General features: G+C 36.7%; 1 long non-coding RNA gene and 3 gene segments (V, D, J or C); all 4 read right to left on the bottom strand.

Annotated features, from left to right (window-relative positions):
- Positions 1–14,550: 14,550 nt before the first annotated feature.
- On the bottom strand, positions 14,551–15,055 carry LOC311087088 (T cell receptor alpha variable 12-3-like). The segment is given in 2 exons: positions 15,016–15,055; positions 14,551–14,906 (listed from the first exon to the last, which is right to left on the bottom strand).
- Positions 15,056–31,015: 15,960 nt separating this feature from the next.
- On the bottom strand, positions 31,016–31,765 carry LOC311087059. The gene is made up of 2 exons (XR_014607166.1): positions 31,606–31,765; positions 31,016–31,498 (listed from the first exon to the last, which is right to left on the bottom strand). It is a non-coding gene; the product is annotated as an uncharacterized lncRNA (long non-coding RNA).
- Positions 31,766–45,770: 14,005 nt separating this feature from the next.
- On the bottom strand, positions 45,771–46,713 carry LOC311087087 (T cell receptor alpha variable 26-2-like). The segment is given in 3 exons: positions 46,693–46,713; positions 46,263–46,324; positions 45,771–46,080 (listed from the first exon to the last, which is right to left on the bottom strand).
- A 2,724-nt stretch (positions 46,714–49,437) lies between these two features.
- Positions 49,438–50,946, bottom strand: LOC311087086 (T cell receptor alpha variable 14/delta variable 4-like). The segment is given in 3 exons: positions 50,922–50,946; positions 50,521–50,845; positions 49,438–49,531 (listed from the first exon to the last, which is right to left on the bottom strand).
- Between the last annotated feature and the right edge of the window lie 21,143 nt (positions 50,947–72,089).

The raw sequence follows: 72,089 nt of genomic DNA, 5'->3' as shown, positions 1-72,089 counted from the left end.
TCAGTAAAATACTCTCAGATATGTTAAGCTCCTCCTTCCTCACCTCCTGGGGGAAAAGAGTGCATCTAAAAATCAGTTTATCACTGTAACACTGTTGCTTTATGTAATGTCACAAAGACAGCAAATCTTTTATTTAAAGATTTTAACAACAGATTTGCATTTAATTTCATAGTGAAATCGATCTTTTTGAAATTAACTAGCATACGGGGGACCCGAATATGTGTAATGTACTGTAGATGCAATATCAGGGTTTTTTGTACACTGTAATACACAGCAGAGTCTGATGCAGAGGAGATCTCCAGATCCACAGGCTTGATTTCTTTTGTAGCTTTTGAATAGATGAAGATCAGTTTCAGATTTGATTTAATATTTATTGACAAGAAGTAAAATCTCTGGTCAAACCACTGAAGAGAGTTAACATTGACACCAGTTGTACTGTAGTTACAGGAGAGAGTCACATTTTCATGTTTTTTCTGGTTGTATCATATCAGCCAAAGAAGTTTCTGTAAAAAAAAGCAAAGGGCATCAATTAATCAAGCAATAAAGTGATTATCAGATTACAGTGTCACAGAAACTTTTTTTTTTTTTTTGACTGACATAATGCTGAAATGATTTCTTACCAAATACCAATGCAAAGCTGGATTATTATCCAAGTAAAATGAAACATGTTGTCCTCAGAGAGACGATCAATGATGCCAAACTAGTTGTTTAATTCACCCTGCCATCATCTCACTCTGTCAACATCAGTGAATCAGCTCCACCAACTGCTGGAGAGTTTTATTCCTTAATAATTGAGCAAGACATCTTTGTGGAAAGAGGAAATATGACCTACGTGTAATGGTTGGTGGCTGTAGAGAAGCACACGATGATGGAGATAGAAACTAAAACAGTCTTTATTATAATCCACAAAAGAAAACTTACAGTAGGAGATCATTGGAGATAAACTTGGATAACAACCATGTTGGATTCAATATTGCATTCACCCAAACAATACTGGACAAAGTAACTAAAGAGACACAGGGTTTAAATAAAAGGGAGAACTAATGAGTAAGTAGAACAACTAGAACAACTGGTGGACCAAATCAGTATTAAGAAAACAAGCTGGTACACAGCACACTTGGAAACTAAGGGCCCTTTCACACCTGAAAGTCCGCACCAAGGTCCGAACCAAAGTTCATGTTTTGATACATTGTATACATTTGGTTAGTTTTGGTTTGGTTTCACATTGCAATTATGCCACCGGGAACCACCGGAACTTCCTGTAAATGGTCCGAAAGTCCAAACCATACAGAAAATGCTTTCACACTAGAAACAAACCAAACCTTTGTTCAGTTTGATCCGGACCGAGACTACCTCTTTTCGTCGGACCAAATTTCGTCTGTTTCGTCGTCAGCGTGCGCGACGCCGCATCCAATGTAGACAGCCTCGTAGAAACGGGCCTGGCAGCTCGCGCCAGTTCTAGACACGGTGAAAGTTTCCTGATTGTGACGGATGGACGAATTTACATGACACATATTATAAATGAGCATAGTCTGCAATAGATACAGTGCCAAAAAAAAGAGAAGAGGATGAAAAGGGGTAAAAACAGAGGTAAAGTGATGTAGTGAATGAACAGTTTATCTAATTGCATAGGAGTAAGATACTATAATTTCATTTTCATGGCAGTTATTTTTACCTTAAACTTAATGTTAGCAGTTGTTCTGAGTTCTCCAGAGGCCCCAGACTGTGTGATTTTGTAACAATCAAGTCAGTTTTAAGACGCATTTTTTATTATCACTTTTTTATTTATTCATGTTTTACTCTACAGTTGTGCAGTTTTGGGGGGGATACAGTACAGGCCAAAAGTTTGGAAACATTACTATTTTTAATGTTTTTGAAAGAAGTTTCTTCTGCTCATCAAGCCTGCATTTATTGATCAAATTACAGAAAAAAAAATAATATTGTGATATATTATTACAATTTAAAATAGTTGGTTTTCAATTTATTATACTTTAAATTATCATTTATTTCTATGGTGCAAAGCTGAACTTTCAGCATCATTACTCCAGTCTTCAGTGTCACATGACCCTTCAGAATTCATTCTAATATTCTGATTTATTATGAGTGTTGGAAACAGTTCTGCTGCCAGCCTATTTGATGAATAAAATGTTAAAAATAACTGCATTTATTAAAAATTAAAAATTAAATATTTTCTAATTATATAAATCTTCTTTACGATCACTTTTTATCAATTTAACACATCCTTGCTGATTAAAAGTATTGATTTATTTCAAAAAAAGAAAGAAAAAAATTACTGACCCCAAATTACTGACCAGTAGTGTATATTGTTATGAAAGATTTCTATTTTTAAAACATTTTCTTCTTTTTTTTTTTTATTCATCAAAGTATCCTAAAAAAACTATCACAGGTTATGAAAAAAATATTAAGCAGCAGAACTGTTTCCAACTTTGATAATGAATCATCATATTAGAATGATTTCTAAAGGATCATGTGACCTTGAAGACTGGAGTAATGATGCTAAAAAATTCAGCTTTGCATCACAGAAATAAATGATCATTTAAAGTATAATAAACTGAAAACCAATTATTTTAAATTGTAATAATATATCACAATATTCATTTTTTTTTTCTGTATTTTTGATCAAATAAATGCAGGCTTGATGAGCATAAGAAACTTCTTTCAAAAACATTAAAAATAGTAATGTTTCCAAACTTTTGGCCTATACTGTATATGGCATTTTTAAAATGTATTTGCCAAAATTAGTAATGATATTTATTTACAGGTTTATTCAAAATAGCAAAGTTCACAACTTCACATTAAATCTGTATTGTAAAACGTGCTATAAAAGATAATGGGGACTTGAATGTCAGATGTAATGCTCTTGGTATTTGTGTTTAGGCTGTAATGTGTTTGTGTGTATATATATATATATATATATATATATATATATATATATATATAGGCTAAATAATCATGAACACAATGACGGGGTGAAATGGGCTGTGCACCAGGTAAAATCTTGCCTAGGGCAGCAAATTGGTCAGGGCCGGCCCTGCGTTGACCCAACGACGGAATCCAACGGTGTGGGTGAAGGTATAATGCGTGTATGTCTTTTCAGCACTCCACTGAAGTTAACTTAATTGATTAGAATTTAGTTTCAATATTACTTTAGCTCTATGCTTAATCTGACTCCAATTTCAAATGCTTATCAAATTTAGTAAAGATTGTGTTTCTTATTAGAAAATAATCATAAATATTGATTATGATTTAATTTAGATCTTTGATTATTCTGTGTATCTCATACTTTCAATTATTCGTTCATTAAGGGACCCTGTATATTGCTTTGAGACATCACGTTCAATTCTGAAATAGTCAGAGGATTCAGTGCGAACAGTTTTACCCTTAAGTGGTCGCTCTCTGCTGACTCATAACAAAAGGTGTAATTTTTTTAATAGTCACGAGCTGCAGCTTGCTAAGTCAATGATAGACAGAAATCAGAAGGTCTCCTTAATGATGTGCTTCATGCTCCATTCATTAGTGCCTTCGGTTTGATCTATCCTGGACAGAGATTTGAGGTAACACCAGACTCCACATTAATCTATACTAGAAAAAAAATTATGTCAGAACCATACAGAATAAATCAAATATAACATTTTATTTGTCAGGTAAAAATATATCATGCCAATTTCACAAGTAAACAATTTAAAAAAGAATAATAATAATAATTGAAAAAAAAAATACACAACATCTATTGCTCAAAGACGACTCTAAGAGTAAGAAATGCATACCTGACAGAGACAGTGGTGTGTGAGTGTGTTACGACGGGACGACACTGACACAGCACTGCATGGGGGTTTTCTGGTTACGGATTCCCAAAGACTGCTCTGCCACTTACCCAGACCAGACCAGAACAAAAGGTTGTAAATATTTACTACACAAACACCTGGTTTCGGGGGAGAGGAGAGGATTCTCAGACATCTTGAAGAGACACCAACCAAAAAGGAGTCTCCAAAACCAAAACAGAATTCTCCTAAGTTTTCAATCTTTCTCATAATACCAATGACTGCAATGAAATTAATACCATTTTACCAATCGCACTGAACCATTTAAAATGATACCAAACATGAAAAGGAAAAAGCAATAAATTCACCCGATACAACATATATAGACATTCTCAGTGAACTTTTAGTGACTTGAATCAGGGGGAAAGGAAGGGAGGAGGGAGAGGGGGATATATATATAAACTAGGAGATAAGTTTGGGCAGGACAATGTCCTGTGCTCTTTCTTCGTGATCTCTTGTCCAGGGTGCGTTTTATTGCTTTATTGCAGGATGACTTTTATCTCAGCTGTTGTCTTAGCAGGAAAATCAAGTCTTACAATAATACATTATAACAAACATTGTCATAATAAATTTTTGCATTAGCAGTGAGCAGCACTTTATAGACATTGGGCCCTATAATACATCAGGTGCAATGCAGCGCAAGCGCGACGCACATGTTTTTTGCTAATTTCAGCCCGACGCAGTTATCATTTTAACATCCTGCGCCACGTTGTTTAAATAGCAAATGCATTTGCGCCCATTTGTGTGCCCATGGGCATGCTGGTCTGAAATCAAGGTGTGTTCAGGCGCATTGTTGGCACGTTGCTATTTTGAGGCAACTGAAACAGAAATAGTATTTTTTTTAGTATTGCTGTTACAGAATGTAGACATAGAGAGGAAGATGGTAGGTGGACAGTGATTTATTGAATAAACAAGGTGCAGGGATGAGGTGAGCAGGAGTCCAAAGGGTGATCTGGGCGGAGACACAGAGGGAAGGAAGACGCTGGAGACAGGGCGATCGCTGAGTACAAGGGGAAGAGTCCACATACATTACACAAACAAACAAGGTCGGACAAAGAACTGTGGTGAGGAGTGTGCCTTAATAGTGGAGGTAGGGTGATGATGAGATGCAGGTGAGTGTGATGAGGAATGACGTGCAGGTGGGAACCAGGGTGGATGCTGGGAAGTGTAGTGCAGAGGATGGTGGTTTGGGTGATCTGTGACAATTGCACTCTGTCAGGAAATATAACAGGAAAGAATCAAATCAGTTTTCAAGTGTATTCTGATGCAAGGATAATACAGAATAATTTAAACTAAAAGCAGTTACTTTACCTAGAACTGCAGCCAATAAACTCATATTAACTTTTTGCCTGGTTTTCTTACCTAAAATAATCTACTTCACACAGGTGTTACCACATGTTTTATTACATTAGATTAGGGTTTTGATTGTGGTTTTCACTAGATCACTTCAAAGTGAAAAGAGCTTCAGGTTTTTGTACAACGTGTTTCATGTTTTGTATCACTGGGCTCCAACTCTCAGAGCACAATAATAGAGAGCTGAATCTGACAGACGTACATCAGTAATAGTGAGTTCAGTGGATGTTCGTGATGTAGTCGACTGGAACCGATCATCAGAGGTGTCTGCATCACTATATGATCGTGCACCTCTATACGCTAAAAACAAAGGTTCTGCATGTGGATACTGTCTGTACCAGTAAAGATAAACATTATTGCTGGTTGTACTATATGAGCAGCTCAGCTTGACAGTTTCTCTTTCTTCTGTGAAAACATTTTTTTCTTTATCTGGCTCAATATTGTCCCCAGACACCAAACCTGTGAACAATAATAATATAAAATTATTTTTGATTTGTCATAACAAGGCTAAACAAAACAGTAAAAATGACTCAAATAAGATTGTTGAAACATTGGCATTTTTTAGATTTTCAAACCTCCACTGTTTCATCATCATTTGCTAAATAATTAATGTACCTGTTCCCATAATTACTATGAGCAGAAAACACCTGTCCATGTTGAATAAGATCAGCTGTTCTTTGTTGAGCCTTTCGATGTTCTGCTGCACTGCTTATGAGACACTGAAGGACGTAAAGACACCCATGAACTTCCTGCTCACTGGCACACGCTCTCTGTCTGTCAAGGATATTTGTCTGCGTGTCTAGGATTTTTACAACAAATACAATTTTTGTATAAAAAAATTACTAGTAATTTTTTTTTGTGGTCAAAATTGTCAGTGAATGCTTACATCTTTTCTGTACTTCTTTGATATATAGACATGAAATGTGAGTATAATGTGAGTCTTTTAAATTCTATTATTTTGTGTCCTCTCTGATCTGAAAGAAAGAAAGACTAATGTGTGCAGTTTCTTAGTTTTTCTCAGTTGCTTTGGACATTTCTCGAATCATTCTTAACAGAAACAGTCCCACGGACCCAGCCCCAAACCCAATCTCAAAATTAATAAAGGCTGGTTTCTAAAGTACTTCTTCCTGCCTCTATGTATTAATGCTCATGGGTAGCCTAAATGGGTTCCATTCAGACCTAACATTAAGTATTTTACTGTTATGTGTCAACAAGATTCAACAAGACATTTTCACCTGGCTATACCCAATGTTTAGATCTGTTGTGGAGTTGTGGTATTTATGCAAATTAGCACATACATAATTAGATTATGCACCGTTCGTCCATGTTAACAAACAATTTCAAAAAACTTGTAATGCATTTTTTGTTTGTCTTGATGTAAGTAATCAACTCAGTAATTTTCATGGTGATATCTAAAGGTAAATTTTTTACCCTATTCACGTAAGAAAAAGGATGAATAGGCGTATGAATAGGCTATATTTGGGTCTTTTTCGAAACTTTCCCCTAATATGGGATTCTTTGGGACTTTTTTTTTCCTTACTCAGGACATATTGAGGATACAAAATCAGTTAAGTTTGCTTCTGTTGCAATTTGTTCAACCTTTTTTCATAAAATGACTGGACTAGAAGGAGTCGGATTAGTGGCTCAAAATATCTTTTAATGCTTAATAAAACTGTCATTTCTCCACATATCTATGTCCATTACATTTTATCCTTTTTATATTCTGTATAAAATGGGTATGTTTAGGTTTGGGAGTAGAGTTAAAGGATATTACACTTCTTCTCTATAAAACGGTAAAAGGGAAATTATACAGATATCTGTCACGGTGTGGGTTTTGTGTCTTGTTCTTGTCTGTCATGTGTTCCCCTGTCTTTGCATGTTTAGCTGTCTCCTGTTATGTTGATTAGTCTTCCCAGGTGTTTCTTATTTACCACACCCCCTTGTTATCTTGTTTAGCTTGGTTGTCTGTGTATTTAAGCCCTGTGTGTTAGTTCAGTCATTGTGAGTTATTGATGTTGTGAGGTTGCATGTTCTTTGTTCTGTTCTGAAGTCTGAGTTTATGTCAAAGTTCTAGTTAATTTAATAAAAACACTGTTGCACTTGGATCCTGCTTCTTGCTTCCTGCTCTGCATCGTAACAGAATAACTCACCAAAAATGGATCCAGCAACTGTGAGTAACCAGGCCCTAAGGAGATTCCTTGCTACTCTTTTTCAAGATGGCCAGCCCATGGAAAGGTATGTGAAGGACTTCTGGGCTTGCTGCCATTTAGCGTCACTAGATGACGTCCAGCTCATGGATCTGTTCTGGAGCGGTCTGGACGAGGATATTGCTCAAATGATGCCAGAGGACTATACCGGCTGGACGCTAGAAAGGTATATTGACCTGGCCCTTTTCCTGAGTAATTCGTCATTTGCTGTGGGCATGGAGGAGAAGCTTCGTGAACCCGCAGTATCTCTTCAGCCTGTTCTTCACGTCACGCCAGCTATCAAGCTAGTCACCGGATCGGTCTATTATCGTCCAGGACTGGTATCCAGTGTGGCCGATTCCCCGCTGAGGTCAGTACGTGTTGCCATAAGGGCCATCGTGCAGGAGTCTTGTCCCGCCAAGACTATCCTGCATAAATCATGTTTCACCGAGACCTTCCTGCCTGAGTATCTTCCTGCCGAGCCTGCACTTCACGCCAGTCCAGTCGAGCCTGCACTTCACGCCAGTCCAGAGCTGTGTTCACCGCTGGTCCCGCCCAGCACAAAGCCTTCACCGCTGGTCCCGCCCAGCACAAAGCCTTCACCGCTGGTCCCGCCCAGCACAAAGCCTTCACCGCTGGTCCCGCCCAGCACAAAGCCTTCACCGCTGGTCCCGCCCAGCACAAAGCCTTCACCGCTGGTCCCGCCCAGCACAAAGCCTTCACCGCTGGTCCCGCCCAGCACAAAGCCTTCACCGCTGGTCCTGCCGCCCAGCACAGAGCCCTCTTCGTCGCTGGTCCTGCCCAGCTCAAAGCCCTCTTCGTCGCTGGTCTTAACCAGCTCAGAGTCCTCTTCGCCGCTGGTCCTACCCAGCTCAAAGCCCTCGCTGCCGCTGGTCCCGTCAAGCTCAGAGCGCGCTGATCCAGAGCCAGAGCTTCACGTCAGTCCTGCCGAGCCAGAGCCAGAGCTTCACGTCAGTCCTGCCGAGCCAGAGCCAGAGCTTCACGTCAGTCCTGCCGAGCCAGAGCTTCACGTCAGTCCTGCCGAGCCAGAGCTTCACGTCAGTCCTGCCGAGCCAGAGCTTCACGTCAGTCCTGCCGAGCCAGAGCCAGAGTTTCACGTCAGTCCTGCCGAGCCAGAGCTTCACGTCACGTCCCGCCGAGACTGAATCTGATCCTGAGCCTGAATCTGTTCCTCTTCCTCTTTCTGCGCCTGTGTCTTCGGACAAGATGGCCGAAACCACGCCTGTGTCTTCGGACAAGATGGCCGCCGCTGAGCCGGTGTCTGTTCCTGTCCCTGAGCTGGTGTCTGTTCCTGTCTCTGTGTCTGTTCCTGTTCCTGAGCCAGTGTCTGTTCCTGTGCCATGGTCGCCTCCCAAGTGGTCATCGCCTCCCGAAGGGTCCTCTCCGCCATGGCCACCCGAAGGGTCGTCTCCGCCCTGGCCGCCTGAGGGGTCGTCTCCGCCCTGGCCGCCTGAGGGGTCGTCTCCGCCCTGGCCGCCTGAGGGGTCGTCTCCGCCCTGGCCGCCTGAGGGGTCGTCTCCGCCCTGGCCGCCTGAGGGGTCGTCTCCGCCCTGGCCGCCTGAGGGGTCGTCTCCGCCCTGGCCGCCTGAGGGGTCGTCTCCGCCCTGGCCGCCTGAGGGGTCGTCTCCGCCCTGGCCGCCCGAAGGTTCGTCTCCTCCCTGGCCGCCCGAAGGGTCGTCTCTGCCCTGGTTGCCTGCACAGCCTGCACCTCCATGGCCGTCTGCACAGTCTGCTCCGCCCTTGTCGCCCACGCTCCACGGCCCAGGCCCGCCTTGCCTATGTCCTGTTCCCGGTTCCCAGTGCGGGCCTGGCCCTCCGGCCCTCCCCCAAGACCGCCTCCGCTTCACCGCCCTCCTGAACTTTTTGTTTTTTATGGGCGTCGGGAGCCGCCCATAGGGGGGGGGCTATGTCACGGTGTGGGTTTTGTGTCTTGTTCTTGTCTGTCATGTGTTCCCCTGTCTTTGCATGTTTAGCTGTCTCCTGTTATGTTGATTAGTCTTCCCAGGTGTTTCTTATTTACCACACCCCCTTGTTATCTTGTTTAGCTTGGTTGTCTGTGTATTTAAGCCCTGTGTGTTAGTTCAGTCATTGTGAGTTATTGATGTTGTGAGGTTGCATGTTCTTTGTTCTGTTCTGAAGTCTGAGTTTATGTCAAAGTTCTAGTTAATTTAATAAAAACACTGTTGCACTTGGATCCTGCTTCTTGCTTCCTGCTCTGCATCATAACAATATCTTTATAATATGATAGATTTGTAAATAGTTTGTTTTGTAGCTGTAAAATCGTAATAATGTTTTAATGTTGCAGATACGTCCATATCATACGTTTCAGCATCTATCCAAACATGCAAAAAGTACGTTTCTACCTTTGAAAATTACGTTACATACGTATACAATGAGACCAGGCTTTACAACCATCTAGTGGCTATTGATATTTTTATTCTTTTGTTATTTTTTCACCAACACATGACACCAGATGTCACCAAAGTCACCACATTTTTAGGTTGTGGCTGTCTGAACTTACTGGAATGATTTTTGTTTTTACTGAAGTTAAAGAAATATTAAATATAACATAAAAATAAGCATAATTTACATAGAGTTTTTAATTAGTTTTGTTTTAATTAAACTCATCATTAACAATAGATAATACAAATAACATTTAAGTATACATACATGCCAGACTGTATATGAGAATAACTGAATAAATATCCATTGTGCAGTGTGTTCACTTTAAGATGATTCAGACTGAATTGTTTCTATAGAGTCTGAAGTGATCAGATTGTGTCAGATCTGTGTAGTCCCTCCTCTCTGAGACACATAAGTTTTACATTTCACACCTGAGGAACAGAACAACGAGCCAGTTACAATCTCTAATGTTTTTGTCTGTTTTTTTTTTTCTTATGTATTGTACTACAGCGAAAACTGATCTATGATCAATTTGATTATTTGATAATAAACATAGTATAGCACAATATAATATTTCTATCAGTTTTAAACATCTAATTATCCAATGTCAGTCACTTCAATTTATTCCTTTAATTTTTTTTAATTTAATATATTTTTTAATATTATTAATCTTAATCATAAAGATATATTTCCTCTATCCTCTATTCTTCTGTTTATTGTAGGGCTATTCAATTTAAAAAAAATAATAATAATAACCTAACACTCTTGGGAAATGGCTACTAGCTGAATTTGTGTATATATATATATATATATATATATATATATATATATATATATATATAATTTCAGTTTACGTTTACTTTGTTTCAAGTAACAAAAATGTGTTTTTATGATTTTAGCTTTAGTTTAAGATATTATAATAACTGCTTTGAAGAGCTGAATGATGTGTATATCGCCCTCTTCTGGTGCTCAATAGGTTTATATATTATAGCAAGTGCATTATTTGACAGAAATGTGCACTGAAAGGTGAAGAGTTTTATTTCTGCTCATATCATAATAAATGTATAGTAATAACCAAATACATTCAATGCATGTGTTTTAATAGCATATTAATTACTCTGGATTGTTTTGACATGAAATGCTTGCCTAAATATAATTTAGGATAAAGTTAATGTTAAACTTAAAAGTTGGGTAAATATATGAAGTGGACACTTGTGTGTAAAACACATAATTCAGAACTATTTTCAGTACTATACAGACTTAAACACACTCAAAAAGCTTGCAAATACAGTTTATAAATTAAATATTCTTGATTTGTCTTTGGATTAAGTCTATCATTTTAAAATATCCGACTTCATATCATAAATTGATTTACCCAACTTTTAAATTTAACATTAACTTTATCCTAAATTAAGCATTTCATGTCAAAAAAGTGTTACAACTAACCCCTCTGTCTGTTATTAACCCTGCATATGGGGTAAGTTGTAACATTTGCACTTCTGTCACTTTCAGTACAACTGTATAAAAATGGTAGGTCCTACAAAAAAACTTTACAACAGAGATGTGTATGTTGCTTGTGTAAGTAAAAAGATTAATCTAACTTATTTTTATATGTTTTTAAATAATTGAGCCAAAACCAAAATGTGTTAGGTTATGCCCCGCTCTCCCCTATCTCTTAGGTTGATGGGACTAAATAAACAAGCTCTTTCGAAACATTTGAGACCACCATGAAGTGTAGTTTATTATAGCATGTAAAGGTGGTCACCTTTGTGGAATACAAACCGAATCAGGTTTTTGTACAGTGTTCTAGTGTTTCCTGTCACTGTGGGCCTCAGAGCACAGTAATACACAGCAGAGTCTGACACTTCAGCAGAGGAGATCTCCAGATCCACACGTTTGATCTCTTTTGTAGCGTTTGAAAACAGACGAAGACCAGGCTCAGATCTATTTGTATATTCAGTGACAGAAAGTAGGAACTCTGGTTTTGCTCCAAGATACTGGCGATACCACTGGAGAGACTGAACATTGCCAGTAGTGGCACTGTAATTACAAGAGAGAGTCACATTTCTACCCTCAATAACATGTTTTTCTGAAGACAATGGTTGAATTGTATCAGCAAAAACAATTCCTGTGAAAAAGAAAAGTTGCAATTAATCGAGCAATAAAATAAATGAGCTATACAAAGCCTCAGTTTTTAATTTTAAAATTCTATTGATTACAATTTTTCATAATAAACATGTTGAATGGATATTTCTTACCCATGCAAAGTTGTATTATTATCCAGGTAAAGAGAAACATGATGTCTTTAGAGACAGTGATGGAATAGATTGTATTTGAATAACTGTTTGACTGTCTCACATTCTCAACCGTGTGGATCAGCTCCACCCACTGCTGGAGGATGTTGACATGAAAAAAGGCTCATGTCAGAAACTGCACACTTTAGAGCTCTTAGTTTTTGTAAGGATGTCTATGTAATATATCAGTAACAGTGGGCAGCAGAGCACAGTATAAGCACAGCAGTGTCAGTTACACTGAGATTCTGAATTGGCAGAGAGTATTTATTAACATCTGCTTGAAATGAATTTCAAATTCTATTTTGCAGCTGCTTGATCCCGTTAAGAGTGTACAGAGCATGTAAACTGGGAAATTTTACCAGAATCGTGTGAATTTTACTAGTTTTCAGATATGTTCTGAAGATAATACAAATGTATTACATTTAACAGTTAAGTTATACCAAGAGCTGCAGCCATTAAAAGTGAATTCCTCAGACAGATTATAAGTCTAATAAGTATTCCAAATCAAGATTATAACAGTCTAATAATTATTTAGCATTTGCTGCTCAAATGTTTGCAGACATACATTACACACAAATAGTGGAGTTTAATTTCCCACCAACATCACAGATTATGCCACACTGTGGCCAACTTCTGAAATGACATTGTTTTTGTAAAATTAAAAAAGTGTTCAAAGCCAAAGTGATAGTAGCTCCTGTTTGACTTTTAAGGTGTTTGCTTTTTTTTAATATATCATTTTATTTACAAAAAAAAAAAAAAAGAGGCTGCATATGAATGTAGCAAACGCATGTGGTTTTGCATTTGAATTATATTCGAGCAAGACAATGTCATGTTAGTCAGTGTGAGACATTTAATGGTCAAGAATAACCAAGAAGTATTAATTATGTATACTTAATGTAAATTAAGAGTTTTATCAAAGTAATCTGCTTAGTCATATTACATTTTAACATGCAATCATTTTTTTTATTTTTATTTATGAACCAGAGGAAGATTGGTTGCGATCTGTGCTGTTTTTCAAATTATTCTATTTCATTAAATAATTGCATTCTAACAAAAGCAGAGTATTTTACAGATGAGTTTTAATTTCATATCAATTTCTTACCAGGCCTAATTCCACCTCAAACAGGTGTTACCACATATTTTATTACATTCAAGCTGGATAGATTGTGGTTTTGATTGTGGTTGATTCAAAGTGAAAAGAGCTTCAGGTTTTTGTACGACATGTTTCATGTTTTGTATCACTGGGCTTCAACTCTCAGAGCACAATAATAGAGAGCTGAATCTGACAGACGTACATCAGTAATAGTGAGTTCAGTGGATGTTTGTGATGTAGTCGACTGAAACCGATCATCAGAGGTGTGTTTATAAGCACTATAGGATCGTGCACCATGGTATAATAAATACTGCGGTTCTTTGTTTGGATACTGTCTGTACCAGTAAAGATAAATATATTCACTACTTGCACTATATGAGCAGCTCAGCTTGACAGTTTCTGTTTCTTTAGAGTTTTTTTCTGTCCCTTTATCTGGCTCAATGTTGTCTCCAGTCACCAAACCTGTCAACAATAAAAAGTGATTTTTATGATTTGGGAAAGCAAAGTTGACAAAATAATATTGCCAATTTTTGCAGAACTTACAAAAAATATATATAAAAACATTTTGTGATCTTTCAAATAGACTGTTTCATTTGTTTTCACTCCATAAATAATGTACCTGTTCCCACAATGAGAATAAGTATGAGGCATCTGTCCATGTTGAATCAGATCAGCTCAGTTCTCTGTTGAGGCTCTCAGTTCTCTGAGCTGTAAGTCACTGAAGATCACACAGAAACACACACAGGAACTTCCTCCTCACTGAACTTCCTGCTGCTGTTTATGATTTGATTTTAAATATTACAGAATTTTGTATATAACACACAACATGAGAAGAATGTTCATTAAACTGTCTTGATGGAGTTCTGCTGTTTGAATGTGTGCAAACATGATAGTGATGACCATGATGGTGCATATAGAGTGTATGCAATATGTCTGACTAATTTCCTCTCATTTCTCATGAACATAGAAAAATTTACTGAGGACACCATTAAAAAAATGACTTTCTAGATATAAAGATATTTAACTAGTCTTCTATATATTAAATAATTTGGAACAAGCAAGAGCTCCATATGAATGTAAATGCTACATGAGAATCATTTGAGATATTTTAATGTTTTTGATAGTTTCTTGAATTACAGGATATTCTAAATTGATTTGTCAACTGGACAGTAGATAATATTGTAGGGTTTTAATGTGTTTCATCTTTATATTGCCAACGATTCACACTGACTTTCTACATTTCGATTTTGGTAGCTACCAGTTTCCATTATTTCTCTGACATACATGTTGTTGTCATTGGCAGTTACTTTTTTCTCACTGTAATTTTCTCTGTCTCTGTGTTTCTCTCTCATCTCTCATTATAACAGGTTTTTGTATAGAGCTGATGTGTTTCCTGTGACTGTGGGCTGCAGAGCACAGTAATACAGAGCAGAGTCTGATACTGTAGCAGAGGAGATCTTCAGATACACATGGTTTTGTTCCTTTTTTTCAACTTCAACAGTGAATCTTGTATCTACATTAGACACCTGAGCTTTTGTTGCACTCCCAAATGTGTGTACAATATAATCAGGTTTTGATCTTCCATACTGACGATACCAGAAGAGATAATCTGAACCTCCAGAGGCAGAAAAACTACAGGATAATGTAACACTTGAACTCTCCTCAAAAACAACATCAGTTTTGTTTGGTTTGATGATATTTCCAAATACAGCAGCTGAAAAAGAAACATTTGTGAAAGTAAATTTGTAACTTTTTAGTGAGAGGTTTTAAATAAAATTAAGAAATAAAATTCATTGATATAAAAAACTAAACAATAAACACACCTGCTGAGGCACAGAACAGAATAACTGAATGAAGATCCATTGTTCAAGTGTTCACTGTGAGAAGAGTCAGACTGAATCGTTTCGTCCTCAGTCTCTTTCAGACACGATTAGATCATGTCAGATCTGTGAACACAGTCCCTCCTCTCAGAGCAACATTATGAGTTCTGTAATTTCAATTCTGTCGTTCATTGTTGCAGTTCTTTTAGTTATTGTCTGAGAACACTGCCATCTTGTGGTACGTTATAGCTGCCTACACAATGTGTTACACGTGATAATGCATTGAAACTTAAACTACAGGCTACTTTTTTTGGACTTGAAAAATGAACAATATTATACAACTTAATACACTTTTAATGTCACATTGATTTAACTTTTTTTTTACTTTCAGTTTTGCTCCTGTAGACTTGGACTCATTAGATATATTTATCAAATTATGTATCTATTCTATACTGTATTAATCACAGCTCTCATATAACAATTGTGTATCTTTCTTCTTTCACTAAATAAGATAAGGAAAGGTTTTTGTACAGTGTTCTAGTTTTTCCTGTCACTGTGGGAAGAAGACCACATCTCATGACCAATTCATACAAATTCGTACGAGTAATTAAAAGGTTGCTAATTCGTACGAATTCGTACAACCTCACTCATACAAATTCGTACAATTTGTCTAAACCCATGTGATGGGTTAGGTTTAGGGACGGGGTCAGGGGTAGGTCATTCGTACGAATTCATGCGAATTTGGCAACTCGTAAAATATGTACGATTTAGCAAAAATTTAGAGTGAGGTGAATTCGAATTAGCCACCTCGTAAAATTCGTATAGATTGTTGTGAGATCGGGTTGTTAATACAGAGCAGAGTCTGATACTATGGCAGATTTGTACAATTTGTGCAATTTATCTATTAAAATTTATAGGCCTTTATATTTTTTTATAATACATATATTGATTGAATTAATGTCTTACCCATGCAAAGCTGCATTATTATCCAGGTAAAAAGAAACATGATGTCTTTAGACAGACAGCGATGGCAAAAATAATATTTGAAATAAATGTTTATCTTAAATGTTATCCCTGACATTGTCAGGATGTGTGTGTGTGTGTGTGTGTGTGTGTGTGTGTGTGTGTGTGTGTGTGTGTGTGTGTGTGTGTGTGTGTGTTTCAGTCATAGTGGGCTTCAGAGCACAGCAGTACACAAGTCAGACACACACAACATCCTGGATTGTCAGAGAAACTGAGTTTGAGGATTTGTTGAGATCTGCATGAAATCTTTCCTCAAATTCATTTTCACTGCTGCTTGATCCAGTTGAGAGTTTATGGAGCATGTAAACTGGGAATCCAATGGTTTTATGCTGATACCAATAAAGATAAGGGTATTGGTCACTGGTACTGTAAGTGCAGTGAAGTGTAACCACGTCATGTTCAGAAGCTGTTTGAACTCTTGTTGGCTGATTAACAGAATATTGTGTATTGCACTCTGTCAGGAAATATATAAAAAAATATATTAAAAAATTGGTATTCATATACCTGTATCTTCTCATGTAAGGATAAAATTATGTTACACTTAACAGTTAAATTACTTACCAAGTACTGCAGCCATTAAAAGTAAATTCCTCAGTCAGATTAACATGTTTATGCACAGCAGGAAATATCAGACTGAAGTTTACCAGCGCACAACTGTTTGTAGAGGTTAGCTAAATGTAAGACGCTTTTATCTAAATTGGCTTTACAATTTCTGTCAATAACATTCTAGAGAACTGCATGCTCTTTAGTTTTGCTGCAGCAGTTTGTGGAGGGTCCTTTACTATTTCAGCATGACAAAATACCCATATGCACAGAGAAAAGTCAATCAATAAAGGATGATACAATTTAAAAACATTTGTTTTCATTATACAGAAAGTCAGACAATGATTATTTCAGCTTTTGTCTCTCAAAAGAACACTTGAATGAAAACAATGTCATTTCAGAAGTTGGCCACTGTGTTGAGCAGTTTCCACCTCCATCATGGTTGAGATGCTCAATGAAGTTCCTGCTGTATCACTGCCTTGAAAATAAACCCAAAAGACCCAACAATTGGTTAGATGTTGTTGGAGAGTCAGCAGAGCCATTAACTCAATAGAAGTGGTGCTGAGAGACGCAGTCGCTTAAAAGAAATACAAAGAGGCTAACTCACGTTATTACTGTCTAACTGAAAATACTTCTGCTAATCAGTTGTGGGCCACTATTACATAAAACTGTGTCTAATGCAAATTGTCTGTCGTTCTCACTACTTTGAGTAAAGATTAAGCATGGAGCAAGATTTGTTTTACCAACGTTTGTTACATCAGTCATTCACGCTAGAGCTCGGCTAATGTATGCACTGTTATTGATACAGTTCCCACATTCACGTAATAAATTGGAAAAATACTCTGTAAATAAATTAGTACAAGTAAAATAATCAGTTTGTTGATGGACATACACTTGTTAATGCTGATGGTGAGGAATTACAGTTGCAACATCTCATAATGTACCTCAAACTGAGTAGTGTATCACTGAGAAACGTCCTGCTCGAGTCTTCCTTGAGATGGAGGTTCGGGTTGAATGACTACTTCCAGTGTTTCATCGGACGCACACTTGGACTAATATGGTAAAATCGACGGCATTGTTTGTTGCTGTCTTTAGTTTACTGTCTAGACTAGAGCTGACGTTCAGTTATGGCAATGGCCGTTTTTGTTTTCGACCCGTGCGCTGTACGCGGTAGACCAATCACAACAGACTGAGCTGTCTGGCCAATCAGAGCAGAGTAGCTCGCTGAATAGAGGGATTTAGAGAGACTGATTCATTTGACGAGTCTTTGAAAATCATTGAAAAATGTGGTGCTGTGCAAATATATTTTATGAGAAAATTAAACAGTTTTTTTTTTACCTTTGATGCATGTAAGCCTGTTGTAGGAGACTCCAAAACACCATTAGGAAACTTTTAAATAGCATAATTGGGGCACTTTAAGAATGTATTTGTTCTTAAGGAACCACATGGAACGTGATATCTATAAATATTGTTATTGTTTCCCTGAAGTTTTTTAACAGGCCTAATTCAACCTCACACACACTGTAAAAACTAAAGGAGCCTCAAATATCCTGTCGGATACTCAAGGAACTTCAAAATGTAATTTAAGTGCCTCAAAGCTCTTTCTCCTATAGTAGGGTTACTGGAGGAGCATTGACAATCTTTGAGGTTGTTGCTGGAACTTATGGGATCCTTTAAGCACTTTGTATTTAGTTCAGAGGTTCTGGAGTCACCTTTTCATTACCACGAGACCTCGAAGTGCTTTGGGGGAAAATAGAGGAACTTGAATGCGATAAAAGGGTTATTGGAAGATCTTTTAACATTTAAGTGGTTCCTGGAAGATCTCTTATGTTAAAGCCAGCATCTGGAGGATCCCAACGGTTCAGTGAGGCCAGAATAAGATTATTATTATCCTATTATTATTATAGGTTACTTAAGTTTGATTCAGTATACATACCCAGGTGAAAAAGACGTACTATTAAATGTATTAAAAATGTAGCCTGCTTGAGTGTGTTTTTAGTAGACCTACAATACAATATATACTTTAATGCATTTTTTAATACATTTAACAGTAGCCTATACGTCTTTTTCACCTGGGTAGCTTACATTTATTTAGTATAGGCCTATTTTATTGATTAATTTAAACCTTAAACAACAACACTAAATAATAATAATAATATTAATAATATGAAGAAGAAGAACCAGGAGGAGAAAAGTTTTATCCTGTCACGAAACTGCTGCTATTCCTCTGCTGTCGTCACTTCAGTGATGCTCGCGCTGCTCGCGCGCAACAAAGCTCAGCTGATCGACGTCATCGGGTTTTAAAGTAATGGCTCCCCTCATCAAAGCTTCCGCCGTTTGTCTGGCTCTCCTATACAAGGTTTGTAAACTCGCCAAATAAATATTAATACAGAGTCTACTCACTATATATTCAAACACACACATATATAAACTAAATTTATTATACATTACTACGTTTTTACAGTGTTTACCACTCGTTTATTGCACAGTATCTGGTATGAAGGTTTTAGCCGCGATGCTAACTACATTGATCTAAGTTAATGAACAAATGGAAATTGACTTATTGTCTTAGATTGATTTAGTCATTCAATTCAACATATTCTGTACAACTGTGTCTTCAATTCGCTGATATAGCCTAACTAATTTAGCAGATTCCTGCTGTTGTCATTGGCGTTTGTTATGAATAACAAAAGCAGGTTAATATAGTTTGGTTGTTTTTGTTTAGCCTAACTTTACTTACTACAGGTGCCCTCATTCTCTCAAATACCATTTTAAAGCCATTTACTGGTCAATAAATATTATGTTGTGAATAATCAGCTTTGTTCTTTTGTTTCCCCAGAACTACAGTACATTTCTAAAATAATCTGAACATTTCAGTGGCAACATTGAATTACAGTAAGTTACCTGCACCACATGCAAGTACTTTATTACTATGAGCTTTCTCTGTGTGAAATTGTATTGTTTGACTGTGTACTTGTGTTTTTTAATCAGTTATTCTCTGAAAATCTTCCCTCATGCTCTCAAATCTCATTCATGTTACTCAGAAAAATAATAATATCACAGGATTGGCGCCAATAATGCTATGCGTTAAAAACAAACGGAAAACGAATCTGCTGTACCTTTTCACTTTTCTAACTCGTTAAGTACCTCACATGTCCCTTGTGAAGATTTTATTATTGATTGCATTTTATGTTGCAGCGAGTAAAGGTGCGGTCACATTTGTGAATTTCGTGAAATTACACAGGCAAAAAAGTCCATTGACCATTGTCAGCAGTGTAGCGATGTAATGTATGAAGCCCAGCTCACACAGGAGTCACTTTCAAGCAGCTTTCTGTTGGTCAAATCTAGCGAATTCCAGTGACCACCTTGGTCCCATAGTGACATTTTTGACCACAAACGAAATTGCTGATCGTGTGGATTCTTATTGAAATGACTGGAATTCACCAGTGAACATTCACAGAACAACAGATCATTTTACTGCACCTTAATACTGTTTCCGGGTCAAAGCCTCTACTTCTACTTCCTCTATCTTGTTTCTGGTGAGAATACTCAACAACCATTTATGAACACTGTTGATTCAAGTCACACATTTAAGCTTTTCAAAAGCCATAGTGTACATTACAGTCTCCAGTCTAAAGGCATGCCAGACTTCAACATTTTATGATTCAAAATAGCTGAATAACTAACCATCAGAGATTTTCGGTATAGAGATAAAGGTTATAAAGGTTAGGATCATAATTTTCAGGAATATTACAGCACAATGAGTGTATATTAGCACTGTTTGTTTGTTTTTGGCATCTGATAGAGCTTTTGGACTTGGAAACAGTGATGTCAGACTTACCATCGGACTGAAACACAAATGTTTAAAGTTAAGTGAAGATGGACATTTTTAATTAGTCAAAAACATTTTTTTTTTTTTTTTTTTTTTTTTTACATTGATTTATTTCGTGGAACATATGTGTTTCCATGCATTTTGTTGAAATGTCTTTTCGTGTATAGCCTATTGTATATACATGGTTGATTATTCATGTTGCTTATGTATTATAAACATTTTTTGTGTATTCATTGATATTAATCTATAGTTTATTTCCCATGTGCATGGAAGTGTATGTATAAAAATGAATATAAAATATGTAATAAACAATTCTTATTTTGTATTTGGTTCAATTTGTTTATTATAATAGAAGTCAAAGGTAACCATACTGGAGGCACCCACAGTGGTTCCACACAGTGCCTTATATAAGAGTTCCTCTGGAAACTTTTGTGGTTCCTCAGAGAACCGCCCCTTTTTAAAGGGTGCCTAGAGGATCTAGACGGTTCCGCCGGTGTGGCAAAGTGAAGAACCCCAAAAGGTTCCTCCAGGCACCTTTTATTTTTACAGTGCAGGTGTTACCACATATTTAATTATATTCAAGGCTGGATAGATTGTGGTTTTGATTGTGGTTTGTTACTAGATCGGTTCAAAGTGAAAAGAGCTTCAGGTTTTTGTACGACATGTTTCATGTTTTGTATCACTGGGCTACAACTCTCAGAGCACAATAATAGAGAGCTGAATCTGACAGACGTACATCAGTAATAGTGAGTTCAGTGGATGTTTGTAATGCAGTCAACTGAAACCGAGGGTCAGAGGTGTCTTCATAAGCACCCGCTGACCGTGCATTTTTGAGTAATAAATATTGCGGTTCTTTGTTTGGATACTGTCTGTACCAGTAAAGCCGAACAGAATCACTACTTGTACTATATGAGCAGCTCAGCTTGACAGTTTCTGTTTCTTTAGAGTTTTTTTCTGTCCCTTTATCTGGCTTAATGTTGTCTCCAGTCACCAAACCTGTCAACAATAAATATATATATATATATATATATATATATATATATATATATATATATATATTTGATTTGTAAAAGCAAGGTTGACAAAATGATATTGCAAACAAATTTCAAATCATGTTTTACAAGAACACAAATGACTACATTAATATACATTTGGGGATTGAGAATTAAAAACAAAGTAAATATGCATGTACAGGATTCATGCACAAAGTTTCATCAGTTACTCAGTAATTAATGTACCTGTTCCCACAATGAGAATAAGTATGAGGCATCTGTCCATGTTGAATCAGATCAGCTCAGTTCTCTGTTGAGGCTCTCAGTTCTCTGAGCTGCAAGTCACTGAAGATCACACAGAAACACACACAGGAACTTCCTCCTCGCTGAACTTCCTGCTGCTGTTTATGATTTTATTTGAGATATTACAGAATTTTGTATATAATACACAACATGAGAAGAATGTAAATTAAACGTCTTGATGGAGTTCCGCTGTTTGAATGTGTGCAAACATGATAGTGATGACCATGATGGTGCATAGAGTGCATGTAATGGGAGTATTTCTACAAAAAACATAAATGTTAAAAAAAAGTCTACTCAATAAGTGCCACAATAAAGTCCAACTATCGGCCAGTGAATATTGTAGAATGACCATATCTTCTCTTTTTATATAAGATTTGAAACAGCAGTATCTTTATGTGAATGTGTGAGAAAACTGCCATCCTATATGTACCTGCACTACAGTAGTGGCCAAAAGTGATGTCCAGCCTAGGTAAATTCATATCTTCACTCTCTATTCAAATATTATTAAAAACTTGTTAAGCATATTGCATAGTTGTGCTTGGAGTGAGTGGTTTTGTTTGTGATAACGCAATGATATGTCAAATGCCAAATTGTGCGGACATAATTATTGGCCAGGCTGTCATACAAATAAATTATGAACACATGCAAAAACAAGAGAAAACTAACAAAATTTTAAATTACTGATCAATGTATGCTTTTTCCTGTGAGCTTTTTGTTTTTTGCATTTTTTAAATAATTTGTATTATCATTTTTTTTTTTTTTTTTTTTTTGCATAGTAAAATAACACCTGTAGCTGTTCTTCCTTCATCTTTAAATATATAAAATATTTTCCTCATATTTTGATGGTTTAATCAAACTATTAAAAATAAATATACCCTCCGGACATCACTTTTGGCCACTGTGTATTTCAGTGAAAATCATTTGAGATGTTTTATTGAAAAGGGTAAATAATCAACCAAGTTAATATACAGTTGAGATACAGAACAGAATAACTGAATGAAGATCCTGACAGGTGTGGGGGTTGTAAATGGAGCGCGGACTCGGGTGCAGAGTTGATGGGCTTTTATTTAAGAAGAAACAAGAAAAAACACAAACAAAAACTACCTCAAGGAAGAAACAAGAGACTAACAAGTGACTTGGAGTTGGCACAAGAGGTAACATTAAACAACGATCCAGCACAAGACTGCAAACACAGGGAGAATAAATATGGGAGAGGAAACAAAGCAGGTAACGAGGGAGGACAGGTGGGGCAAATTAATCAATAATCAGGTAACAAGATGGGCGGGGTTAGGCAATCGACAGGAGAGCACATTGCACAAGGAAACAAATCACAATATGCTCACACAAAGCGATACAAGAACACACAGCTAATGAGAACTCAGCACGTGCTCACACAAAACATGACAACATGAAAGCACACAGCTAGTGTAAAGCACAAGCTGTGTGCTACACAAAACACTTCAACACACTTGGACAGACGAGCCTGCCCGAGCGAACTCGAAGCCCCTGCCCCTTTTGTCTCAAAATGTATTGTGCCCCTCTCTGATACATGTAAATAATAAAAATTACAATAAATAACAATACACTTAAACACCATTGCCACTAACAATAATAATACAAACAAAATATTAATTTTTATTTATTTAAATTTTTTTGGCGGAAGCATTTGGCGGAGGTGAAGTGGTAGTAGGCGGAGTTTCCTTTGCAGCGCTATGTACGCAGCAGTGCCAGTTCGCCGCGAGTCTTCAAACTCACCTACAAATTTATACTGACGGGTCGAAGGATCCTGAGAGTGGTAAACTGGCTTTTGGTATAAGCATACCTGAAATAGGTTATAAAAAAGGTTGTAGGATTCCTGATCATTTGTCAGTATTTACTGCAGAGTTGGTAGCAGTTCTATGGGCAGTAAGGTGGGTAGAATATAACAAACGGGATTCAGTCATATGTAGTGATTCAGCCGCAACCCTAATTACAATTAAAGATATCAAAACTAAGTCCAGACCTGACTTACTTGTGGAAATTTTGCAGGTGTTGTATAGAATTCACAAAGCAGGGTGAGGTGGGGTTTTTGTGGGTTCCGGCGCATATGGGTGTGGAGGGTAATGAGGAGGCTGATGAGGTGGCAAAGAAAGCAGTGCAGGAGGAAAGGGTTCAACTTAATTTGCAGCAGGGGCGGTTTCTTCATTAGGGAGATTGGGCGACGCACCACCAAATTGTGAAAGGGACTTTTTCAATCACATTCACAATCTCATTCAACCACAGAGTTACGCTAGCCGTCACTGTATGTTCTGCCTCTGGATATAGTCCAATCCGCGTCATGTCACGTTCTGTGGAGTACCACCTCTTTTTGGGCGATTTCACTCTGGCTGAGAAGAATCGCCCAGAGTGTTCCCATAGACTTACATTCAAAGATGTTTTTTTTCGAACTGCAGGCACTGCAATGCATTCTCTATGGGTTCCGGGAGGGCTCGCACTAACGTGCTTACGTCATCATACGTATCCTTAACTTGTGCAGCGATTGGTGGGAACAAACATACACTATTAAAAATCTTTAAGATTAAGTGACAAATAATATTTGAAAACAATTTTCAATTTGAACAACAAGAAAAAATGAAACACTACTTTAATATCTTTATCAAATGTGATTAAAAAAATAAAAATAAAAAAGAGAGCGAGAGCGAGAGACTGTTAGGACATCTCGCGAGTTGAGGCCAGTTGAACTTGAACAACGTCATGGCGAACGCAGTTAATTCTATCGTCTGAATGCACTGGCTATGCTTTACATGGAGAGGGAACTAGTCAACATGCCTGCTTTCAATGAGAGAGTAATTGATCACTTTGCTACTTTGAAAGAGAGAAGAGCAAAATTTCAGTATAAGTAAGCAGTGTATTAAGCGAGTAATGTGATGTGAGCAGTGTAATAATAGTGAGTAGTGTAACTATAGTTAACTGATGTTTTTATCCAAGGCCATAGCAAGTGTGATTAGCTACTCGTCAAATGTCTGACGCATGGTCAAGGACCCCAATGGCATTGTATTCATTAAAATTATTATTAGAGTTACTGATTTCATGATAGCTAACACTTTAATGAATACATATACAATTTATAACATCAACATAACTAAACATGAATTCCTCATAGTTACCTACTTGATTCTCTGTTTTGTTTGGTAAATTGTAATATTGTCATAATTTCCCTATTTTTGTTTGATGTGTTATGCATTCTATTTGTATCAACATCTTTTCATTGGTAATGAAGAGAGGCTCTCTGACCTACTGCTGCTCTCCATCGAGCGAGATATTCCAAATAATTGTGAGGAAGTCATTAAAATATATAAAAACACAACAGACAGACGGGTACTGCTTTAAATACAGGTGATTTATTTAAAAAATAAATGTTTTTTAAAAAAGTGCCCTTTTTGGTCCTTCCGCCCCTGCCCCGAAGGAGGTCTGTGCACGCCACTGTCATCCTCAGTCTCTTTCAGACACGATGAGATCATGTCAGATCTGGAGTCCCTCCTCTTTTGATACTTCGAGACAAAATAAGCATTATTTTGAATGAAGGGATTTTTGTGCCTGATTCATGCTATTATGTGAAACAAATTGTTGATGGTGGCAATGGTGTATTTTGCAGTTAATATCTATTCTTATTAACCTGTTTTTTTGTGTGACCCTACACTGACACTGCTTGTTCAATGGTCACACCTTAGGCTAATCTTTTTCATTTTATATTGTAGGCTATTGCATCCTTCTCATGGGCATTTAATAATTTCTGACTTCAGTGTCATCTCTTTTTTCCATTTTACATGTAAAAGAAAATCACATTTTCTTTTAAGAATCTAATAAAAAAAAAAAATTTTTTTTTTTTTTAAATCAACTTTGAAAATGAATATAAAGTAGTTGTAACATGTGTATTTATTGCAATTTCCAACACAAATAATCCTTGTTATTAATTTTTTTCTTTTCATATCAAAGTAGTATTACTGTTTGACAATGTATCATTACCAAATTTGTTGATTGTCGATGGAGCTGAATTTGATAACACTTCACAGTGAAATCTCTCTTGAAACTCGTGCCATTTTCATCAGGTCCATGTTTGTCCCTTGTAAAGGTGTGGGGAAGCCAATGCCCTTTTTAGTTTTTTTACACAGCTGAAGTGTTCAACACCTAGCCTATTTTAACACATTTGTCTAAAGTTACATTGTATATCAGTACAAGCGTATGTTGTTTTGAAGGAAAATCAATAAAATAACAGACAGTGTTTTAAAAGAGTTTTTTTAACTGTTGCTAAATGATCTGAAGTAAACATAAATGACACACCTGACACCATAATGAAAACCAGCAGCATGTATTTGTTCATGGTGAATATGATCAGATGATCAGTTGTGTGTTAAAGCTCTCAGTGCTCTGTGCTCTTACTGTGTGTTACTGATGCTTTCTGCTGTTCACTTATCAAGACATTCAGACACTTCCTGATCTCTGAGGGTAAAACCAAAGCTTTAAACCTTCATTAATAGTATGTTTAATAGTACTGTTTATGAAAAAAATCCACAAAAACTTTGTCTGTGCTTTTCAGGCTCTTTTCTTGTAATATTAATGAATATGAATTATGTTCTTTATGCTGCAGTTCCTGAGGATCTGAGAACATTGAGACCTTGTGGCACATTGTACCTGCACAATCTGTTGCATTTGTGGATTGGATAATTAAATTGGATAATGGATTGAAATATATAGGCTACTTTTGTATAGATTTAATGTAATTAACAGTGTTAAGATGCTTCATTCACTTTTGAATGTCATTAATTTAGATATTTCATATTTCTATCTGCAATTTTACATAATGTATTCATAAGCTTTTTATCAGTTTATTTATTTTCATCCAGTTATTGCTCTACTTATTAGTTGCATGTGCAGTTTCTCCTTTAGTCTCTGTCTCGGTGTCTATTTCTTGTTTGTCACTGGATTAAATAAGGAAAGGTTTTTGTACAGTGTTTCCTGTGACTGTGGGCCACAGAGCACAGTAATACACAGCAGAGTCTGACACTGTAGCAGAGGAGATCTCCAGATCCACATGGGTTTGTTCCTTTTTAGTTATTTTTACAGAGAGTCTTGGATCTACCTTAGACACCTCAGGCACTTTTGCAGCACTGTGGGTTGATACAAGAAATTCAGGTTTTGATCTTCCATTCTGACGATACCAGAAGAGATCTGTACCCCCAGTGGAGGAATAACTACAGGACAACTTCACAGTTTGTCCTTCATCAGCACCAACATCTGTTGTGTCTGATTTGATGGTATTTCCAAAGACAGCAGCTGAAACAGAAGAGAAATTAGTTACTTTTATTGAAAGATTTCTTTGTAAACAGTCAATCAATTAATCAGTCAATTAAAGAAACACACACCAGCTGAAGCACAGAACAGAATAACTGAATGAAGATCCATTGTTCAAGTGTTCACTGTGAGAAGAGTCAGACTGAATCGTTTCGTCCTCAGTCTCTTTCAGACACGATGAGATCATGTCAGATCTGTGAACTCTGAGTCCCTCCTCTCTGAGCAACATCATGTCTATATTTCACACATGGGGAACAGAAGAAAAAGCCAATCACACTCATCAGTGTTTTCTCTTGTTTTCTCTGTGCTATTAATGTGTTTATGTGTGATTTTGGAATATGTTTGTGATGAGATTCATTGTAAGGAAGAAGAAGACAGGGTCGGCTGTGGCGAACTCGTATATTCTTTTATTGAGCACTCTTTAATAAAGCAACAAAAACAACACTTGCGCTTCACTCAAACAATAGTTCTCTGTTTTTTTATCCCCAGCAATACAGACACTACACACTAGTTTGCCGTAGTCTCTCTCCCCCTTTCCCATATAATCAGTGGCCTTACATCTGGTCTCTCCATGCCAATTACTGCAATGAGAAACAGGAGTTAGTCGCTGCACTTGACTCACCGCTCGTCTCCTGACTCCCTCTCTGTGTTAACATTTACACTATTTATTATAGAATTTTGTGAATAAATTGATTCTTCAGAATCACTATTTCATGATCTGAAGAGGATGTTAAAACTGTCTTGGCTGAGATTCAGCTCATGAGTTTTTGTATGTGGTTTGACTTCAGTTTTGTCACAGTGGGCTTCAGAGCGCAGTAATACACAGCAGAGTCAGACACACACACATCCTTGATCATCAGAATGACAGAGTATTAATCTGCATGTAAGATAAAACTCATAGATTGCAGGACTTTTGGAAAAACTACAAAATGAAAAGACAGCGTCTCTTCTGTCTCACTTTAAGTCATACAGCGCCACCTCCTGGCAAAACTGTTTTCTGTACAATTTCAGTCATATGGGAGATGTGTACCTTTGACTATATGAATGTATGTGTTTATTGTTTCAGCAAAAGGAGAGACTGTGATGATGCATTGACATTTAAGACCAGATGAAGCAAGTGTTTAGAGCTTCATCTTGAATGATGGCATGGGAGGTTTTTGTATGATGCTGTTAGATTTCCTGTCACTGTGGGCTTCAGGGCACAGTAATACATGGCAGAATCTGCCTGTACAGCAGAGGAGATCTTCAGATCCACTCGTTTAATATCTTGACGAACTTCAGCAGAAAATCTGTCTGGTCTATCGTCACTCATAGCTCCATGTTGCAAGATGTAAAGGAGGAACTCCGGTTTGGATCTGGGATATTGTCTGTACCATTGTAAACTCTGTACATTACCCGTATGGTCTTCGTAACTGCAGGACAGAGTAACAGTGTCACCAACAAGTCTATTTTCATCCCCTGACAAGGGTTTTATTGGATCTGCCTCTGTGTGGCCTATAATGAAGAATAAACGCCTGGTTAGATCAATCAAACAGTTACTAACCGTAGAAAGTAGCAATAAATACGTAATATTTATCTTACCAATAAATGTCCAAAACAAACTGAGGAGAGTGAAAATAATCATGATAGCAGATATCTGAAGAAGAATCTGAAAGACTTGAGTATCATTCAGACTGGATGCCTTTGAGTTCTGACAACCTCCTTCAGATGAAAATGCTTCTACATCATGATATTAAGCTCCGCCTTCTGGAAAAATGATTTACTTCTGTAATGGAGTCTTTATGCTTAAACCAGTTCATATCTCTGGCAGTGTGTATCAAAGAAAAGGCCAAAGACTGTAATACTTTCTTAAACTTCAGCTGAAAACATTAAACGGTGGAGACATTTCTCTCTCAAATATGTGTTTGAATCGCACACGCAAAATAATGACACTTACCCCCGGGTTCACAGAAAAGACTTAAGCTGGTCCCAGACTAAAATGCATGTTTGAGCTGTTTTAACTGAAAACAACTTGCACTGACATACAGTGAGGAAAATAAGTATTTGAACACCCTGCTATTTTGCAAGTTCTCCCACTTAGAAATCATGGAGGGGTCTGAAATTGTCATCGTAGGTGCATGTCCACTGTGAGAGACATAATCTAAAAAAAAAAAATCCAGAAATCACAATGTATGATTTTTTAACTATTTATTTGTAAGATACAGCTGCAAATAAGTATTTGAACACCTGAGAAAATCAATGTTAATATTTGGTACAGTAGCCTTTGTTTGCAATTACAGAGGTCAAACGTTTCCTGTAGTTTTTCACCAGGTTTGCACACACTGCAGGAGGGATTTTGGCCCACTCCTCCACACAGATCTTCTCTAGATCAGTCAGGTTTCTGGGCTGTCGCTGAGAAACACGGAGTTTGAGCTCCCTCCAAAGATTATCTAATGGGTTTAGGTCTGGAGACTGGCTAGGCCACGCCAGAACCTTGATATGCTTCTTACAGAGCCACTCCTTGGTTATCCTGGCTGTGTGCTTCGGGTCATTGTCATGTTGGAAGACCCAGCCTCGACCCATCTTCAATGCTCTAACTGAGGGAAGGAGGTTGTTCCCCAAAATCTCGCAATACATGGCCCCGGTCATCCTCTCCTTAATACAGTGCAGTCGCCCTGTCCCATGTTCAGAAAAACACCCCCAAAGCATGATGCTACCACCCCCATGCTTCACAGTAGGGATGGTGTTCTTGGGATGGTACTCATCATTCTTCTTCCTCCAAACACGTTTAGTGGAATTATGACCAAAAAGTTCTATTTTGGTCTCATCTGACCACATGACTTTCTCCCATGACTCCTCTGGATCATCCAAATGGTCATTGGCAAACTTAAGACGGGCCTTGACATGTGCTGGTTTAAGCAGGGGAACCTTCCGTGCCATGCATGATTTCAAACCATGACGTCTTAGTGTATTACCAACAGTAACCTTGGAAACGGTGGTCCCAGCTCTTTTCAGGTCATTGACCAGCTCCTCCCGTGTAGTTCTGGGCTGATTTCTCACCTTTCTTAGGATCATTGAGACCCCACGAGGTGAGATCTTGCATGGAGCCCCAGTCCGAGGGAGATTGACAGTCATGTTTAGCTTCTTCCATTTTCTAATGATTGCTCCAACAGTGGACCTTTTTTCACCAAGCTGCTTGGCAATTTCCCCGTAGCCCTTTCCAGCCTTGTGGAGGTGTACAATTTTGTCTCTAGTGTCTTTGGACAGCTCTTTGGTCTTGGCCATGTTAGTAGTTGGATTCTTACTGATTGTATGGAGTGGACAGGTGTCTCTAATTTAGGATAATAAATGGAGTGGAGGTGGACATTTTAAAGGCAGACTAACAGGTCTTTGAGGGTCAGAATTCTAGCTGATAGACAGGTGTTCAAATACTTATTTGCAGCTGTATCATACAAATAAATAGTTAAAAAAATCATATATTGTGATTTCTGGATTTTTTTTTTTTTTTGATTATGTCTCTCACAGTGGACATGCACCTACGATGACAATTTCAGACCCCTCCATGATTTCCAAGTGGGAGAACTTGCAAAATAGCAGGGTGTTCAAATACTTATTTTCCTCACTGTATATTAAAATATGTCACTGCCATTGTTCTATGTCAAGATGCACCAGTAATGTTTTTTTGTTTTTTTCTACGGCATGTTTATAAAAGCTACTTAAACGTCCTAATTTAACTAAGGCCTACTCCTGGCTTAATCTGAGTGGTCATCATATCTTTTTTCACTGTTTTTAATGAACATTTTGAAAAAATATTCCTTGTAGCACCACACTAAATTTGAGGAATTAAAAAAACAGCATGTATAATAAAAATACAAATGAATAAGGATTAGACCATGTTGAAAAAATTATTTTAGATGGAGTTTGGCATGTCACACCACAGGAGAAAATGTGTTTCTGTGTTGCATGCTTTCCTGTCACTGATACAGCAGCAGAGGAGATCTCCAGATACACGTTTATTATTATGAAGACTGATGGACATATGCAGTTGAGGTGGACTTGCTGGCACTAAAACCTTTTGGATTTATCAATCAAGACCAATACATGTGCTTTTTAAGCAACATTGAAAAGCATGGCTAATATGCAGGAAGTTTCGTTATGTACTGAGGAAAAGGGTTTCCGGTCACTGTGGGCTCCAGGGCACAATAATACTGTGCAGAGTCTGTTACTTTAGCAGGGCTGATTTCCAGTTCCATGAGCTTTCTGTGTTTGTCAACTTTAGCAGAAAACCAGTGGGCTGATGGATCTGCTTTAACTGGATCTCCAGATTCAGTCATGTAGAGAAGGAATTCTGGTTTGGATCTCTGACGATACCACAGTAGATTGTAAACAACACCACTGTAGTTACAGGAGAGAGTAACACTGTTACCATCTTGAGCTTCTTTTTCAGAACCATGAGATGTTATTAGATCACCAAGAGAGTCTCCTGAAGAAAAAAAAAACATACTAAATTCACTATTATGATCAGATAAATGCAATATTAACATTTTTAAATCAAAAGATGTGGTGATAAAGAAAATAAATGAATCTCACCTGTACTGATAATATTACAAGTGCACAGAGCAGCATGATGGAATGAAATGACAAACTCAGATGTGTCTTTTCTTCACTGGAACACTGTGATTTAAGTCTGGAGCTCCACCCTGTGGCAAGATTTGATCTTCCATGATGAGTCTTGAGCTCTTTGTGTACATGAGGACTACAGAAATGAGAAGAACACACTCTTCTGGGTGAAAACAAACACATTCATGAATCACAGACGACTTGCAGTATCAGTAAAAATTTTGTCCATTGGCTGCAAGGAATGTGCACATAGACACATAAGGAAAATTCATTTTAAATGCAAGCAAGAAAAAAATCATTGTTTGATAGTGCTACTCACCCCAGATATATAAAAATATGATCACAATGGCACTTCTCCAGAGTGCCATCATACACAATTGAAATGACCAACTATTGCCTAAAAGCAAAGATGTTGTGATCCTCTTCCTCTTTCTGCATCTGTTAAAGCAGCAATACATTCAAGTCATTTGATCTGACTGCTAGGAGGAGCCTGTGCTACAGTATTAGCCAATGACGACTGTAGATTATGTAATATGTACTATCACTTAATTTTTTTTATAGGCTATAGTAATGAATCTCAGGATGTATGTATGTATCCATGTATTCGATTAGCTTATATCACTTTTTATTCACTGAAAATGACAGTACAGTATCTTATTACACTACGCTTAAGAGCGCTTGATTCTGACTGGTTAGTCGTGGCATGCAGCATCAGTCTAATATTTCCTTATGTATCATCCAGCAACACTGTATATCAGTCCGCTTATCTGAGTAACTGAAACCGGCGCTTCATAAGTTCAAATTCATTTAACAGTTGTTACATGCGAGAACTGCAGCCATTAAAAATAAATTCCTCATCCAGATTAACATAGATTATAACAGTCTAATAAATCTTCCAGTGCAGAAATGTTTGCAGATGTTACACACATACAGTGGAAGCTTAAATTAATATTTCCCTCCAACATCTCAGATTATGCCACACTGTGGCCAATTTCTGAAATTACACTGTTTTTATAGATTTAAAAAAATAAAGTGATGGCAGCTCCTGTTTGACTTTTAAAGTTTTTATCTTTTTTAACTTTTGAACAGTACAAAAAAATATGTATATATTAATTTTTTTTAATTTGTAATTTTTTTTAATATGGTCACATATGAATGTAGAAAACATGTGGTTTTGCATTTGCTGCGGAGAAGTTTGAATTATATTCGAGCAAGACAATGTTCTGTTAGTTTTTCAGTGTGAGACATTTAATGGTCAAGAATAACCAATAATAGTATTGTTTATGTAAACCAAATGTTAACTGAAAGTTTTGTCAAGGTAATCTCCATAGTCATAATGATTGAAATATAGTAGTAATTAAAGAAGTAGAAATTAAGATGTGCACTGAAAGGAACCTCATGAAACGTGATATCCTGAACATTTTGTTGTTTCTTTGACGTTTTATAACAGGCCTAATTCAACCTCACACAGGTGTTACCACATATTTTATTACATTAGATTGGGGTTTTGATTGTGGTTTTCACTAGATTTGTTCAAAGTGAAAAGAGCTTCAGGTTTTTGTATGACACGTTTCATGTTTTGTATCACTGGGCTTCAACTCTCAGAGCACAATAATAGAGAGCTGAATCTGACAGACGTACATCAGTAATAGTGAGTTCAGTGGATGTTCGTGATGTAGTCGACTGAAACTGAGGGTCAGAGGTGTGTGCATAATAAGCATTATCACTCAATGATCGTGCACCTTTGCGTAATAAATATTGTGGTTCTTTGTTTGGATACTGTCTGTACCAGTAAAGCTGAACATATTCACTACTTGAACTGTATGAGCAGCTCAGCTTGACAGTTTCTGTTTCTTTAGAGTTTTTTTCTGTCCCTTTATCTGGCTCAATGTTGTCTCCAGTCACCAAACCTGTCAACAATAAAAATAAAAATAAAAATGATTTGTGAAAGCAAAATTGACAAAATACTTTTGCAAACACATTTCAAATAATGTTTTATAAGAATACAAATTACTAAAGTAAAATAAATTTTGCCTTTGGGGTTTGAGAATTAAAAACAAAGTATTTATTTATGTACAGAATTTCATTAATTATTTAATAATTAATGTACCTGTTCCCACAATGAGAATAAGTATGAGGCATCTGTCCATGTTGAATCAGATCAGCTCAGTTCTCTGTTGAGGCTCTCAGTTCTCTGAGCTGTAAGTCACTGAAGATCACACAGAAACACACACAGGAACTTCCTCCTCACTGAACTTCCTGCTGCTGTTTATGATTGTCATTTAACTTTAACTACACAATTTATATTTTATTTATTAGACAATTTTTTGTATAGAAAGATGTTTGAAGATTTACAACACATGTAACATGAGAAGCAAGTTATTTAAACTGTCTTGATGGAGTTCAGCTCTCTCATGGTGTGTGTAACATGAAAGTGGTGATGATGATGCAGAGTGTATTTGAATTTCTACAAAAAGTATTCTAAGGATCTCCTCAATAAGTGCCACAATAAAGTCCATCTATTGGCCAGTGAAATACACTGTATTCTGTACACTGACCTTTATACCAAAGTTCTTAATTTATTAAGGCAAAATGGCTTAAATATTTAATGGCTGTTTTTTACTTTGTCTAATTTTCTCATATCATAAGCATATATGAAGAATTTGTCATTTTTATAGGGTTATGTTTTCTTTTATATAGCTAAGTATCATATAAAATAATATTGTAGTATGAATGACTGTATCTCTGAATGTGTGAACACTGCCGTCCTGTGGCAGACATGTACTGTACTGCACTAAATATTGCACATGAGACTCATGTGAGATGTTTTATTGTTTGTTTGACAGTTTTCTGAATTACATAAAGGGCAAGTGAATAGTGATTTAATGTATCTCTAATTGAATGTAATGTAATTTTTTCACATCGCCACACAAATTTACACCTTACAATTAAAACAAAAGAAAAGAAATCTGTGTCTACCTTTTGTTTTGGTACCTGTGATTTATTAAATGTTTCTATTACTTTTATGACATCATAGTGTAATTGTCAGTTACAGTTTCTTTCTATCTATCTTCATCTCTGTCTCTGTGTTTTTCCTCTCGTCTCTCATTATAACAGGTTTTTGTACAGTGTTTCTGTGTTTCCTGTGACTGTGGGCTGCAGAGCACAGTAATACACAGCAGAGTCTGATACTGTAGCAGAGGAGATCTCCAGATACACATGGTTTTGTTCCCTTTTTTCGACTTTAACAGAGAATCTTGGATCATCAGACACCTTAGCTTCTTTTGCAGCACTGTAGATGAGTTCAAGAAATTCAGGTTTTGATCTTCCATACTGACGATACCAGTGGAGATAATCTGAAGCTCCAGAGGCAGAAAAACTACAGGATAATGTAACACTTGAGCCCTCCTCAGCAAAAACATCAGTTTTGTTTGGTTTGATGACATTTCCAAATACAGCAGCTGAAACAGAAAATAAACAATTTTACTTTTTAGTGAGATGTTTTTTAGGAAAATTTATGTTTCACAAACAAAACAATATCTATCTATCTATCTATCTATCTATCTATCTATCTATCTATCTATCTATCTATCTATCTATCTATCTATCTATCTATCTATCTATCTATCTATCTAAATAGCACCTACCAACTGAGGCACAGAACAGAATAACTGAAAGATGATCCATTGTTCAAGTGTTCACTGTGAGAAGAGTCAGACTGAATCGTTTCGTCCTCAGTCTCTTTCAGACACGATGAGATCATGTCAGATCTGTGAACTCTGAGTCCCTCCTCTCTGAGCAACATCATGTCTATATTTCACACATGGGGAACAGAAGAAAGAGCCAATCACACTCATCAGTGTTTTCTCTTGTTTTCTCTGTGCTATTAATGTGTTTATGTGTGATTTTGGAATATGTTTGTGATGAGATTCATTGTAAGGAAGAACTCGGCTGTGGCAAATTTGTAAATTATTTTATTGAACATTCTTTAATAAAGCAACAGTTAAAATAGTTGTCTGGGTTTTTTTTTTTTTTTTTTTTAACAATACACACTACACACTAGTTTGCCGTAGTCTCTCTCCCCCTTTCCCACATAGTCAGCGGCCTTACATCTGGTCTCTCCATGCCAATTACTGCAATGAGAAACAGGAGTTAGTCGCTGCACTTGACTCACCGCTCGTCTCCTGACTCCCTCTCTGTGTTAACATTTACACTATTTATTATAGAATTTTGTGAATAAATTGATTCTTCAAAAGCACTATTTCATGATCTGAAGAGGATGTTAAACTGTCTTGGCTGAGATTCAGCTCATGAGTTTTTGTATGTGGTTTGACTTCAGTTTTGTCACAGTGGGCTTCAGAGCGCAGTAATACACAGCAGAGTCAGACACACACACATCCTTGATCATCAGAATGACGAGTATTAAGTCATACAGCGCCATCTACTGGCAAAACTGTTTTCTGTACAATTTCATTCATATTGGAGATGTGTACCTTTGACTATATGAATGTATGTGTTTATTGTTTCAGCAAAAGGAGAGACTATTGTGGTGATGATGCACTGGCATTTAAGACCAGATGAAGCAAGTGTTTAGAGCTTCATCTTGAATGATGGCATGGGAGGTTTTTGTATGATGCTGTTAGATTTCCTGTCACTGTGGGCACCAGGGCACAGTAATACATGGCAGAATCTGCCTGTACAGCAGAGGAGATCTTCAGATCCACTCGTTTAATATCTTGACGAACTTCAGCAGAAAATCTGTCTGGTCTATCGTCACTCATAGCTCCATGTGGGAAGATGTAAAGGAGGAACTCCGGTTTGGATCTGGGATATTGTCTGTACCATTGTAAACTCTGTACATTACCCGTATAGTCTTTGTAACTGCAGGACAGAGTAACAGTGTCACCAACAAGTTTATTTTCATCCCCTGACAAGGGTTTTATTACATCTGCCTCTGTGTGGCCTATAATGAAGAATAAATGCCTGGTTAGATCAATCAAACAGTTACTAACCGTAGAAAGTAGCAGTAAATACGTAATATTTATCTTACCAATAAATGTCCAAAACAAACTGAGGAGAGTGAAAATAATCATGATAGCAGATATCTGAAGAAGAATCTGAAAGACTTGAGTATCATTCAGACTGGATGCCTTTGAGTTCTGACAACCTCCTTCAGATGAAAATGCTTCTACATCATGATATTAAGCTCCGCCTTCTGGCAAAATGATTTACTTCTGTAATGGAGTCTTTATGCTTAAACCAGTTCATGTTCAAAGTCTCTGGCAGCGTGTGTCAAAGAAAAGGCCAAAGACTGTAATACTTTCTTAAACTTCAGCTGAAAACATTAAACGGTGGAGACATTTCTCTCTCAAATATGCGTTTGAATCGCACACGCAAAATAATGACACTTACCCCCGGGTTCACAGAAAAGACTTAAGCTGGTCCCAGACTAAAATGCATGTTTGAGCCGTTTTAACTGAAAACAACTTGCACTGACATATATTAAAGTATTAAAATATGTCAGTGCCATTGTTCTGTGTCAAGATGCACTAGTAATGTTTTTTTCTTCTTTTTTTTTTTCTAAGGCATGTTTATAAAAGCTATATGTCCTGATTTAACTAAGGCCTGCTCCTGACTTAATCTGAGTGGTCATCATATATTTTTTCACTATTTTTAATGAACATTTTGAACAAATATTCCTTGTAGCACCACACTAAATTTGAGGTATTAAAAAACAGCATGTATAATACAAATACAAATGAATAAGAATTAGACCATGTTGAAAAAATACTTTTAGATTGAGTTTGGCATGTCACACCACAGGAGAAAATGTGTTTCAGTGTTGCATGCTTTCCTGTCACTGTGGGGTCCAGAGCGCAGTAATACACTGAGTCTGATACAGCAGCAGAGGAGATCTCCAGATACACACGTTTGTTATTATGGAGACTGATGGACATATGCAGTTGAGGTGGACTTGCTGGCACTAAAACTTTTTGGATTTATCAATCAAGACCAATACATGTGCTTTTTAAGCAACAATGAAAAGCATGGCTAATCTGCAGGAAGATTATGTACTGAGGAAAAGGGTTTCCTGTCACTCTGGGCACCAGGGCACAATAATACTGTGCAGAGTCTGTTACTTTAGCAGGGCTGATTTCCAGTTCCATGAGTTTTCTGTGTTTGTCAACTTCAGCAGAAAACCAGTGGGCTGATGGATCTGCTTTAACTGGATCTCCAGATTCAGTCATGTAGAGAAGGAGTTCTGGTTTGGATCTCTGATACTGACGATACCACAGTAGATTGTAAACAGCACCACTGTAGTTACAGGAGAGAGTAACACTGTTACCATCTTGAGCTTCTTTTTCAGAACCATGAGAAGTTATTAGATCACCAAGAGAGTCTCCTGAAGAAAAAAAAACATACTAAATTCACTATTGTGATGAGATAAATGTAATATTAACATGTTTAAATCAAAAGATGTGGTGATAAAGAAAATAAATGAATCTCACCTGCTAGTACTGATAATATTACATGTGCACAGAGCAGCATGATGGAGAGAAATGACAAACTCAGATGTGTCTTTTCTTCACTGGAACACTGTGATTTAAGTCTGGAGCTCCACCCTGTGGCAAGATTTGATCTTCCATGATGAGTCTTGAGCTCTTTGTGTACATGAGGACTAAAGAAATGAGAAGAACACCCTCTTCTGGATGAAAACAAACACATTCATGAATCACAGAGGACTTGCAGTATCAGTATTTTTACCCTCTAAAAAGACTGTCACTATAAAGGTTCTCACATGCATCCATCTTAAAGCTGTTCTCAAGATTTATAGATTTTTAGTTGTTAGATAGTGGGAAAAATTTAACAAAATAAATTTGTAAAAACATTAATTAAGTTATTGGAACTTTCTTTAAAAAAAGATACAAACTGAAATGTTTATATATATATATATATATATTCTTGACACAAATATATATTTTTAAGAACTGTTCACTGAAAGATTTGGTAACACTTTATATTACGACCCGCAAACAACTGCGTAAGTAAACCGAAATTACGGTGTACGTTTCTGTAATTATAGTGTACTTCCGTGTAGGTATAAGGGAACGATATGTTAAGTTTTTGGTAATAAAGGGGTACAACCAGATATACAAGCAAATTATTTATAATGTAATTATTTTAAAACTAACAGGTACCTATTCTGTTAATATATTCCAGGCAAAAATTGTACGTCTGTTGTATATAAAAGTTTTTATCACATTTCTAGCAAAATATGTTCTTGTGGAATGTAGTTACAGGGTAATTTTGACATCTGTGGGTTGTAAATTAAACATATATATATATATATATATATATATATATATATATATATATATATATGGCTGTATGTAAGCACAGTATGATAAAAATTGAATTTATTGGCTTTTCTTACTAAACTACTTAACGTTAAGCCAAAAAAAATTAGTTTCTGCTATGATTTTAATTTAGAATGTACCATGTAGTACTTACTTACCTTATCACATTGTATTGCAATGACACTTAAATGTCAGGGCAAATATACTGTGTAATTAAAACGTTTTTTTTGTTTTGTTTTCTTAATAAGAGTACCTTTCTCTGTAATTACTGTGCAAATAGTGTTGTTTCGTATTGTTACATAGTAAATAGTGTTTGTTACCCGTTTCAACTGTGTAGTTACAGGGTAAGTGCAACTCCTGCGGGCTATAAATTAAAGTGGCGCTTGTTACCCCCTTGTTCTGTGTAATTACAGGGTAAGTGTAACTCCTGCGGGCTGTAAATTAAAGTGGCGCTTGTTACCCCCTTGTTCTGTGTAGTTACAGGGTAAGTGTAACTCTTGCGGGCTGTAAATTAAAGTGGTGCTTGTTACCCCCTTGTTCTGTGTAGTTACAGGGTAAGTGCAATAAATATACAATAAGGAATCCCATTTAATTTCTGACTTTTATTTTACAAAAAAAATTCAAAACACCTTTTCATCTTAATAAAACACTGTCTTTTCTACAGTATACTCAAACAACAAAGTAACACATTATATCCCCCCCTTTTATTTGCTTCTCTTGCTTTTCTTCTTCTTTCTTTTCTTGCTCTTCTTTTTCTTAACTTCCACTGGGGACTCTGAAGTTGAGGAGTTGATGGAGTCCCATTGGACTTGCTGCACTGCAAAAATATGAATATAGATGTTCTTAGCAAGCTACACCTTCAATTTTAAGTTGTCGAAAAACATTTTGTGCCACCTGATATTACTGTAGTAACTGTAATTTTGAAGAAAACACATTTTGGTGAAGTTTGAGGCAGATCATGGGGGGGTTGTGATATTTTATAGTGATAATGACTGTAGTGCAGCAGAAAATGTTTTTAAAAAAGGCATAGTTGTTCTGACAGCAACAAAAAACAAAAAAGCATGAAACACAAACCTGAGGGCTGTGGCACTATAGGAACAGTATCTTTGTGCCATTGCAGATGGGAAAGCAGACTTCATCATTTCCTTTTTCAAAAAATCACACTCATCTTTGAGCAAGGTGATCTCTGCTTTAAGAGTGATAATCTTATCTTTGAAAGAAAAAAGAAAAAAGAAAGGTTAGACGTTTAAATTTTAAAGGGCTTTTCCAGGGCTTATACTTGTGACCACTTTCCTAATTTTTAAAACATCAAATTGAAGAACTAAACATCACTGGTACTGTACATTATAAATGCACTTGTTAATATGTCCAAACACAATTCATCAAGTTCCGTTGAAGCAATGTTCTTGTACCTAATTTATAAACAAACTTATTGCATTACACATTAATGTTGGAATGATAATATACATAATAAATATGAAGTTGTGGCTACATAGCATCATAGACTTCATAAAAATAAATATTGCACATCTATCCACCTTATTTTCGAACGCGGAAGTAAGTGATGTGACGTATTTCCCTTGACGTCTGTTTCAATATTCATGGGAGCATGCATAAAACATGATTTAAACAGTTAGGGTAAAAATTTACTACACCTGCCATGAACCAATGGGAGGATGAAATTAATAAGTGGCCTGATATATCATAAGAAAATATTTAATCATTGTGTGTTGTTGCTCGGGGGTGACGGGTATATTCAATGCGCAATTATATCTTTACAATGGGAAAGTCAGTCGAGTGTTTTTACATGAAATATACCAAGACCTTTTTAACTTTTTCAGGCATATGTTTAAAATGTCACAAATATTCAGTATTGTTTTTGTTTTAGGAAATTATTTGCTTATTAAAAAAATGTTTTTCCCATTTAAAACATAACAAAAGTACACGTAAACACATTAAAGGAGAACTCCGGTCAATTTTAACATTGAGCTAATTTTTTTGTAAATTTGGAGTGCTGTCAGTACAGAGAACAACGACAAAAATCGGTATTGCCTACATCGTGTTATCCTCTTTTTAAAATGTGCACCCTGTTGACTTAAATGGGGCAAGTTTTAAACCTGCTTTTAGCCTCTTAACATCCTTGATGTGTCATTACAAGTGCACAGCCATGTGAGTGATTCCTTCAAAGAGAAAACACGGTGAATGTGACTGCAGTAGATGTTAAAGATATGAATAAAAGTTATGTTAATTCAGCCAGCGCACATAAGTTACCTGTATTTATTTCCTGTTTTCGGTCGAAGTCCACAGTGGACGCGCGTGATCATAGGTAACTAAGCAACAGTGGAGACTCAGACTGAACTCGACAATCGACTACTGTGGACTTCGACCGAAAACAGGAAGTAAATACAGGTATGTGCGCTGGCTGAATTAACATCACTTTTATTCATATACTGCAGTCAGATTCACCGTGTTTTCTCTTTGAAGGAATCACTCACATGGCTGCTTTTTAGCGCAATTTTCCACCGGACAAAATTGCGCTTGTTAACTCATGATTTCTGTTCTGTGCGTCTGTGCGCACCAATCTTGCACTTCTATCTACTCCTCAACCCATAGCCTCAACCAGACCACCTAGAGACTTCGGGTTTTCGGCATTATGTTAAGGAAGGTCTAATCTCGGGAACGCACAAAAAAAAATCCAGGAAAAGATTTACTATCTCTTAGTGTTGTGATCCCATGAGGTGAGAAAATTGCGCTAAAACACTCACCGAGTTTTTATTACTTGTTTGTTTTTTGTTGCTGTCAGAACAACTATGCCTTTTTTTAAAACATTTTCTGCTGCACTACAGTCATTATCACTATAAAATATCACAACCCCCCCATGATCTGCCTCAAACTTCACCAAAATGTGTTTTCTTCAAATTTACAGTTACTACAGTAATATAAGGTGGCACAAAATGTTTTAGAGTGGAGGATTGTTCGAACTTGCTAAGAACATCTATATTCATATTTTTGCAGTGAAGCAAGACCAATGGGACTCCATCAACTCCTCAACTTCAGAGTCCCCAGTGGAAGTTAAGAAAAAGAAGAGCAAGAAAAGAAAGAAGAAAAGCAAGAGAAGCAAATAAAAGGGGGGGGGGGGGGATATAATGTGTTACTTTGTTGTTTGAGTATACTGTAGAAAAGACAGTGTTTTATTAAGATGAAAAAGTGTTTTGAATTTTTTTTGTAAAATAAAAGTCAGAAATTAAATGGGATTCCTTATTGTATATTTACTGCACTTACCCTGTAACTACACAGAACAAGGGGGTAACAAGCGCCACTTTAATTTACAGCCCGCAGGAGTTACACTTACCCTGTAATTACACAGAACAAGGGGGTAACAAGCGCCACTTTAATTTACAGCCCGCAAGAGTTACACTTACCCTGTAACTACACAGAACAAGGGGGTAACAAGCGCCACTTTAATTTACAGCCCGCAGGAGTTACACTTACCCTGTAATTACACAGAACAAGGGGGTAACAAGCGCCACTTTAATTTACAGCCCGCAGGAGTTGCACTTACCCTGTAACTACACAGAACAAGGGGGTAACAAGCGCCACTTTAATTTACAGCCCGCAGGAGTTACACTTACCCTGTAATTACACAGAACAAGGGGGTAACAAGCGCCACTTTAATTTACAGCCCGCAGGAGTTGCACTTACCCTGTAACTACACAGTTGAAACGGGTAACAAACACTATTTACTATGTAACAATACAAAACAACACTATTTGCACAGTAATAAAAGAGAAAGGTACTCTTATTAAGAAAACAAAACAAAACAAAAACGTTTTAATTACACAGTATATTTGCCCTGACATTTAAGTGTCATTGCAATACAATGTGATAAGGTAAGTAAGTACTACATGGTACATTCTAAATTAAAATCATAGCAGAAACTAATTGTTTTGGCTTAACGTTAAGTAGTTTAGTAAGAAAAGCCAATAAATTCAATTTTTATCATACTGTGCTTACATACAGCCATATATATATATATATATATGTTTAATTTACAACCCACAGATGTCAAAATTACCCTGTAACTACATTGCACAAGAACATATTTTGCTAGAAATGTGATAAAAACTTTTATATACAACAGACATACAATTTTTGCCTGGAATATATTAACATAATAGGTACCTGTTAGTTTTAAAATAATTACATTATAAATAATTTGCTTGTATATCTGGTTGTACCCCTTTATTACCAAAAACTTAACATATTGTTCCCTTATACCTACACGGAGGTACACTATAATTACAGAAACGTACACCGTAATTTCGGTTTACTTACGAAGTTCTTTGCAGGTTGTATATCTGCTTGTTACCCCTTTATTACCCAAAACTTAACATATCGTTCCCTTATACCTAAGTACACTATAATTACAGAAACGTACACAGTAATTTCGGTTTACTTACGCAGTTGTTTGCGGGTCGTAATATAAAGTGTTGCCAAAGATTTTTTGAGGAACCCAATTTTTTTAATTTTTTTTATGGCATTGCTGAAAAAAAAAAACCTTGTAGAACCTGAAGAGTGCATGTTTTTGTTTGGGGGTTTGGAAAAGGAATATAAATTATGTTTACAAAATAATTACAAAGTTGTCCGGCACAAAGAACAAAGAGTTACTTCACTGGACGACCAAATCCACAATTTTGTTCTCTTATAGCCTATTGCAAAATAAACTTTTGCCATCTTTCTTTTTATAGAAAAATAAATGTAAAATGTTGTGGAAGAGATTAAAAAGGAAGAGAGACTAAATAAAATGGTGACCAGTTACAGCAGAGAATATTTTCCTTGCATTTGTTTTATCAAAAAATTTACATTTTAAATTTCAACCTAAAATCTTGCCCACAAACTCATATAATTTTACCATGTACTGTATAAGAACACTAATGTGATCGTAATTATGTTAAAATATGTTTGTTAAAATATTTTTACATTATTTCTAAAGCTATTTTTAAATAATGTCTTGTTTATGAAAAGTATAGGCTACTTGCATTTAGTCAATTCTAATCAGTTCAATCAATTTAATCTGCTCAATCAGCAAACAAGACAGATATTTTGTTCTTTCTCTTTCTTTAGGTTTTTGTACAGTGATGATGTGTTTCCTGTCACTGTGGGCTCCAGGGCCAGGGAGGTGCACAGACATTTTGAGGGGCAGGGGCTCAAGTGAAATAAAGGGCACTTCTCATAATTACGTATTTTTTTTCTTTTTTTAAACAAAAAAGTATATATATTAACGCAACTCTGACTTCCTTTTTAAAAAATTAATTAAAAAAGTTAATTAATTTTATCTTCCTCAAACTCACGCAATTGTTTCATTTTCAAAAGATGTCTACAAAATAATCAGTTCACACAGAAACCATGGTCGCCTTAGTATTCACTAGGTTTATAGAGCAGCAAAGGAAACCATTCCACAATGTGCATGTTTTGAAAACATTTTCTATCCTAGTTTCAAATTTGAAGAGTTCAGATGCAAAAGCCTCTAAGTGCCATCTGAAATTTTCTTCTAAAATGTGCTTCTTTTTTTTTCAAGCTCGTATATTTAAGTTCAGTAATTTAACTTAAATGACAATTAATAGGTAATTTTCATTGCCAGCAATGTGAAATAAGTGAACATAAACATACAAGCTTGATAAAAATGATCATTATAGAAGGAAATTTCAGATGGCACTTAGAGGCTTTTTCATCTGAACTCTTCATATTTAGAATAACCTAAATAACTGCATCAAGCAGAGGGGCGTGTTTTACTAATAATTTGTTTATTTTTGCACAAGGCACTACATTGTTTTAATTATTTTGGTGTTATCAGAATACATAACACTTTAAAATTAAACTTACCAAAATAATTGAGTAAAAATTCAATAAAAGCCAATGTCACGTATGTATTTGTGGTTGTATGGAATACTATTTTATAAAGGTTTAGAGGAAATAAAAAAAAGTTAAATTAGTCATAAATAAAAAGTTAATTTATAAATGTTATTTTTAAAGTTTAATGTTAACTTATTTCTACTCAGTTTTATTTATTAATGTACCAGATGCAGTTACTCAGATTTACTACGTTCTTTAGAGTGTATCCTCCATCTGTTTGCATCTGTAGATTTCTTCTAAATTCACCAATTTAGATTTCTAAATTTCAGGGGGAAAGACTCTTGATGTAAGTCATTACTGGGGACGTTCTGTATGCAAATTAGGCGTCAACTAGTTAAATTGCGCACATTTGCATCTAATTGACAGGGCAATGCAGGTAAATAGGATAAACAAAATAACTAAAGCATATCACCTGGTGGTGATATATGCTTATTTTATTAACTTATTTTATTACATGGCTTGGTTGAATTCCAATGTAGAATGCGGTCTGTTATTTCTTGATAACAGACCGCTGTGCGGAGTATAAGAGTATAACAGACCGTTGCCATGAAAAACAGAGCGTTGCTATGGACTCACAGGATTCTAACCGTAGAGACGGAGCGTACTATTTTCTTTAGCGGAAGGCCGGAAGCAATACAATCGGGTTTAACAATCGGGAGAGGGAGAGGGAGAGGGAGCGCTTCAGAACTCCTGACCTGATATTTAGATATACTATTCTTCAATAAATATATTTGTTTGACAGGGAAGCTGTGCGCAAACAGAAATATATATTATTTTTCAAAAATAATAAAAAAAGCACCCCAGAAAAAAGGGCACTTTCTCTCCAGAAATAAAAAGGGCAGGTGCTCAAGCCCCCTTTGATGTCTATGTGTGCACGTGCCTGTCCAGGGCGCAGTAATACAGAGCAGAGTCTGATACTGTAGCAGAGGAGATCTCCAGATCCACACGTTTTTCACTCATACTCATTTGTCCATCCATTCCAGGGATTCGGGGATTTGCATATGTTACATGTTTTGAGGATGATTCCAGGACGAGGAGCACAAATTCAGGCTTGGAACCAGGATACTGTCGATACCAATGCAGACTGTCTGCACTGCCATTATATTCACATGAGAGAGTGACCGGCTTCCTCTCAGATTCTTCTGCAATGGTCTTATTGACTGCGCAAATGTATCTGCATAGAATAGAAAACATTCATTTAGGAAGAATAACAAGATGAAAATATTCAGAAAATGTAAATCAAATAGCAAATTTTTAAATAATGTTAATTAATTACTATGAACTTACATAACATTAAATGTATTACTATTTCAGCTTTAAACAAAGCTACTTACAGTAGTACTGTATGTCACTTACATTGAGTTACTGAAAACACAAGCAGACAGCACAGGAGCATCATCTTGAACCACGAATGAAAACTGCAGACAGAATTGTGAGATTTTTGTGAGATCCTTCAAAGCTCCACCCAAAACTCACTATCAGTCAAAACATTCAGAGATGTAACGTTATCTGTGTATCAGTGTCAGTGCAAGTTTGAAACAAATACGGTTTAATTAACTGAAGAATAATATTAAAAAATGGGGCTATAATTCTATAACATTCAGATTTTCTGAAAATGCCAGGCTTGCAAATTTATGTAGCCTAAAATCTGCCTCATTTTTTAAGTTTGAAAGCAAAAATAAATGATTAATCTGGGCACATTCTTCTTCTTCTTCTTCTTATTATTATTTTTAATTAATGTGTCCTTGTAATCTTTAATCAAAATATAACTTCCCCTACCTTTTACATTGACATCGCTTCTCTTCATGACTTCGGCGTGAGGGCGGGATCAACCTAACACGAGATCACTGCAATACTTGCCCTCAAAGTTTAGGATGTAACTGGGAATGTTTAATGACATTCTCCATTTTACTGGACACACAGCCTCACATTGCGATGAACATCATTTAGGCTACACTAATTCGAGTAAGTTCTTGTAAGCAGCGACCTTGAGAAAAAACGCGGATGTGTGTGTGGACATGTAACACGTTTTCTTGTTGACGACAATGCGTGCAATCTTGATCGGTTGATTGACAGGTAAAAAAGTATTTTCGGCGATTGATAAACTTAAGGTTGAACTTGAGCCACTGTAGTCACTTGGAATATTTTAACGATGTCTTTACTAACTTTTCTGGGGCGGATGCAATTACCTTGCAGCAGCCTATGAAGAAGAATTTACTACTGACAGAATTTTCATTTTTGGGTGAACTAACCAAAATGCAGTTTTTAAACATCTTTATTGTGAGTGAATCAGTGCAATTAAGAAAATAAGACATTTAAATCACAATTTTGCTACCCTTTTCAACAAAGCTATGTTGAAGTAGTATGGACATGTTTTGGCTCAGAATGCATTTTGAAATCCACAAGGCATTTCACTACATTTAGGCCTATCACACTGTACTTTAATAAAAAAATTGCATTTAAGAAAAATAACATTTAAATGATAATTTTGCTAGAATGTTTTGCTTTGGACATGTTAAAAAATACATCATTGTTTGAGTAATACATTTTCATTTTTATTTTGCAACTTATAAAGCATTAAAATATGTATTTAATTTACATATTAAAACTGGTGTAGGATATGGCAAATGTAAATTAAATGTCATTTTCATTTTGGACCAAACATTTCACTTTTCTGAGTTCATGCACTAAAATAATAATCTGTATAGTAAAAGCAACTGATCAGAAGATGAAGAAGATAGAAACTATTTGAAAGTGATTTATTTTCAACACCATTCATTCGACGACACTCAACGACAAGGAGCAGAAATTCCAGTCCTGATCCAGGATATTGTCGATACCAAATTACACTCTGTACAATGCCATTGCATTTGCATGACAGAATGACTGTTTCCCCCCTCAGTAACTTGTGTTCTGCCCTGCAGTGGTGTTATTGTCTGTGCAAAACATTCATCTGCAAAATGTGTAGAACATATTCATCAAAAAGAATGATAATTGTAAAGTATGAAAAGTCGTGGAAAACTGCATGGTGATTCACAAAAAAAGACATTTGACAATAACAGGTACATTATATTTATATAGTTCTAAATATATTTATATTTAAACCGGTCTCTTACATACCCTGTATTACTGTCAGCAGAAGCAGAGAGCACAGGAACATCATGAATGCACTGTAAAACACCAATGAATATTGAGAAATGACAATTTCTCTTGAATCTTTCTCAAAGCTCCACCCACACATCTCATCATCTGAGGGTTCAATATTAAAATGAAATTGGCTTGGATTATTGAATGTTAAACTTGGAAGTGACAGATTCAATAAGATGTTTTTCTTCAATTATAATGTTCTGTAGAGAGCTGAACAATGTGAATTTAACACTGTTACTTTAAAAAATAGTTAAACTGATTGATATAAAATGTCAAACCACAAACATTCAGATTTTCATTTATATACTGTGTTTTTTATTAAATTTATCCTAGACACCATCAGTAGTTATTTAAACCAACATTCATAAATGAACACCAAATTATAATATTTGTACAGTGCCTTTGCATTTCTTTTCACTGAGGTCTTCAGAGTGCATGTACAGAGCAGAGTTTGTTACTGAAGCATTGAAAAAGTCCAGATCCTCATTGCATAATAATAAGTATTAAAAAAATAACTATAAAAATAAACAAATGCTTACAGACCTATATGAAGCATCACAATTATGGCATGAATAACTAACATGTTGGTTCTGCATTGAAACAAGAAAATGATTCCTAAATGTATGTCTCTTAAACTCTGAGCCACACCCTTATTGTAGTAATAATATACTATAGATCCAAAATCAAGTACATTTTAATATTATTTATGTTGTTTAACTTAAATATTATTTTAGAGATTATTTTTTTTTGTAGTAATGATTGTTTTTCCTTTGTTTCATTCATGTGCATTTGCAACCACTTTTTTTCTCAAGTGTTTTTCCCCTTTTGCAAATAGATTGAATGTATAGCTTTAACGTTCATGTCAGACACCTGCTGGTGTTTCCACACACTCATTATGTCCTAATTGTCTGTAACCCAAATCAGGTTTGGTGATTCCTCTGCTCTTCAAAGACAGCACTAATATAGACAGAGATGTATATCAGTTCAAACTAGAACTGTGCTAAAAATAAGTTATTCTTGAACGAAGCTTCACAGTGACAAACTAAGCTTAATAAGATGTGGAGATGTGGCTTAACAAAATTTTTCTTTGTACAATAACAGTAATTAATAACAATAATAAACAATAACAGTAATTAATAACAATAATAAAAAAGTACAGCAATGCACACATTAAATTAAGTGTCCCCAACAAAGCAAGCCAGAGCCAACCCTCGCAAGAAAGATTAACAAGTTAGAAGTCAGATTGTGGATTGGTAGCAATTATTTCAATAGAGATGAAGCTGGCCATAGGGGCCTGAGCAGAGGACTTGTCTGGTTCTTGTGGTCTTTGCTGAGGATCTGTGCCAATGCCTGTCGTATCAACAATGTCTTCACACGGGACCGTCTAGTAGACCTGGTCTCTGCTGATGTTCAGGGCTGCAGTGAGGTCTTGGTGCAGGTCCACCATCTGATGTACACGGCCCAGATCCGGCTGGCCACTGTAACCTCAGGATAAGGATGAGGCAGAGTCTAATATTAGCATAGATGCCATTCTTCTGGTTCCGCCGATGTTATGGGAAGTGTTCCCGTTTCACCTAATTTATGCAGCCTGGGTCTGCGTCCTCCAGGGGAAGCACCTGCAAGTTCAATACCTGGTCCCAAAAAGTAATGGAACTTTGGGCGTATCTCCGGGCCTGGGACTCAGGATTACATGAGAGTCAGCCGGTCCAAATTCCAGGCACGTTTTGCTGACTGAAAATGCCTGCAGGTCCTCCACCCTCTTGATAGATGAGGAGTGCTTTGAGAGACAGGATCTTAAGCTTGACTGACTGTAGCAGCTCAAATGCTGTAAGTACTACAGAGAGGTCCCAAAGGAGGATGAGGCGTAGCCAAGGAGGATTTAGTCTTCTGGCCCCTCTCAGGAACCTGAATCTCAAGAGTGAACTAGAATGAGCCAGTCGTCGAGATAGTTGAGAACGCAAATGCCCATTTCCCTTAGCTGGGCAAGTGCAGCCTCCGCGACCTCCGTGAAGACTCAGGGAGACAGAGGCAGCCTGAAGGGGAGGACCTTGTACTGGTGTGCCCGACCCTCGAGGTAGGAACGGTCTGTGTCGAGGCAAAATCGAAACATAGAAGTACACATCCTTCAGGACGATCGCTGCTAACCATTCTTGGGGGGAGAACGAATGTGAAGATGTGTTTCTGTGTTAGCATCTTGAACAGGAGCTTGTGAAGGGCCTGATTCAAGACACACAGATCCAAGATCAGCCATATCCCACTGTCTTTCTTGGTTATGATGAAATATGGGCTGAAAACTTTATTTTTCTGATGTAAATACATCTTGGTTTAAAAATGTTTAGATATTTGTATCAGAAAACAAGACAAAATACTGATTAAGAAGATCACTTTTGCAGTGTATAAGACAGCTCTATGTCTTTTTGTACATTTCTATGTTCAAGGCTTGAGCATATGAAAACTATTTTTGTACAGTGTTATAAGGTTTCCTGTAACTGTGGGCACCAGAGCACAGTAATACAGAGCAGAGTCTGATACTGTAGCAGAGGAGATCTCCAGATCCACATGCCGTTCTTCTTTTCTGTGATTGATGGTTACTCTTGGAACGGGTGGATCAGCTTCAGTAGTTGCCCCTGAATATTCCAGTATGAGGAAGTGTGGTGGTGAACCTGCGTATTGGCGATACCAGTGAACTCCACGAACAGAACCGCTGTAGTTACAAGAGAGTGTCACGTTGTCACCCTCAAGTGCAAATACTCTCTCACTTTTTGGAGTGATGACTTCTGTGGCTCTGGAGCCTGCAAATTAAAGTGGCATTAAATGTATTTTTCAAACACTTCCGTTACAATAGAATGCATTTACACAATATTATACCTTCAGTTGATGACAGCAGTATCATAATGTAGATCAACATGTTCATCCACTAAACTGGCAAGAACAGCAGCTTCTCCACAGTGTTGTACAGCTCATCTTTACACAGCTGTATAGTGTCTGTGCTAAACTCCTCCTCCTGTCATGACACTGAATCTGAATTACAAGACACCTAAGATGATCAAAAATATTGATGGTTATTTCTTTGTTTTATTTATTTATGTTCTTCATTTTGCAGCTTACTGTTAATATTGTATTGCCATTTTGCTCATACATGTGAGTTATAGTTTTTAAAGAGACTTCACATTTTAAATTACATTTTTTGCAGTTACAACATATTATGAAAATAAAGAGATACAGTAACAACAAACAAGATAACACTAGAAGCATATCAAATACATGGTATATTATGTAAACATGTCCTTATGTAACCTTTTTACCTCCCAAATTCACAGCTGTTACCACATTTCCTGATGGCGGTTTACAGAAACTTGATGTGTTTTGATACTGATTGATTTAATACTTTTTCAAAGAATTAATTTTGTATGAGTTTTTGTAAAGCTTCTCAGGCATTTTGCATCACTGGGCTCCTACTCTTAGAGCACAGTAATAGAGAGCTGAATCTGACAGAGTTACACTGTTAATAATGAGTTCAGTGGATGATTGTGATGTAGTCGACTGAAATCCATCTGGTATATTTTCATCGCTTCTCCATCGAGCACCTTTATACAGTAAATATTCTGGTTCTCTGTTTGGATACTGTCTGTACCAGTAAAGCCAAATAGTATTGCTGTTAGTTTCATATGTGCAGCTCAGTGTCACAGACTCTCCTTCTTCTCTTATAATATCGGGATTTCCTTCTCTTGGTCCAATTCTATCAGCAAATCCCCCTGAAATTAAATATATTAAAAAAAATTTATGATAATACAGATTTCTTTTAGGGGTTAGTTAGTGATTAAAGTATTTTTACCTGAAACCATGATGAGTATCATGAGTAGTATCTGTCTGTCCTCCATATTAACCATGTTTAATGAAAATGAATGAAAGGCTGATGGATGAATGAAGCACTGAGTGAAGTTCTGCTGTATACTGATAATGTGGGTGGGGTTAGTGAAATATGAACCATGTCTTCATGTTATGTTAAATTCATTAGTCATGTTAAATCTTTAAAATGAAATGGTAAGCATTGTTTCTTATAGACATCAATGAGTATATTGAACTTTTTTCTTTTTTTTTTTGTTGCTCTAACCATATTTTAAAACAGATTTAATATAGCCTATTTCTAATGCAAAGTTTACTAACCCTAAAAAACAAATAACACAAAGCAAGTAAATTTATAGACTTTCACTTGGGGATACTTTATTAATTATTAATTGGAATTAACCATATTCAGTGGAATTCACCACATTCAGTTAACTTGTTAGTCATCATAAGGGAACATCAGGGAAATGCTTGTAAAATATGGATTAAACATAACGTGTGAGATTATGTTGCCCCCTTCTGTTGAAACTCAGAACAGCATATTTTATCCATTTACTTTTAAATAACTTGTCTAGAATGGTGAATGTTTAAGTAACTTTTTTTTTTAAACCATTTAGACTTATAAATAGATTCTTAAATATAATTCTACAGGTTATAAAGAAAACTACCTTAAATGATAATTCAAAGCATGACAAACATTTTCATTAGCAAGTTACTGATTTTTTTTAATTTATTTTTTATCTAGCACAAACAAATGTTTACAGAAATATGCTGGATGAATAAGTGAGGTTTTTGTACAGTGTTCTTGTGTTTTCCTGTCACTGTGGGCTGCAGGGCACAGTAGTACATCGCAGAGTCTGTCACTTTAGCAGAGGAGATCTCCAGATCCACATGGGTTTTCTTTTCATTCACTTTTCCAGAAAATCGAGGATCTAGATCTACAATTTTAGACTTTTGTGAAACTTGTCCTGTCCTATGTAATATTATGAAAAGAAATTCAGGGGCTGAACCATGATATTGGCGATACCACTGTAGACTAACCGCTGAGGAGTAGTTACAGGACAGAGTTATATTGTCCCCCTCTGTCCCGAACATCTCAGTTTGGACTGGTGTGATGACACTGCCAAAACTCAAACCTGCAGATAAGATTTAACCATATTACACTCCACTGTGATGAAGAAAAAACAGCACAAAACAAACAAACAACAAAAAAAATTCAATATAATGGAAATATAAAAAAAATACAAGAATGAACATATGAAATACTTACATGCCAAAGTACAGAACAAAACCAAAAAACAGAGCACCATTTTGCAGAATGATGTATTAGTTCCTCTGCTGAACAAACTGTTACTCAGACAGCAAACACTCACTGTCTAGCAGAGGAGGACTCCAGATAGCACCACCCCTGAAAGTTGCACTCCCATTAAAACAATCATCTTTTTGCATTTACTAAAATAGACTCACTTTTAACCTCTATTCTTAATGGACTGTTTTAACTATTGAATTAAATAAAATATTTAATCTACATCTTAACCATCATTTAAGAACAGCAAGAACCATTAAGTGGATGTCTACACACATTACAACAGTCACATTTTATGTTTATGTTTCAGTTTAAATAACTTTGTATATTTTTCATATAAAAAGTTATTTTCTTTTTTTTTTTGTTCATTTTATATTAATTGCACTGAATTTCTACATTGTCTTAATTTTTATTTTAAAATGTCGATGATGACATTCAAATATCCCCTCATGTCAGAGATGGTCTTATTATTGGAAGATATAAGGGTCAATCAAAGCCAATCAAAGGCTTTTCATTATTTTGCATGTTCACAGTGGTCGGCCCATATACTGTATGTCAAGCCGGAAAAGCGACCGATAAACTGGGAAAAACTTGCGAAAAGTTTGCTATTTCTTATCTGTCAACAACAGCTCACAAAGCCAAACGCCCTAAAAAGTAACAATTAGAGGAATATGAAGATGTACAAAAATAGGTCCCTAAGCAAGACAAAAGTGGACATCACTAAAGTTTTTATCGCTGGAGGACTAATTTCAAAGCTAGCTTTTTTAGCTAGCCTGGTGATGAAAAAAATAACTAAACATATCCTAAACATATAGATTAATGCGTTAAACAAGCGTATTGCATCTCTTCTGCTTTTTCAGTTTCTTGCGCCATGTTTTAGAACGCCTTGTCAAGTTAAAAGTTCCACTTTTGAAAACATGTCTCGACACCCACGCTCTTTTCTATTTTGTTTGCGTTTCAAAAGCACAAGCGCGTTCCTTTATTTAACTTAGCCTACTGCAGTTTTAAAGCACTCTCTGTCTGTTATAATATAGGCTATAGGCCTACATGGACATAATAAATACATAGTACGCCTATAGGCTATATGTCCATATGGGACTGCATGTCGACAAGTTTCAATAAATCGTTATTGATTCAAAGCCCCGTTAGGGTACTGGGATAAGGTAATAGGTGTTAAGCAAAATTTAAAAAGTATATGCTCAGTAATACCTTTGGCTTCCAAATATTACAAATTGCACACTTTGTCTTCAAAAACAAATGCACATTAATAAACAAATAGTACTTCGCTACACTTTGTACAATATACTATTGTATACTATAATGTATTTTGAAAGTATCCTTCACTGGATTGTTACAATGGTCATTTTCAGCACACAGTTTAAAAAATAAACAGAATTTTCACTTCAAGTATATTTTTCTAAAATATATTTTCTGAAAATTTACTAAAGTACAATTATTTTAAAGTGTGTTAAAAGTTGTATTGTGAAAATATGTAAAAGCATGATGCTAATATACTTTTAATATATTTAAAGAAAGTACAAAAATGTGTTAGTATATTTGCAATGTAGTTTACTATTGAAAAAGGGAATATATTTCAAATACAATAAAGTATACTTTTTTCATTAGGGATTGTTTATTCTTAGCACCCCCTTTGAACTGTTAAGCCCCCCTTAGCACCCCCAAGAAAAAAATCCTGGAGCCGCCACTGTTCAAAGCGTAAATCAGATGTCACACTTGCTTTCCTTCTCCTTGACATGTAGGCCTACCTAAAAGCGTATTTGGTGAATGACGGGTTCACACCCAAGTGTGCCGCACAAGTCCTGAAAAGTGAAGACAAAGCATTTCGATCACTCATGGTGGCTGGCTGCAGTATTGGTTTGAAACCCCGCAATCTCCATGTAATCGAATGGGACGTGAGCCAAACTAAAAAATCCATTTACAATTACAAATATATTTTTTTCCAAAGATCGTTTCTGTCATTGTAGGTATAGTTCTCATCACGCAGACCTATGTGCATGTGTTTGTTTTCCCAATAAGTTTGGGTTTTAGTTAGTTTACGATGCTATAAAAAGGGTGTAATGTCATGATTGACAGCTGTGCTTGCGATTGAGTCTGCGGGAGCATGGGCTGGACGTTGATGCCACAGCTCCACCACAGGGTCACTACTGCGCAGACTCAGAGCTCTGAACGACGTAATTGGCAACGACCGTTAGGGTACTGGTATATTTTTGGCTTAATTTTTCCAGAGAAGTGGAGACAAGCTGTCCATCTTTTATACAGTTTATAGTTCACACAGAATCCCTTTTCCCCATTCCACTGCATTGTAACTCCATATTTGTCTATGTAAAAAAGCGCTTATATCTTTAAGGCGAGTCTCGCGCACATGCGCTTTAAAAACTTTGGTAACAGTAAAATTGTTATGTACACATAAATGTTTTCAGTTAAGACAACTTATAAAAGTCGGCATGAAATGGAAGTTGGGATTGTCCTTTCTTCCCTATTGTGACGTTTATCCAAGTAAAAAAGCTTCTCCAAAAAGAAAAAATGTAGGGCGGGACTTGATTTTGTCCGCAGTAATTGATTGGATCAGTGTGGTTTTCTATTGCTCTGACCTCATGTGATTGACAGGTTGATCCCACCCTCATGCCGAAAAACACTTCATCAGAGAAGAGATGTCAGAGCAAGAGGGAGGGAAGTTATTTTGATTAAAGATTACTAGGGCTCTTGAATTAAAAATAAGGATGTACATGGATAAATCATTTATAATAAATACTGCAATATTCCATAAAAAACTAGATGTACCGCATGGCGGTACAAAATATGACCGCCGCTCAGGCCTGCACTGGCTTTCCACAAAAATAAATGACGTGGAGCAATTTGGCTGTATTGCGTGTTTATGTATATACCTAAAAAAAGTAGTAGTATGTTCATGTCTGTCTGTGTGTGTGTGTATGTGTGTGTGTTTGTGTATGTGTGTGTCTGTGTGTGTGTGTGTCTGTGCGTGTATGTATGCGTGCGTACATGTGTGTGCGCGTGTGTGTTTGTGTGTGTGTGTCTGTGCATGTGGATTTGTATGTGTGTGTATGGGTGTGTGTCTGTGCGTGTGGATGTCAGTGTGTGTGCATGCTTGCGTTTGTTTGTATTCCTGCATGTGTGTGTGTGACAGTATCATCCTAAACCAGCAACCCTTCGCTCAACAGCACCATCTACAGGCCGATGAGTGTACAGTCACTAAATGTGCACATAAATGAATTTATTTTATACCCCCCCATGGATGAAATTCTACGAAACTTAGCATACCCCCAGAGGATGTCAAGTTAATCATACACATGAAATATGGTGCAGTTCTGAACATCTCAACTGAAGATAGGGGCGATTAAAGCAGAATAATATTGCATTTTCATTTTTTATGGGAGGGGCGCAAATCACAAATGAGTGATTATGGGCTAGGTTGATGTGGGCCCTTAAGACCAACATACCATAAAAATTTCTTCATCCTCTGTGCCACGGTTCAGGTAGTTAGGAAAAACTGCATTTTTTGGGTTTGGGGGGACCCAGCGCGGGGGGGGGAGTGGCCCCCGGGGACCAAACAAAATTTTTCCGTAAAAGTCTAGTGGGGCTACATGCCCACCAAATTTCATGTTCCCCGGTGTTTCAGTGTCCCTGGTATCGTTGACGAAAAATTCAGTAGATGACGAAAAAAAAAAAAAAAAAAAACTTTGACAATCCCTATATGATCGCTTTCGCTAGCTATGCTAGCGGCGGTCATAATAAGAAATGTCAATTTTGTTTTCATGATGACTTAAACCTTCATAAGAACCAAAATTCATTTAGAATGATAAATTAACAAATTTGTTAATTTAAATGTACAGTAAATCTGTGTTCTGTATAGGCCTACGTAAATTTGATCAACTTTATTACATACACAATACTTTTAGTCAAGTGTCTTATGAGCAGTTTCCACATTACCCTGGTGCTCTTTCATTTGTTGATGTTCAAGATTGTAACTTTAACTTTTTTTAAGCACTTGTCTAATTTGTCGCATGTCTATGTTAAAAGCTCAGGAAGGTTTTTTGTTCAAGCACTGAATCTCCTGTTGTCACAGTGGGCTGCAGAGCACAGTAATACACAGCAGAGTCAGACACACACACATCCTGGATTGTCAGAGGAACTGATCTTGTAGTAGAATCATGTCTGGAGTGAAATCGTCCCTTGAACTCAGTGGCTTCATCACCATCTCCAAATTTATGTCTCCGTAAAATATATTTCGGAGAGTCATAACTATGTTGTCTGTACCAGATTAGAGTAGGGTTTGAGTTTGTAGTATTATATTTACAATCCAAAGTTACAGCATCCCCCTCTTCATATGCTGACTGGAACCTTTTGGGCTGATTAACAAAGTCTTGTCCTCTGCATTCTGTAAGGACGGAGAGTAAATTATTTCAGTAAATGTATTCCTACATACAGATAAAACTGACAGTAAGGAACAAATGCATGCATTAAAGATGGTATATTACCCATGCAAGTTGCAAACAGGATTAAAAGAGTTTCCACACAGCTTCTCATGGTAATCATGATGCAAAAGTCCCACAGAAGTAAACAATATTCCCTTGAATTTAACTGGAACTTGCTGAGATGCTCAAAGTCCTCATTTGAGAAACTTGTGAAGTGTTGACTGTAAGAGTGAAGCTGCATATATTTGTTAAAACATCTCCCCCAAGTGGAGAGCAGATATATGAACACATATGTCTCATATGAGGTTTTCTATTGAGAAAGTTCTACCCCCCCCCCCCCCACACACACACAATTGAATTGCACTGTCTGCAGTGAGTATGAAATGTGTATGCATTCTCACAAGTTATAGCTGAAGAAATCATAATTATTTAGTCTCTTAATAATGAAAAAGATATCTATTTTTTGACTAATTGGCTTAGTTCTCATCACTATTGTACTGCTAGTGGATTTGTCCTTCACCAGCTGAATAGGTTTTTTTTATATATATATATATATATATATATATATATATAAAAGGGCATGTCTAGGACATTCCAATCTGGCTTTCTGTTACAGACTTTCAGATATTCTGGTCAAGCCATTAATCTGAAAAAAGAGATTTGTATATATATATATATATATATATATCTGATCTGTATTTTGAATGTTTTTTTAGTTGGGATAATCAAAAATGTACACATTCTTATCACTATATTTATGGACATTGGACATGCTCATTCTTGCCAATATTGTGCTGCATTTTCGTACTCCTGCATTTTCGTAACTGTGATCACAAAGTTAAAATTAGTAAAATATTTTTCTATCAATAGAAGAAGGGCGAGAAAATCTGTTCTGTATATCTGTCTTTACTATTGAGATCACTCTGGTTTTTGTATGGAGTCAGAGTGTTTCCTTTCACTGTGGGCCGCACAGCACAGTAGTACAGAGCAGAATATGACACTGAAGCAGAGGAGATCTCCAGATCCATGCGTCTGATGTCTTTTTTGTGGGTCATTGTTATCCCAGGAACCTGAGGAGTAGCATGTGTTATGATTCCAGATGAGTCCATTATGAGGAACTGAAGTGCTGAACCAGGGAATTGACGGTACCAAAATAAATAGTAAACCGTGCCAGTGTAACTGCAAGATAGGATAACTTTTTCATCTGCTTTAGCAATTATTGTATCATTGTAGGGGAATATGATGTCTTCAGCAGAAGTAACACCTGAAAACAATTAGGAGAACAATGAGCAGGTTTTACAAGAAAGATTCTGCATTGCATACAGGGAAACCTCTTTAAAGTAACAATTATTCTAAATCTTACCTCTAAAAGTCATTAGGAGATATTCTATTAACAGGACTACAGCAAATGTCAACATGATGCTTTACCAGTCAGGAGAAAAGTGCAGGTTTGCTGAAACAAGCATTTCCTATATGTCATCTTTTTAGAGCTGCTGTTTACTCCTCCTCCAGAGCATTTCAGTCTCATGAGAGGTATTACTTTATGAGGACCATTGGACCATTTCTAAGGAACCCCGCACATGACATGCAGGAAAAATTGTAGGCTAAATTGTGCACACGATTTACTAATTTGTTATTAATTTGTTTACTCAAAGTTCTTTTTCAAGCAGATAAATGGCTGAAGTACGCATAGGGTCAGTTTGTACACAACAGATCAGTTGAGATTTTAATGTTTAAAATTAGAAAATCAGCCATTGCAAAAGTATTTGGTGTATATATGGTGTTATAGTAAGGAGTGACCAAATGATCTTCAGTGAATGAAGCATCATCACTAGAAAGAGCATTGTTTATGAATATAGAGACTATAGAGAGATTTTTGTCAAAGAGAAACTCAAGACTACTTCAGAATAATTTGTAGAGTAACTGTTTGTCGCCCTCTTCTGCATTGCAAGAGTTATTACAAGGTTGCAAATATCATCAACCATCAGGAAGTGTAACTCAAGACCATGAGAGTTTTTGTATGAGCGTTGAGTGTGTTTGAGTCACAGTGGGCCTCAGAGCACAGTAATACACAGCAGAGTCAGACACACACACATCCTGGATTGTCAGAGGAACCGATTTTGAAGTTTTGGTGTGATTTGCAGTAAATCTCGTCTCCTCAAAGTCTTTGTCATTTTGTACATTTGCAGCAAATATCATCATCATGTATTTGGGGATTCCATTCATCTTCTGCTGGTACCAGAAGAGATACGGGGATGGATCACTGGTTTCATACGTACAGTTAATCGTTACTGATCTGCCTTCAAAAGCAGTTTGAACTGTATTCTGGTCAACACTCTCCAGAGAGTCACATACTGGAAAAGAATAAGCATTATCAATTAATATTCTGCATGTTTTTAATATCTTTATGGCAAATTTAGAGACTCAGAAGGATCCTACTCACCCCAGAAATGCATTATAAAGAAGATAAAATGTCTTTCCCAGTGAGCCATTATAATAACTGTTCTGTGTAAATTACTGAAATATTTCAATCCACTGGAGAGTGTGTAGTTGTTTCAGCTTGTCTTTGGTAAACTGTTTTAATACTGTCACACATATATCGTCTGGGAGGAGCTTGATCTGTTGAATGTTGTTCTCTTTCCTTATATATTTTTTCTTTTTAGTTTCAGTGGTGAAATTTCAGAATTTCAGTTGTTTTTGTCAATATCTCCTCTGAATATTTATATGATGGATATCACACTCTCTTCATCTTTTGCCATTATTATCTTTACATTTATCTTATAGCAAGGTATAGGGGATCATTTAAATACAAAGTTTATATTGCACTCCCCTGGTTGAGAATGTATATATGAGAGGTCAAGTATTTATGAATGCATGCAACCCTTGTCATCACCTTTTGAGAAATCTAGATACGAATGTATTATATGTGTTAAAATATTTGCACTGCATAACATAACAACAGGATAACATTCACTTCAGTCCTGTTCGTTCAGCAGGGGTCGCCACATTCTGTTATTTACAGTGTCTGTGGTTTTCCAAAAGTGGTTTCAAAGCAATATTCTTGTAATATGTTTTTGTTGTGTAAAATATTTGTGTCTGTGTGTCCATATTCTGGTTCTCTAGGATCCTGTCTGTACCAGTAAAGCAAAATATAACTGCCGCTTGCATCATTATGAGCATCTCAGTGTCACAGACTCTCCTTCTTTCATATCATTCATATCATTTTTTTCATTTGGCCCAATGCTGTCTGGCGACACACCTGCAACAAATTAAAAAGGGCTTAAATAAACTATTGTAAAAAATATATACAAACTTTTAAATAATAGTTTAAAAAGTAAAAAAAAAAAAAAAAAAAAATTATATATATATATATATACACTGTATGTATATATATACACTGTATGTATATATATATATATATATACATCGTCCGCAGACGTCCGTTTTTTCTTCCGTGTTTTCTAACGCTTTCAGCTCTGTGATTGTGGTGTTCCAGCTGTGAAATTACAGAACCACACGAATTTACGGTGGCCGAGAGTGCTCAACGCACTACAACTGAAGAAAACACATGCAAATAGAAAAAAACACCCACAAATTAAGAAAACATTTTCATCAGTTTTACAACTCATGTGTGCTTCAAATACTCACAACACAACCAAATACAAAAACGCGCTGCAAATACCACAGACCACAACAGAAAAGTTTCCAGGGATCCCCAATCTCAATCAATTCCAAGTGACAAACTCATCTGGGACATGCTTATAGTTCAAATTCTACTTTTTTTTTTTTTTTTTTTTTTTTGCAAAACATACAGAGAAGACATGTTTATGACATATAACTTTGTACACAATATACAAAAATGTATTAACAATATGTTCAATGTCATCAGAATACAAATGAGAAAAGAAGAGTTAACAATGGCTGAAAAAATTAAATAAATAAAAAATAAAACTAAAAAAGAACATGAGGGTAAGATATTAATCTATTCATCAGTTACATTGTACAAATTTCGTCATGTTATGTTTAAATCGGTTTCATAAGAAATATTAGGTAATGCAGGGTCCAAGAGAAGGCAAGTTTTAAAGTTGAGACACGCACAGCCTAACGCATATTTTAAAAACTTTTTTGTATAAAATGTATATTTATTTGCAACAGCATGGTAAGAACAGGGGCATGTTCAAGTTCAAAACGGTGCGCAACGTTTTGCTACGGTTTCCGGGTTGAACGTCATGTTTCCTGGAAACGGCGTGCACCGGTGTGCAACGGGGTTTGAGATGCGTTTTCTCTTGTTTGGTGGGTGTGTCAGAACTGCAGTCCAATCAGCAGCAACATGTATATAAAGCACGCGGTATTAAAGTGAACTCGCACAATGGGTTCAAGGAAAGTAATTTACAAATGTGTTCGATGCAGCTCGGTATACGCAACAACTGAGGATATTAGAAGACATGTTTGTCGTAAGTTTTATTGTAAAAATATAGGATATCAACATAATGATGTAGTTGTTTATATTTTTAGCTTCATTGCAAGTGTATGACATTTGGTATAGAAATAAACAATGGTAATTAAGTGCTTTTCCTAAAAATGAGAAAGAAAATACAGGGTATTAAAACAGTATGAACTACAAATAAAGTCAGTATGTGAGGCTAAATAGATGTGTTTTAGTCTGAATTAGGTAAGATGTGTGCTTCCATTTCAGTTTCAGCAATCCCTTCACTCGATTGGGATGTTCTCTTTTGTTCTGTGCGGCAAGTGCAGTAACTGTAACATTGGGCATATTTTGTAGTATTAAACACATATTTATACCGACTTTATCAGGCTCTGAAAATTCTTCACAAAGAACACAAAGAATGGCCTTCTCAGCTGCCATAGTTGCAACTCTTGCGTCATCAGAACAGTGTGTTCAACGCATCACCGTTTCTGTTTAAAAAACGTTGTGCAACGTTTTGTCGGGGCTGAACGCAGCCCAGCTATTCAGCTGATGGACACTGTGCTGCATTGTCATGGGAACATCCCAGGTGAAAATAATGAGGAAATTACGTACTTGCTCCCTTCACCAAGTGCGTTCCAAGTGGCTACATAATGGCTCACAAGACTAGTGCCCCCCTGTTCACTCCAAAGTCCCACTTCAAGATTTCTGATTTCTGGATTTGGTTGTGTTGTGAACTTTTGCAGCGCGTTTTTGTATTTGGTTGTGTTGTGAGTATTTGGAGCACATGTTTTGTAAAACTGATGAAGATGTTTTCTTAATTTGCGGGTGTTTTTTTTATTTATTATCCATGCTTTTTTCAAGATTAACTTTAAAAGAAAATCTGGAGTTAATCGGCAAAAGAAAACCTACACCAGAGTTTAATTTTGTGGAGAAAGCCAAAGCTTTTTTTAAGCATTTCAAACACAACAATTTAGCGAGACCCCTGGATGACAGCATCTATCTATCAAAAAGCTAAAGCTGTTTGTTTTTGCTGTTTGGGTAAGTCATTTAGGGTAGACTGTGTACAGTTGAGACATAGGTACAGTTGAGACACCTTAAATAACTTGCGCGCGCAGCATGCACAAGTTGTGATTTTTGCTGTGCACATGCGTATTAGTGTCCTCTTTTATCCTGCAAAATCTGAAGACTTGATGCGTCTCAGATCAGAAGATATCTGCAAAAGTTTTTTTTCTAAGTGAAGGCTTGCATCGTTTTTTGCGCACTCAACTATGAATAACTTATTATCCTTATGTGACTGTTAAACGTAACTGGTACCATTACAAACGTTATTCTGTGGCCTAAAAATTGGCATATTTCATGGTAATGAGTCATGCAAGCTCAATGCAAAATCTAGAGAAATGTGCGAAGTGGCCAGCGGGGGATAGTTGAGACACTAGTGTCTCAACCGCACCCCAATAGAGTTATATTACAAAACACGCTGTTTATTTGTTCAGTGTTATGATAACAGGTTAAACGTCATAATTGGCTAGCATAGGACGCAATTAAAAATACAATTTCATATTTATTATATTTAACTGTATGTTATTAATGAATATATTTTTCTAACATGCATGTTAGAAAGATAACCTAGCAAGTTGTCAAATAGACAAGGTGGTAAAACGGGTACAGTTGATACACCCTTTTAAGATGTGTGGTCACATAATTAATTTAAAGAACATTTAATTTTTAAAGAATTAATTTAATGTGTGTGTGAGTGTGTGTGTGTGTAAGCTATGCTGTTTATGTAGTGCATGTGGACTTTTTGTTTATGTTTATCTTATACTTGTGCAGGATGCCCCGCACGAGAGCTAGGACAACAAATAGGGAATGCCAGGATACCATTTAGAGAGGGCCGCAAAAGTTGTAGATGAGGGCATATCAATTAGGAAGGTAGCTGAGAAGTTCAAGATTCCTGTTGCTTCACTGGCCCGATATGTGAAAAAAAAGAAAAGAGCTTCATCTCTTCATTAGTCTTTTTTTATTATATTTGCAATGAACATTTAGTTACATTTCCCTCATTAAACATGGGTGTCTCAACTGTACCATAGTACTGTCTCAACTGTCCCGTACATAGGTACAGTTGAGACAGAGTTGACACAAAAAGCACCTTATTTTTATTCGCTAATTGTGGAAAATGTAAACTACTTATGGGTATTATTGATTGATAATATATTAGTCTACATGCTAATTTAATGTCATGTGGCATTTCATGTGAAAATTCAATTCTTTTCCGTATGTATTTTTGTGTGAAAAATCAAAACTCAAAAAGTGTCTCAACTGTACACAGTCTACCCTAAAATCGAATAGGTTAAGTGACTGATTTTATTTCTGATTTTATTGCTGCTGCCACTGTTTTTATATGTTAAGCTTTAGTTGAGAAAATAGTTGTTTTGCAGAGTTAGTCAGTCTGTAAATTTACTAGGCTACTTAGCGACCATGCATGATTTATTGTCAACATATGCAGAAGTGTCTGTCTCTAATGTGCTTTGGTTTGAGGGCTGTCATGATTGCATCGATTTAACATTAAATTGTGTTAGTTTTGTGGCCAGTTGTCACCATATTCTGCTGAAATGACACACCGATTGTCTGATAATGCAATTCTTTGTCTTGATGATTTGAATTTTATTACTTTTTGTTTAATTTTGGTGAAAACTCTCACACTCACTCTGCTTGTGGCATTTCTTGTCTAAGTCAAAGGCAACATGCAGTATTATAGAAGATGACACAGTAAGCTAGGCTGATTTTAGGCTGTTTTTTTCCTCTAACATTTTCTGTTATTTTAATAGAAAAATAAGAGGAGTGTGAAAATGTAATTAATGAATTTTTTTAATAATCTTATTATTGTTTACTTTGATCCTCTTTCACTCTCATTAAAGCAGATGTTACCATATTGTGGTGTACTGTATCTGTGTGGGTTATATGAGAGATAAATGTGGCTTTGTGGGAGAATCATTTGATTACTCTTGTTAATTTTTGTGTGTGAGTTTTTGTAAAGCCTCTCAGGCATTTTGTATCACTGGGCTGCTACTCTTAGAGCACAGTAATAGAGAGCTGAATCTGACAGAGTTACACTGTCAATAATGAGTTCAGTGGAGGTTTGGGATGTAGTCGACTGAAACCGACGGTCTGGTATATCATCATATGCGCTGGATGATCGAGCACCTTTCCACAGTAAATACTGAGGTTCTCTATTAGGATACTGTCTGTACCAGTAAAGTCTAACATAACTGCTGCTTGTATCATATGAGCATCTCAGTGTCACAGACTCTCCTTCTCTTCTGATTATATTAGTATCCTTGTCCTTTGGGCCAATGCTGTCAGAAAACACACCTGGAAATAATATGACACTTCACAAATCCAATCCTTTCAATGAAACTAAAATGAGACATAACACACATGGATATAACTGCTTAACATTTAAGAATTGTTAAAAGTGTGATTTACCTGATATAATTATGAGGATCAATAAATACCTCTCCATGTTGATATTTCAGAAAAGTACAATTGTACATGAAAATTGTACTCTGTTGTTTTGAATGATAAATTATACCATAAATAATACTATACATAAATCATAGATAAATTAATGCCCTAGAGAAATGATATGCTTTATTGGGACCCCCTTGAAAATGAGATGTTACACCTCAAAGGGCTATCCTTTTAATAAATTCAAATTTAAATTCAAATTTATATTGTGGGTGTGGTTTGTGATAAAAAGACCCGCCCCCTTTTCTGCCAATATGCATCAAGCATCGCTTTTGATCTGATGACTATAATTGAAAGATTGTTGTATCCAGTTTGATTCAGTATAGGTCTGAGAGAGAAGTCTGTTATTCAAAGCTCTGGATTTGTTTTTGTTTTTGTTGTTTTTTTGCAAAAGTATTGAATGTTATTTTCTCACAATAAACATGCACTGTAGGAAATTGACTGTGAAATTCACAGTAATTAACTGGCAGAAAGTGACAAGTAACTGTAAAAACAGTAATAAACGTCAACAATTGTCAAGTAACTTCAGGATAAATAACAGTTTTTTCACTGTGTTTTCATTTACAGCAGCAACATTGTAACTGTAAAATGAAACACAATAATCTCCAAGTAGCCTAGATTTTAAGTCACAGTAGCATAATGCAACTTGCATAAAACTATTTACAGATTACCAGTATTCTGCTGTTAAAATAAAAATGGACTGCATTTTAACATTTTTGACACACTGATTTGACACACACCCAAGTGAGGACAGGTGTAAGCTGACACAAAACAAGACAACAAGAGATGAGGTAGTGCTGGGCGCGGTATACCGGTTCATACCGAATACCGGTGTTTATTTTTGTTATGATATGAATTTTTAATATACCGCAATACCGGTGGATGTCGATTTAAAGGGTTAGTTCACCCAAAAATTAAAATTATGTCATTAATGACTCACCCTCATGTCGCTTCAAGCCCGTAAGACCTCCGTTCATCTTCGGAACACAGTTTAAGATATTTTAGATTTAGTCCGAGAGCTTTCTGTTCCTCTATTGAAAGTCAATGGACGGCATACTGTCCATGTCCAGAAAGGCAATACAGACATCATCCAAGTAGTCCATGTGACATCAGTGGCTCAATCTTAAGTTTATCAAGCGACGAGAATACTTTTTGTGCGCAAAAAGTAAACAAAAATAACGACTTTATTCCACTATTCATTTCCTTCTCTCTGGGCCTCAAGCTATTTCACGTAGTGTTTTTGCGTAGCGCGTCTGTGTTGTACGTCACACGTAGGCTCACTATTGGCTGACGCTGGTCATGTGTGATGCGTGTGACGTACAACACAGCTGTGGCCGTAAGGTCTCCGGTGCCTGTCGAGGCGGCAATCCCCGAACCCGGTGGTGGACACCGGAAGTAAGGGATGCCGTCAAGCTGAAGAAGGAGTCCTATCGGGCCTGGCTGGCTTGTGGGACTCCTGAGGCAGCTGATGGGTACTGACGGGCCAAGCGGACTGCAGCCCGGGTGGTTGTGGAGGCAAAAACTCGGGCCTGGGAGGAGTTCGGTGAGGCCATGGAGAAGGACTATCGGTCGGCCTCGAAGAGATTCTGGCAAACCGTCCGGCGCCTCAGGAGGGGGAAGCAGTGCCCTACCAACACTGTTTACAGTGGAGGTGGGCAGCTGTTGACCTCGACTGGGGATATCACCGGACGGTGGAAGGAATACTTCGAGGATCTCCTCAATCCCGCCGTCACGTCTTCCATTGAGGAAGCAGAGGCTGAGGGCTCGGAGGCGGACTCGTCCATCACCCAAGCTGAAGTCACCGAGGTAGTCGAGAAACTCCTCGGTGGCAAGGCCCCGATGAGATCCGCCCTGAGTACCTCAAGTCTCTGGATGTTGTGGGGCTGTCTTGGCTGACACTCCTCTGCAGCATCGCGTGGCGGTCGGGGACAGTGCCTTTGGACTGGCAGACCGGGGTGGTGGTCCCTCTTTTCAAGAAGGGGGACCGGAGGGTGTGCTCCAACTATAGTGGGATCACACTTCTCAGCCTCCCTGGGAAAGTCTATGCCAGGGTACTGGAGAGGAGAATCCGGCCGATAGTAGAACCTCGGATTCAGGAGGAACAGTGTGGTTTTCAGGTTGGTGGAGAGCTCCTGCCTCAAGTGGAGGAGTTCAAGTATCTTGGGGTCTTGTTCACGAGTGAGGGAAGGATGGAACGGGAGATTGACAGGCGGATCGGTGCAGCTTCTGCAGTAATGCGGTCCCTGTACCGGATTGTCGTGGTGAAGAAGGAGCAGAGCCGCAAGGCGAAGCTCTCGATTTACCGGTCAATATACGTTCCTACTCTCACCTATGGTCATGAGCTGTGGGTCATGACCGAAAGGACAAGATCCCGGATACAAGCGGCCGAAATGAGCTTTCTCCGCAGGGTGGCTGGGCGATCCCTTAGAGATAGGGTGAGAAGCTCGGTCACTCGGGAGGAGCTCAGAGTAGAGCCGCTGCTCCTCCACATCGAGAGGGGTCAGATGAGGTGGCTCGGGCATCTTTTCCGGATGCCTCCTGGACGCCTTCCCGGGAAGGTGTTCCGGGCATGTCCCACCGGGAGGAGACCCCGGGGAAGACCTAGGACACGCTGGAGAGACTATGTCTCCCAGCTGGCCTGGGAACGCCTCGGTGTCCCCCCGGAAGAGCTGGAGGAAGTGTCTAGGGAGAGGGAAGTCTGGGCATCCCTGCTTAGACTGCTGCCCCCGCGACCCGGTCCCGGATAAGCGGTAGAAGATGGATGGATGGATGGATGGAGCTGTAAAAAAAACCAAAAAAAACAGAGACTTTTACCATTAAAAGATTGTATATTTTATGTTGTTGTTCTCTATATTATTAGTTGATTATTATTGATTATGCATTCTTATCAATGTCAAAGAATTGTTTTTGTATGAGCGTTGAGTGTGTTTGGTCACAGTGGTCGTCAGAGCACAGTAATACACAGCAGAGTCAGACACACACACATCCTGGATTGACAGTCGAACTGAGTTTGAGTCCAATCTGGCATCAAATCTGTCTTCAAATTCAGAACTGCTACTTGATCCAAATTTGTATTTCATCAGTATATAGTCAGGAAGGCCATTAGAGCGCTGAATGTACCAGAAAAGATATGGAGCAGACTGAAGCGTTTCATATTCACAGCTCAGGGTAACCTGATGTCCTTCGGTGGCAGTTTGTGTCTCACTTGGCTGATTAACAGTGTCTTTCCCAAAGCTTCCTGTGAATGCATAATAGCATAATTATACAAGCAATGTCATTTTAATAATGCAGTTATTTACAACAATAAAGGCTTGATTACTTACCATAGAAATTAAAGGCAAAAAATAATAAAACAGGCATTCTGTGAGTCATCTTTGTTTATCTTAAAGGAAATAGAAAAATGTCATTGAAAGCAGTGTTGCAGCGCTGGAGGAGAAGCTTTGATTCCTGCTTGTCATGTTGATGTAGTGATGATGTTCAACAGCAGATTTTCTTTTCAATCATGGTTTACAATTGTAAATATGAGGTGATGTCATGTGTATGTAGATATCGCCATCTTCAGGTTGAAAATATTCTATACATCTGTGTCCCAAATTCCAACTGTAACATAAAATCCACAACAAAGACTTGTCAATTGCAGTTTTTTTCTTTTCTTCACAGCTTTGTGTTGTTGTCAACCTGTGTTCAATGCAGATTCAATGAAGTCAATGTTGACTTGAAATGACACCTGTATATGAATTTAAGAAAAGTTTAAAAAAGTATAATTAGATGGATTTTGCTATTTTACATTTTCTGTACATTCATGTGGTTTTTAGAGGTTTTCATAAAGCATTAGGACACACACACATCCTGGATTGTCAGAGGAATTGTTCCTAATGTGGAATCCAGTTTTGCATGAAACCTTTCCTTAAAATCAAGCTCTGTCATTCCTTTCCCAATGGAAAAGTCACTCAGAATGAATGTTGGTGATCTGTTTAGTAGTTGTTTGTACCAGAAGAGATAAGCACGTGTCCCTGATACCTGAAAATATTATACTGCGCGGGTTGACGCATAAGAGCTATTCTTACCACATAAAATAAAATGCCTAAGAATTATAGTTACCTGACCGCAATCTAACCCTTCTGTTACTACAGTAGGTAGAAGTAAACTCTGTTTTCTTAAATCATTGAAAAATGGAAAAGGTTAGAAGTTCAGTTGATTACTCAATATGTCATGAGACTATTCTCAACGGTTATATTTTTGATATTGTCTAGCCAGCATCTCAGAATTTTACACTGGTTTTGACACAGTCAAATGTTAGGATGTTAGGCCTAAAGGAGAAGTAAGGTTAGATGTTAGAATCATGATTAGTTTAAAATAGTTTACTATTTTATTTATTAAAAAATCCATCACAGTCTAAATCATGTTCATTTATTTTTGTTAATTTTAAAATATGATTGTTATATTGTTTGTGATATGTCCACATCTATTATGGTTAATGGTTTTGCATATTAATAACAATCCAAAAAATGCAACATTATGTTGTGAAATAATTCACCAACAGTGTAACTAGTCAGAATCGATTAATCTGATTAAATCAGAAGTAAAATGACATTTATTGGAAAGATCATGCTTTTTCAGGCAGACTCAAGCAGAAGATATATCAAATGATAATGCAATGTTTAATCACATTTGTCAAGCTGTAATGTACTAAAGTCATGTAGAATGTTGCTTGTCTTTGTTAATTTTTAGTTATTTTGATCCCTTTACATTTTTTTCTTACATTTGCCTTTATAACTTGAATAAAATTTCATTTGTAACCACACACAGGTGTTTCTACCGGTGTAATTGTATTGTGTGAATTATAGATTGTGGGTTTGATGTGGCTTGGCATCAAAGTGAAAAATACATTTGAGTTTTTGTACAGCTTCACATAGACTTTGTATCACTGGGCTCCAACTCTTAGAGCACAGTAATAGAGAGCTGAATCTGACAGAGTTACTCTGTTAATCATGAGTTCAGTGGATGAGTGTGATGTAGTCGACTGAAATCGAGGATCAGAGGGGTTCCCAGTATCGGTCCATGAACGAGCATCTTTCCACATTAAATACTGAGGTTCTTCATTAAGATACTGTCTGTACCAGTAAAGTGTAACATAAGTGCTGCCAGTATCATATGAGCAGCTGAGAGTCACAGTCTCGTCTTCCTTCTTTATGATGAGAGTTTCTTTATTTGGCCCAATCTGATCTGCAGTCATCACACCTAAAACAAAGAAATAAGAAAATTGAGTCAAGTTGCAAAAATTGTTTGTTAAACTGTTCTTCTGCATCACTACAATGAATAAAGGGAGTCATTTTGTACCTGAAGTCAGAATTAAAATTAGAAACAGTTGTTTTTCCATGTTTACTATGTCATATCAGTGTATTAATGTTCTCTGTGCTCAGATGCTAATGCTTTAGTTCAGTGCTCACAGAAGAGGTGTGTTTCAGACCTTTTTTGGTTTCAGACGCAGGTGATTGGTTGGAGGTGACAGTTTTGAACACAAACACAAGCCTTAAAAGAAAGCATTCAGAACGTGTGTGATGGAGACATGTGTGCTGATTAAAAACCAGACACACCAACACATCCATGGATAATAGAACTGCATGTTAAAAAAAAATTGAAGAGATAAAAATAATGAAAATAATTTAAATACTGATCTGCTGCTTTAGTAGAACGTCACATTATTACACTATACAAGAGCATATTATTATTATTTTTTTTATTACTGATAGGATTCTTTATGAAATATAATTTTTTTAATGGATTAGTGTTACTTGTAAAGTTGGAGAGTTTTTATTTTTTGCATGTTTTTGTATGTGTTGAGTGTGTTTGAGTCACAGTGGGCCTCAGAGCACAGTAATACACAGCAGAGTCAGACACACACACATCCTGGATTGTCAGAGGAACTGATCTTGATGTGGAGTCCAGTGTTGCAGAAAATCTCTCCTTAAATTCATCCTCAGTAGTTCCTTCACCAAATGTATATTTATTCAGAATGAACGTTGGTGATTTGTTTGGGAGCTGTTTGTACCAGAAGAGACACACATCTGCATTTGTAGCTCTGGTAGTGTAATTACACATTAAAGTTATTTGATCCTCTTCATTTGCCAGTCAGTTTTTGTGAAGGTTGTTCAACTCTGTCTTGCCCCCAGGACTCTGGAAAACTATTATAACTAATATAACTATTACTCATTTACATATATTAATTAACTCACATATAAACTAAAATATTAAAGTGTAAATTATGATCTTTCTTACCAAAAATCTGTGCTGTGAGGAAAAGAGTACTAATCACCCATTTTTCCATTGTTGAGATAAAGATATTATTATTTTAAAGGAGACATATCATGCTTTTAAATTGTTCCTTTTTACATATAAATCATACATTTGTAGTCTATATAAAGCGGAACTGCAATGCTTGGGTCTGAATTCCTCATTATTATAGCTCCACAGGC

The sequence above is a fragment of the Abramis brama genome (assembly GCF_963993115.1).
Source record: "Abramis brama genome assembly, chromosome: 7".
NCBI classification, from domain to species: domain Eukaryota; kingdom Metazoa; phylum Chordata; class Actinopteri; order Cypriniformes; family Leuciscidae; genus Abramis; species Abramis brama.
This window is presented reverse-complemented; position numbering and strand designations above follow the sequence as displayed.